Here is a 72089-nt window from a genome sequence, read left to right as displayed (position 1 = left end):
TGGAGTGAAGGAGACCGGCTCTTGTCTCATGGACTGACTGTTGCAGACCGCTTGAATTCGGAGGGTCGAGAATCCGAAGCTTGATTGTTCAGAACAAGATTTTCATGTTGAAATTGGGGTTCCAGATTTTAACCAACACTGACTCTCTGTGGGTGAAATTAGTTGGGAGCAAGTATAAACTTCATGGGGTGTTGCTGATTGCCATTTCTAGAAGCAATTGCTCTTACATATGGAGATCTTTGACAAAAGTGTGGTCGGATGTGATCAAAAATGTGTTTTGGTCATTAGGTGATGGCCATTTGACAAATTTCTGGAATGATGTTTGGGTTTGTTAAGTTAGACAGTGAAGGGGCTTATTTCAAGGAGTTGGGCAACTTGATGATACTCTACGTGTGTGTGATGTGGTGACGGTAGTGGCAACTGGGATTGGTCTCGTTTATGCAGCTTTCTTCCTGATAATATTGGTACTTGTATTATCGCACTGGTGCATCTATCTGCTGATGTGGGTCAGGATAGATTAGCTTGGAAATGGATGAATAAACATATGTTTTTAAACTTCGACTTGTTGAAAAAATAGCCGATGACCCACATTTCTCAAAAAATTTTGATTCGGCATTATTCAAGGTTATAACATGTTGTTCTGGAAATTTAATATCAACTTTCAGATTGAATTGGATCTAACTGAATCTAGATTTTTAAATAGATGTCATTTCATATTTGTTTGAAAATCTTATAAACAAAGCTTAAACAATATTCAACTTTGTTCCCTTTTATTTTTATCTTATAAATAATAATTTATTTATTATACATTTAATTTTGTTCTTTAGTCCAACTAGAAATCTGTTGTGGAGCTGCCAACATAACTTTCCATTGACAGGATCTCTAAAACTTCATTCTTATATGTATATCCTCAATTGTGCTTACCCCGCAAGTAGTAGTTTTTGAATCAACTTGAACATGGCATCATTAATATTAAAAAAAAAGTTGAATATGTTTAAGTCTTTTTTTTTTCTGGATTTTTCTCTTAAATTGTTTTATTTATAAAATTATTAGTCAAATAAAAAATCATGTTAAAAAATAGAAAAAATGTATTCATTTATTTATAACTTGTATTTGTTTTTATAAAGTTTTATGTATTTTAATCAAAAAAAAATTTAAATATATATATTTAAAGTTTTTTTTTTCGAAATGTTATGAATCAAGATTAAATTGAAAGAATGTATAAAGTTAAGGGTTAAATTTGTTGAATTTTTAAAATAAAGATAAATTTGATAGAATATATAATTATTGGAGAGTTAGATTTATTATTATGCCAATAAAGAAAATAATTTTCATTCGTGAGGTGACAGATGAAGATTAAATTTTAATAATGATAGTAATTGAGTGAATATTTTTATAAAATATAGAAATGGTTTAAACACCAATTAATCCTTTAATATCCGTCAATGCAAGATTCAGGGCTTGGTCAACTCGTCGTACCTATGGAAGTTGACATAAGTGGGTTTTTCTTTCTGAGAAAATATAAGTGGTTTAGTTTTCGGTCACATTATCAGTTTCTCTTTCTTCTCATGCTCAACTTTTGTCAATGTTTTGGAACCACTTGTGTTTGTATAAGGTTAAATTTTAGTATTAGTTCCTCTACTTTGTGAAAGTTATTGATTTAGTTTTTATATTTTAATTTGATTAATTTTAGTCCTGTACTTTTTAAAATTTAAAATTTTAGTCTCAACCCAGATAATATTAGTTAAAATTCATTTGATTAAACTCAATTACTAGTTCTGTACTATGCATACTATTGCAGATTTTGTCTATATTATTCAATTGGATCATTTCAAGTTTCTATATTTTTTGAAGTTTAAAATTTTAATTTTGATGCAAATAATAATCGTTAATCCGTTAATTGGATTTGTAGTGAGTGTTATGTAAAAATATCAAGCTAACATGGCATTACACATATGATAATATGTTTGGCGCATTATATCTTGAAAATAGTAAAATTTAACTTAATGAATTAACAATAATCGTTTGTTGAGGATTGAAGTTTTATAATTTGAAAGGTATAGGGACTAAAATTGATCAAATAAAAGTATAGAGACTAAATACATAACTTTCTCAAAGTACAGGGACCAACATCAGAATTTAATCTTTGTTTAACGCCCCCGTGGAAACACAGTGCATATGGGAAACATTCTTCTGAAAAGTCCTTGCAAGTTGCAAACAAGGGAACTTAAAACGTGGGAACACATCCATCTTGTACTCCTTTGTTTTGCCTCTAATGGTAAAAAAACCTTATTGTTTAACAAGTTCGAAAGTTCATATAATCCGGCAATGAGTCGTTTTAATGTAACAATCAATAGCAGTAAGGACCAATTCCTTGGGGGTTAGGTAATATTACAAGCTTGATTTATGGAGATGATATTGCACAGGAAATCATCAATTTCAGCAAATACAAAATCAAGATGAAAATGTAAAGCAAATATAATATCTAAAATACATGACACAACTAAATAGAACTGAAAAATGAAGTCGGGCAGGGAGGTATGGGGATCTCAACTGTCCCTTCCAACATCAACAGTACCTTCTTCATGGAAGGGCGCAGTGTTGGTTCATCCAGGATGCACCACAGTCCTACAATCACCATCCTTTCAAGTTGTTTTATATCCACCTCCTCATCTTCCCCTACTATCTTCCCTACCTCACCGGCTTGGTAACAATCGTAGACCCATTCTTCAAGGACAGCTTCTTCGTCCTTGAGGCTCCAATTTACACTCCGTCGACAACATATGATCTCCAATAATACGATCCCGAAGCTGTAAACATCTGCTTTCACTGTCACCGGTAGTTTCCTGTGCCACTCTGGTGCAACGTAACCCCTTGTTCCTCTGATCCCAGTGAAGGTCTTGGTTTGGTCTGACTTTAGCAACTTGGCCAATCCGAAATCGGATATTTTTGCTTGCCCGTTTTCGTCCATTAGTATGTTCTGAGACTTGATGTCACAATGGATTATTTGCGTATCGCATTCTTCATGAAGATAGAGGAGACCTCGAGCTACGTCGCGAGCGATTTCCACCCTATCGATCCAACAAGGTCGTCTTTCGGGTGTAAAGAGTACATCGGAAAGTGATCCATTGATCATGTACTCGTATATCAACAGCCTATTAGCTCCATCATGGCAGTATCCTAGTAGTCGAACTAAGTTTCGATGATGAGTTCTCCCAATGATTCGCATCTCGTTTTGGAACTCTCGTTCGCCTTGGTTTGATATGTTGTCCAATCTCTTCACTGCCACAACTTTTGTTAAACCATTCAACATTACCGTCCCTTTGAAAACGGTCCCAAATGCTCCTTTCCCGATTTCTTCCTGGAAATTATCAGTCATCGCCTCGATTTCTGCAAAACTAAACGAAATAGGAGCAACGTTCTCGCACAATCTTATATTGCTGTCTGTAGAAAACCTTTTGTATCTGAAAACACGACTCCTAAGAATCAAAGCCCCAGAAATTACCAACACCATGATTGCAAAACCAATCAGCGAAAGCCCTATAATTAAAATATCCGTATGAACTTTCCCATTCCCATCTTTAGGTTCATCAGCATGTTTTCTTGGTTCATTAATGGATGAATATATACCTACCTTGATCAAAGCGATGTTTGAAACGCTAAGATCCCTTCTCCCATATCTCAAAGGAAGCCTTTGCTTCGTGCATTTTCCATCATTAAACATGGCAGCCTCACAGTTGCAATCCTCATAACATGCTGCCTCACATTCTTCTCTGGTTGTTGAAGTCACCTCAGAATATCCAGTATCTTCCCATACAGTGTTTTCAGCTGCCTGAATGGTATACTGGATTGTCCCATCATTGTTTTTACAGTTGTCGCTGGAGAAATTCCTCTCGCAGCCAGCAGTGAAGTTTCCTTCTATAACTGGAGCAAATCCTGGAAGACATCTACAATCAGCTTCTCTATCTACATTAACGCAATAGCCATTAAGCCCACATAAACCCAGGGGTTCACACTTGTCTGACGTAGATGACCATATAACTGATCGATTCCCGTTCCGATCGAGTCTGTAAGAATAGAGTCGAAAGATGCCATCGGAATCAATTTTCATCAGATAAATTGTTCTGTTTGTATCATCATACCCTCCTGTGGTTAGATCCTTTATGTTGAAGCCTGTTGAATTGAGCATGTACAAATGGCCATCATTGTCGAGATTCACGCTCACATTATCTCCACTACCAGATGTACGAGATGACCAATAAGCATAAGGTCCTGTGTCTGGAGTGTCCACCGGGTACTGCACCAGGTTACCATCATGCTGCATCTTAAGACGAAATATTCCAGTTGACTGGTCAGTTTCCGAGACATCAGAGAACAGCTCCATCCCAGCTGAGAGACGCTGTCCTTGTAGAATGCTAGTGGTTGGATATTGAAAGCTCTGCCATATGATGTCCCCGTCAGAATTGAATACAACGAAATTGCCAGTGTCAAGCATCGAAGCTGCAGCAATTTTCTGAGAAGCATCGGTGACGATGTATACGTCTCGTCTTGGTGGTGACTGAAGAATGAGCCTTCCATCGGTTGTAAGAACCAAGCTAGCAGTGCTTGGAGCAGGAGGATCATCTCGGTTGGCAGTCCAAACTACTGTCCTTTGAGGAACTCCGGCAAGGAAAACCCCAATACCATAGCCCTTACCTTGGAGATAAAACCCAAAGCCATAGAGACCAGAAGGGGATAGCCATGCGGATTTGCCGGTGGTCGTGGGTGTCAAAGATGAGCCCAAACGTATAGTGGAGTTCCTTGGTTGAGCTACTGCATGCAAATGAAAGGAAAAGGAACACACAAGGAAAAGAAATGAAATGGCGACCATGGCTGAGGCCTAAAAGGTACAATATCCCTATAGATTACAGAGCATCTCGTTATATATATATGGTTTAATGAGTTTTGAGAGTCAATACTTTGAATGAATTTTCCATCTTACTTTTCTGATAGGATAGTAATCAGTATGAAATTTCGTCGTAGACAAGTGGGTCATACGCGTTGATTCCAAAGGCGACCAATCATCGATTGGCTACTTAAGTCCACTCATAAATTTATATTTAACTAGCTAAGGTCTAGGCACAATTACTTCAGTTCAATTATAATTTAAAAAAAAAACTTAAACGATTATATGAAAAATTAAATAAATCCGTGTAAAGGTATCACTATGAGACAGTAAAATCCCTTGTACTAGAGATAGGGGTTTCTCAAACAACATCAAAATCGAGGACATCTATTTACGCACTTGATCATTCGATCGACAACTACATTTTGAACTTTCAGTATATGACGAATTCTAATATTCTAATCTTATTTGAACAAGTTAATAATTAATCGTAGTTTAACCAGACTATTATTGGCAACGCCACCCTCTAGTAAAGACTCTACTAAAAGCACATTATCTTATTTTGGTTCTAGTTGCTTATAACTTTTTTCCCATGCTTTTGCACAAACCTTCAAGTACGGCTCTTGCTTCAATTAGAAAAATCGTTTCCTTGCCCGCTATCATTGAAAATCCATACAACCATTTCATATTGACATTTCTAAATACCCCTCCAATCAAAGCATTATTATTAAAGCTCCATCCATGTTAAGTTTAATTTACCCTTACTCCAGTGATAATTTAATTACAAATTTTCATTTTCAACTCTCATAATATTTTTAATTCTTCACCCGTTACTTAATTTGTCATTTATTTCTTAATTAATGTCTACAATTGTAACTTTATTTAAATTTTTATTATATTTTAAATTTTACTCAAACAACTTCTTATCATTTTATTTGTATAAAAATAACCCTTAATAATGCATTATTTGATATATTCAAACTGATTTTTTAAGTGGAATGATAATTGTACCATAAATGTATAGAAAATGACTCAAGTAAAATTTTGAGTTTTTTAAGCAGGCAAGTTGTTTAGCTTTACCATTAAAAAATGGCTAAATCTCTTGGTCTTTCTTCTTCTTTTCACAACTTCTTTCACGCCTCCTGTCTTGACTATCGACCAAAGCTGTGCGATTTTAGCATTAACAGACGACTTTAAAAATGATGATCTATTACTCGGTCTTCAAAATTAAAATTTACGGTAAATCATTTAAATATGATGGAATTTATTTTTTAATCATTTAATTATAAAAATTTTTGAAATATCTTCCAACAAATTCGTTTGTTTTTTTTTTCTTTTTCATCAACTGTTATTAAGGTTTTTACACTCGATTGATATGAGTATTGTTGCCAATACATAAAGAAGCGGGTTCGAGTGCACTAAAGTACATTATCATTCTATTTATAAGTTAAGAATGAGCTATGGGTAATTCTAAATATTATATTAAAAAAAGATATAATCAGAACCTATAATGAGATTAATAAGAGAGTGGTGAATAAATTTAACCCTCAACTGATATTGTCTCAATTGAGTCATAATTTTAAAAAATTAGTCTTCAATATTTACATATTATCTCAATTTAATCTTAATTCTAAAAATTTAAAATTATATTAATACATAAATAATTTTTTAAAAATCTAAAACTATTAAAAATAAAAAAAATATAAATTTTTAAAAAAAAAAATTCAATGTAGTTAAAACTCAAAAATATTGAACCAGAAAAAATCATTATTGATTCTCATATCCACCAACTTCTCGTTCTCGAAGAAACTTGGCATATGAATCACCATCATTAGCTTTTTTCTTACCCAATTTTTTTTTTCTTTCTTTATCAGACTTTTCGTTTTAAACTCTATTTATTTGACTGAAAATGACTTTCGAATTTCTTTTTATATTTTATTGTATTTGTTTCATTGAAAATAATTTGGTCAACGAAAAATAATTTACAGGTATTATAACAAACTTATAATAGACACTGATAATAGCAATAAAACGACTACAAAGCAATAAGAAAAGAAAAAATAAAACACACAGATTTTAAGTAGAAACTGTTTCGGGAAAAACCGCAGGCAGAGCAAAAGAGGAGAAATTTACTAATGTTGAAAATTGAATGATACAAGAGGAATTTCGACTACATCTATTTAAAAGTTGAAAAACCCTATTCTAATTAATGTCAAATAGAATAAGTGTAGTTCTATACGAATTTTACTTGTGCGACATGATCCCCTTATTTTGCTAGTGTATTTATTTCTTCAACAAGTGACGAGATTCAGGTCACACAAACTCTAACAAGTTTTCTTATAAGATGACTTACCCTTTTAAAAAAGGTAAGTCATTTTCGAGAAAAAAACTCTTTTATAGGTGATTTTATTTTTATAATTGTATTATTATATTAATAGTAAATTTTTATTTTAAAAATATTTAAAATTGATAAAACATTATAATTTTCAATATTATTAAACATACATATTTAATTATCTATATCTAATCATGTAATAAATTATATTAAAATTTATAATTTTAATAAATTATTTAATATTTCAAATTTATTTAATAATAAATTTTTAAAATATTAATTTTAAATAATATTATATTATTAAAAATATTCAATATTAATATTTTAATAATATATATTTATTACAATTATAAATATATTAATAATAAAGAGAAAGGATTGTATGAAACAGTGATTCCACGTCATCCTTATCCCTTTCTAATAAAAGAATGATAAATCAGACTTTTCTTCCTAATTGGAAAGGGATACGGATGATGTGTCATACAGTCCATTCTCTTCAGAGAAAAAAGACTGAATCAAAGTTAGTTCGATAGGATAACCCAACCCAATAACCCAAAATCGATTAACTGAAAAAATCGATAGAATCACAGTTGGTTTGATTTGGTCAATTTTCCCAATTAAAGTCAGTCAGGTCAGTTTGTTAAGCATGGAATTTAATGTCTCTCAACAAAAAAAAATCACAAATTCAAAATTTGTAAATAAAAGAAATGTTACTTTTATTTAGGGGGTTTAATCCAACTTGACCACGAATTTAATCATGATTCAATATATGAGTACTTGATATCGAAAATCTTTTGTGAAATATCAGTTTTTTTAGAAAGGAAAATTCATTAATTAATTCAATGAATGAGACCATACAATTTGGGAGGGGGGATAACAAACACTCTTTGTATGCGTTGGAGGACTAGCTCCACCAACACAACAAAAGCTTCATCTTCAACATCAATAGAACATTACGGTACGTTGACAATTGACTCTGTCACAACTCAAGCACAACATATCAGGAGTGATTGCAAGCACTTAATACAATAAGGAAATCAACTCTGGATGGTCCAAAGCGGCGGGCAAGAATCGACAAAAGAACCGAACATCTATCAAACTAGAGAAGACGACGACAAAATCAACCCTAAAATCACTCGCAAAAGCAAGACTAAAAAGCGTACTACAAAAGTAGGCCAAAGTTTCTAAAAGTGAAGACTTATTAAATAATAGAAAAATAAATAAAAAAACATATAAAACTTAAAACAACACGAGTTCAAACTGACTCATGAAATCATTTATTATTCTAAAATACTCTCAAAACATAAACAGATTAAGAAGTTAACAAAGAGCTACCCACTTTCTAAAAGAAACTGTTGGTGGTGTTTCAACGATGATAGACACCTTCGTCTATCTATCACAACTTTTGAAGACAACAAAGATACCCACAAAATAAACCTGCAAACTATTTCAAAGAAAAATGCATGGAGTTATGAGAAAAAGAAGAATAAGAAAAAAGAGAGAGAGTTTATGGGTAAGAAAAAAAGGTGACGATAGCTAATCTAGAGCCTAATACCGCTGCTAGACAAAAACAAAAAAATAAGAGGCAAAACGACTTGGAAAAAAAATTTAGGTTTTTATCGCGAGAAAATCTCGGCAAAATTTAGTATTTGTCTTATTGGATAAATAGAAAATGTTAAACAATACAACAGTAAAAGATACATACATCTTTAAACTTTTAGAACTAATCTATATCTCGGGCTTTAGCTTAACAGGTTCAGAATCTGTTTGAATAAAATATGCCGACTTAATCCATCCACCAACCCTTATCCTGTTCAGCTTACGAGTCCTGAAATTATAAAAAGACACCGACCCGACATCCACCATAAACAGAGTGTCAGCACCGTAGAAGGAATGAATTCGAGAATGAGGCAGAGGAACCTTTTCGTGTAAGCTTTTCAAATTTATGGTGTGTTTTTTAATCCAAATCTTTTCATAGTTTAAAATCCAAACATCTAGCATCATAGTTTCTTGTCTAAGATGGATCAACCCGAGTTTCCCTTCGCGTGACACAGGGGCGATCTGATCACAATGATCGTTTCCACGAAGTGAGTCCGGCAGTGAAGTCATTGCCCATTCCTCTTTGTCTCCGTCGAAAGATAACATGGTGTACTTGGTGTACTTGTCTTGTTTGTCGTTGAACATAAGCCAATGGAGGCCGCCGCACGCAGAAACATCTTGATTGCACTCGAAATAGTCGTTGTGTGTTAATTTTAAATCGTCTGATTGTCTCCATTCCCAACTCTTGGAATCAAATATCTCGCAGTGCCATGATTTTTCATTGGAAAATACATTGAAATTATCTTCTTCGTTGGAATATTCCGAATCGAGGTCCAATTCGAGGTCTATAGTGTCGTCGCGGCTGTCGGAGAGTCGGACAATCTTGAACCATAAAGGGTTCGATCCGAGCACCAACATGCTTATCTTTGCCGTCCAAAATCGAGGATTTGGAGACGGAACAACTTCCCACTGTTGAGTCGTTGGTTTACAAATATAAAACGGATCATCTCTATGTTTTGCCGGAGTACATAAAACCAAACCTCCATTGACCGTTGCTACAATCCAAACAGGTTGGGGTAAAAAATTAAGTAAATCCTGAGTTGGTTTTGGATCGAGTCCTGACACCAAGTCCGAAGTCAATTGACCAAATAGTCTCGAAGATTGAACTAAATATCCCACCATTGTTGACGTCCTTTGAGAATGTAGCCGCATAAAATTAGATTCGTAAGTGAGATCCTTGCATTCTTTCGAAAGAACCCTACACTTTTTCATTGTTTTCAAATCATAAGACGCCATCAATCTATTGAGAAAAAGAAGAATATGCAGTTAATTACAGTGAAGATTATTAATTAGGGTGTTTATATATATATATATTAATTGGATGAATTTAATTCTGGTTGGAAAGTAACTTCTAGTTCGAATAACAGTAGGATTAGGTTTCTTATAAAGTTTTTCTTTAAAAAATTAAATTAGTTTTTTTAATTACAATAACAAGATAAAATTTAAATAATAAACCCGATTTGAGCCCAGATCACATTTGAAGCGGTGAACACTTTTGACCATCAGGCTATTACATAAAAATAAATTATATGATAAGAGCTAAAATAAATTATATGCATTTATTAACCAACTTTAATGAAGCTAAATCTTTCTAAATCAAGATTAATAATAGTTGATATGATTTCTTTTTTTATAAGTACATAAAAATAAAAACTTCTCTTTATTTACTGTAAATTATCTTTATGTGCATGATTCTTTTCTTTTGGATATTGCAAAATTAATTATTTAAATAGTAGACACGACACAATGTGAGAGCAAGCAATCAAAAGTCGGTTATCCCAAAGCAGAATTTGGAGTTACATACACTTTACTTCTGCAATTGGCCTTGCTATTCAAACAGTGTTGTTGGATTAGGAGAAGAATCCATGTTTGTTAATGTCAAGAAGCTGCTAGTCGACAAGGCTTCCATTTCCAGGAAGGTAATAACTCCTCTCTTTCTTTCTTCACGCACCCAGGTGGAAAGAGACAAAATCAGCTTTTTTACCCCAATCTTATAAAAAATATATATCTTAAATGGCATCCCAATCCGATTACTTACAGAAATGGTATGGATGCTATAGTGACCAGGGTTAGTGCATGACAAGGTGGCGGCACTACCCTAATTTTTTGCCATCATCATCAGCCAAACATTAGGCTGTTATGAACTTAAAAAATATATTTTTTTATTGGCAAATAGTAGGCATATGATGACACTGGTTTTTTTTAACAATATACGGGTAAAAATCGGATTAAAATACGGGTTGGGGTGGAGATGTGTCAGGCAGGACCCAATAGAGGATATGTGCCAAGCGGCACCTAGAGTGGAGCGCTGTTAAGTGACATCAAACCCTATTTAAATGATGTTTTCTTAAACGGTTTAGCATATAAGAAGAAAAGAGGAAAAACTTTTTGTAGAAGAAGAGAAAAACAAACAAGAATTTGTAAGGTTAGTAGATTACTAATTGTATTTTTTTTTACATGAGATTTTTTTTTCAAAAAATTTATTGAGAAATTTAATTATTTTTTATACAAATTTTGTATTAAAAATAGATAATCAATTTTTCATATGCGTTTATTTTAATGGAGTAATTTTAGCAACAGTTAGATATATATATTGAAATATCGCCAACAAACAACAATGAGATTTAATAGAAATGTGTCAGTTGATGATATGAAAGAAAGAATCAGTGCAAAAGTTGTTAGACATTGTAAGAGGAGGATCTCGAAATTATTTTTCAAATTCTCAGTTTCAACAAATTTCATTAAATTCACCGAGATGAAACTTGTAGACAATAAAAACGTGGAGACAATAGTCACACTTTAATGTCAGAATCATAGCGGCTTTATTAGACCGATTCAGTTGTTTGCTAAGTTAGTTGATGTGGAGCTAGTTAAAGATTTCACTTCATTAAGTGAAGAACATGGAGTTCAAGATCCGTGTACGGAGGTTCCGAGAGCATCTGTTGATAGGAAATCGAATGTACACAAGTTCGACATCGATTTTAATGCTCCATTTGCGTTTGAGAACCTTAAACTGAGTCTCCGTTTACAAATACATTCGATGGTGATTAAGACCGATTTAGATAGTGATGATGAATATGATAATAATGGTCCTTCTGATTCGAGGTTGAAGATTATAGTGATCCTAATCTAGACAAGGTCCCGGATTGTATTGACAACAAAAGACGTGAATGACGATCGAAATGTTAACGCATCTTCAGACGGGAACTTGAGTTGAGGCATTGTCATATGCAATAATCATGAGGCTTACATGTTGATCGTAGATCCCGATCCGGTGCATGCACACGAGTTTTCGGAGTACCCCGATATACTACATGCTCACTGATTGGTCGTAGATCCTGAATGTGAGGAGTTGTTCGTGGGCCAAAAATTTACAACCAAAGAAGATTGCCTATTTTGCATTAAGTAGTATAACATGTTGACTACAAAATCTTCGTGTCTAAATTGACATTTTACATTGGGGAGTATTGGAGGTCGATAGAAGGGTGCAATTGGCAGGTATGGACCGCATTTATCCTAAAGTCGCAAATGTGGGAGATTCAAAAATTTGTTGGGCCTCACACTTGCACTTCAAATCGTATGACACAAGATTACTAAAAACTTGATACCAAAATTATCTGTAATGCATCATGTCAATGGTAAAAGACATGTTGATCATTCATGTTTCGGTACTAATTGTCCAAATGCAAGAAAGATTAGTGTCATACTAAAAAGCATAGTTAACTAAATAAATGACCATGGAACAATTGTATGGAGATTGAGATGCGTCGTACAGTAAACTATAGGGATGGATAGTCGCTATGTATGAGTATGTGCTAGAAACTGTTAATGAGTTGCAAATACGATCTTATCACGATCCGGACAACCAACTACAATCGAGAAGAAGAAATTTTCACTGGATGTTCTAAGCGTTTGACCCATGCGTGCGAGCCTTTTCCTATTGCAAACCGCTTATGCAGGTTGATGGAACTTGGCTATATGGAAAATATACATAGGTTCTATTTATTGCGATTGCTCAAGACAAAACCAGAACTTATTCTCGATAGCGTTTGTAATTGTGGAGTCGGAGAACATGAAATCATAACAATTCTTCCTGATAAACTTAACGTTTGTTGTTAAAGACAATAATATTTGCATTATATTCAATAGATCAAAAGATTAATTGTCGCAATTAAGCGTTCTGATATTCTGTGGAGATCCATTTACTGCATCCGACGCATCTTCTTTAACTTCTATCAAGACTACAAGAATATAGACTGGCAGAAACAAGTAGTGAATACAAGTAAATTTTGATTTCAACATATTTTTTAAATATTCTTAATACTTCTACAAATTAATTCGAAAAAGTAATGTATTTTCGAAAAACATATATGGCGTATGAGCTAGAAAAACACAATTTTAAGAAAATATTCATCAGGCTTGAGTGGAATATGAATTAGAGACATACATGGCATCCGTAGGTGACCAGGAAAATATTCTGCACACACCATTTCAGAATAGCTAGTAATAATCGATATGAATGCCTGTATTAATCCTAACATATTTGACAATCGTCTCAATTGAGTGGAATATGAATTAAAAACAAAATTAAGTTAAAATTTGTGTTTTGAAATGTAATTTATGTTGAATGAATAATATTTAATTAAAACAAACTTGAAAATTTAAATTACAATTACAAACTACATACAATAAAGATAGTGTTACATGTGGTAAAATTGATGGTTCGATGGTGTCGTCCATGGGGTAAACTGTTGTGGTGCCTAGTGTTGGAATTGAAAGTGCTTGTGTCAGTTATTGTCATCCTTATGTAACATCGTTTGCAGCCTCCATCGGTGAAATTTAGGGTGTGCTAAACATACTCGAAAAATCATGTCTCAAAGGTTTGGTTAAGAAGGGTGGTAATGGACTGAAGGTATCAAACATCAACGGTGATCTTAGATTCAAATGATCAGAACTAGAATTGAGAATTTTCGACTGATATGCGTAACTTGATAAGCCCGGGAAATAATTATCTATCCCAAAATTTGGATGATAATAACTACCCCCAAATTATGTATAAGATCGTTCAGGTGTAGAAGGCGGATGTGTCAGTTGATGGGAGAGGTGCCTTCGTCGTTGTATTTTTAGAGGGACTAGTATCGATTGCCCACAAAATAGATATGGTTTCCCATTCTCGATGTACCAACGGTGGTAGTCCTTCGAGGGCCGCAAATTAAAAGCAAAATCCATCCGAGGTTTTCACCTTATCTGATTGTTCAATAATATATTATATTCTTAATGCTCTAGTGCTCAATTTTTTGCTTGTTTCCCCATTTTATTAATTTCGTAGACATCCTCCAAATTGTGGAATATCTGCAATATCTTGTATGCACCCGAACTGTTGCAGTAGTTGATTTTCATTGTACCACTCAACTGTTGAGAAATTTAATAGGGGTGTGTTAAGGCCTCACAAGTGTGAGTGGATGTGAGCAGATGGGAAAATAACAATCACGATATCTAGGACAAAATATAACATTCAGACAAATTGCACAATTAATAACATGATTATAGTAACACAAGTTAAATAATATAAATAAAGTATTTACATGTCATGAATATTAGAAAAAACTACCTTTCCCCAATATGTGTGGCAATCATTTGTCGATAAATCGGAAATGTATAGAACCTCTCGATACTCAGAGAAGTACTCCATCTACGATAAATTAAACTGGTTAAAATAAATTTTCATAAAAAAAAATTCTTAATGAAATCTTAAATTTTATCATCTATTCATAAGTGGGAAGACATGTGTTTGGTGACTAATTGATGTCAAAAATGGCATCCTGTAAAGCGCCTAGGACTGCAATAATATCAGGCACGTACTTATGTCTATGGTACGATGTTTTGTTATCTGACAAAGCTTACGATACAATGTTTCTAATACTGTTGAGCCTCAATCGTACGAATGATCAGTTGTCAAATCAGAAAACAGGGGCAAGCACATCAAGTGGACATTGTTATTTGCATCTGGCATGATTACACCTTTTATAAGATGCATTATATATGCTTGAATGGTGTACATCACCTTCTGCTTAGTGGCAGTACTCAATAAAGTTTCAAAATTTCCCTTCAACCATGATTATAAACTCATAAATTTATCTCCACGATCATCGAGCGAGCGTCGTAGTAAGTGATAGCAAAGCGTCACCAGTTCGGATATTGTATTTACACCTGTGACCGCCCTATCGTCGATTGGGAGCTCAAGTTACAATGTAACATCTTACAGAGTAATGGTGCACTCCCACACGATAAATGAAATGTGCGGTCTCCGGGCGCCATCACTTGACCAAAGTAGATATTAAGTCGCACCTCAAATCAAACATGTGGATCAGTGTCGTTGATCTGAATCCGGATGCCTTCAAGTATGGCATAAGACGTTCATTCGATAGATAACCAGCCCGGACCATTGACATTGTCTCTCAATACTAGGTCCAGACCTTGACCATATTAAATTACCGCAATAGTTAATATTGTCGAAACCATTTTGAAAGGGGGTATTTTGAAAACGAGAGTCGCCACCAACCTTTTTTAAGTGTGATTGGATCACCTTATAAAAATTTTTTGGTCTACGAAATTGTGAGAAAACGGGTTCGGGAGTCGGTTACGTACGAGGAAAAGTTAGCACCCTCGCAACGCCCAAAATTGGTACCAAATTGAATAGTTTTGTCTTAACGTCTAAAGTTTGAAGGAATTTAGAAATAAGATCTCTTTTTTAAAACCGTAATAATTTGAGTTGAAAATCAAGATTCCTTTGCTTCGAAAGAGTACGAACATCACATCCAGCATGATTGGACAAGATATTCCTAAGCTTTCATAATCGAAATCATCTTGTGATTTACAAAATTTATTTAAAAGGATGCTTTTTAGACATTTAGATAAACGAGAAATCGCAACCCAGCATGTTAGGACACTACTTCCCGAATTCCTAAATACCAAAAAAACATTGCCTTAATTTTTTTTAAAATTCTTTTGGATGAAATATAAATTTTAAATGATGTATATAAAATATTACAAGGTATCGATACTAAATAATATAAAATATATGATACATACTTTAACAATTCATGCAAGTATAACATAGAAAATGATAAATAATGACATTCATTTCATAATATGCATCATCATTTCATGCAGATATAACCTTAGAAAACAATGATCATAACGATATAGATTACATAATACATACATAATAATATTTCATGCAAAATATAACATAGAAAACAATGAATATAACAATATAAATTACATAATATATAACAATATTTTATGCAAATATAACTTAAAATAACACAAATAATCAATTTTTGTGCAAATATGATAAACAATAAATAACATAAAAATAACAAATAGTTGGTGAAATAACATTAGCATACTAAAACAATATTAAATAAATACAAAAAGATACAAAAATAATAAACAAAATATGAACATATAAATCAAAAAATAAAGACAAGAAAACAAATACAATTTTAAAAAAAATAGATGCATTATTAGAAAATATTTAAAACAGTGTATAAATGATAAAGGCGAGTTTTTTAGAGATGATTAATATATAAAAAAAACACTACATGATATAATAACTTAATATATAAAAATAATAATGTGTTAAATAGGAACAAAATTTTATAGTAAATTTTAAAAATATTAGATATTAAATATTTAATAACGATATATGTATTATTTAATAATAATTTACAAAATTTTAAATTTTATGCAATTTAATGAATAATAAAATAATATATAGTTTATAATAAAATAAAAATGTAAGGAATAATATATATATATAGGAAAATATATAACATATAATAAAATTTATAAATAAAATGTATAATAATATAAATAATATGATAAATAATATATAAAAAATAATATATATACAATTTGTACATGTAACTAATGTTTATAAAAATAAATAATACATATAGTATTTAAAATAAATTAAATATATATAAAAGGATTAAAATTTAATTTAATTTAAAAATCTAAGGTTAATCACAAATAATAAAGAATTCGAGCCTAATTGAAATGCACACCAAAATCTTAAGGACTCACTGGGCAATTAGTCCTATTCCCAAAACGGCGTCGTTTTCAGAATAGGCTTTATAATGTCCATTGGGACTAAATTGAAATAAATGTAAAAGGTTAAGGCCAATTTAAAATAAAAATAAAAAGAAATTTTAAATTTTAAATTTTAAAATTGTGGAAGGATTAATTGGGCAATTTGCCCATTTACCAAAAACACGCAGATCCTTCTCGGGTCACGGGTCAATGCGCGGATCTTCTATTTGAACGGTGCCATTTTAGTGCTTATTGTACTAAGCAAAAACAACACCGTTTTTATAATACTATATAGGTCATATTTCGGTCAAAAAAATCATTTCTTAAAGCTAAATTAAAAAAAAAACCTAAAATCCTCTGCAGGGGGAAAGAAGGGAAAAACCCTCTGAGCTCCAGCCTCTGGCCTTCATCGCCCATGCGCCGTACGCGCCACCACACATGGCGGTTGGAAGGAGAAAAGCCTCGATTTTCCAGGTGAACCACAGGTAACCTCTTTTCTCTTCTAAATACTGATATTTTTTCAAAGAAACAATTCCTACGCGTAGAACAACAAGAAATAAATCAAAAATGTAATTGAATCACCTTTTCCACAATGAAACTGTTCGTATTTCTCTTGTTTATATGTGTATATCTGTTTTATATCTGTAAAAAGAATATCCCCCTCCCCCCATTACAATGAAATACATTTGGCTTTTTATAGCCCCTATACAAATTTGGTGCATTCTTCTATTCGATTCCTTGCCATATTTGTTGTGTATTTCTTTCTTTTTTTGCAGGTGACGACGAGAAGTCCAACGATTAATCTGGCGCTGATGATGGCGCACTGGCACACCAATTGCGGCGTGAGACAAGGGGTCGCTGACTACGGCGTGACAATTGGGATCTTGCGGCGCGAGTGCTTCTGAAAACCCTAGGGTTTCCTGATTCAGTTTAGGATTTGGGCCTTCCTGGGCTTCGCTGCTTTGGGTCTAGTTTGGGCATATGGGCTAAGGGTCTTAGGTGTAACCGGGTATAGGTTAATGGGTATTTGGGCTATGTAAACGGGCTAACAATTTTAGGTTTTGTAAATGGACTGTAAAACTTTTATTAATTTATTTAATTTTTGTTTCTACTTTCATTTATTTATTTTATGGCCCGGGCAAATTTGGGCTATTACAAATATAATAGAAAATGACACGAAACTTTATAGAGGGACTCGTAAATAACAAATAACAATTTTATTACTAACACATTAATCGTATTTGTTGTGTGATCATTTTTTGTAATCAAATAACTCATTTGGATATTTGCAGTTAAAAAAATTAAAGTTTAAACATTTCCAATCATTAACAAAACACATATATATAATATAAAAGCATGCAAATCAAAAAAATAATAAAAATATCATAATCATATATAGAAAAGCATGCAAAACAGAATAATATCACTTAAACTTTTTTTATTCCTACACATATTAAAAAAATACTAAATTGTTTTATTGAAAAAAAAACATTATCATTACAAAAATAAAATTATTATTTTATTATACATACAAAAAATTCAACTTGCAAGCTCTAAATCATTCAAATAACACTAAATAATAAATTTTCAACACAAAATATATTAAAAATGTAAAAATTTAAATGTTAAAAATCTCAAACAAATTATAATTACATAAAAAGCCTTGAAAATTAGAAAAGAAATTTTAATATTAATTGTGTAAATACAAACAAATATATAATAATTACAAATAAAAATTAGAAAACATCACATATTTTTGGACATACCATTTCAGTATATAATAATTTTCTTTATACTAATTAAGTAAATAAAAAAATAATATTAAAAAAAACAGACAACATATTTGTTGCTTCCTTTCTTCCCAACACAAAATCTACAAAACCAAACTACCAAACTTTTTTTTCAACACAAGAGGGCTTATATATATATGCCTTTAGGGAAAAGAATTAGGGAAATGGGCAGCTGTTTCGGGGGTGAGAAGCACCCCGTGACTGTGCGGTCACGTCCACCACAGGCGATTAGATTTCCAACAGTGGTGCCGCCACTCCTCAGCCCTCCTTCCTTAGGTGTTGCCTGACAACAACCCTCCTGCCCTAAAATTATTTTTTTGAGCCTGTAAATGGCTTGTATTATGCTTGGATTTTTTTTTTCAACTCATATACTGGTGTTGCCATATGCCTACCCTCCTTTTAAATATGTTTTTTTTAATCCATGGCCTAATGTTGGTGAGGAAAAAAATGGTGGTATCGCCACTCCTTCAAGAACAACCCCTCGACACTGTTCATTTCACCTATTTTGGTAAATAATGCCATGGGGATATCATTTTGGTATTTAACTTTTTTTTTTGTATTATCAAGGTAAAAAAGTCGAAGAAATTCTCCTGATTTTGTTTGGCTAGGATTTCTTCAGCTTTTTTACCCTAATAATGCAAAAAAATTAGTTAAATACCAAAATGGTATCCCTATGACATTATTTACCAAAATAAGGTGAAATGAATAGTGCCGAAAGGTGGTGCCTGAAAGAGTGGTAACACCATCATTTTTTTCCCACCAACAATTGCCCATTATTAGGCCATAATTAGATTTAAAAAACATATTTAAATGGTAGAGGGTAGGTATATGGTGGCACCAGTATATGGGTTAAAAATATTGTTAAAAAATATTATCATTAAAAAAATAACATTAAAAATACTAAACTGTTCTATTAAAAAAAACATTATCATTAAAAAAATAGTTTAGTATTTTTATGGTATGTGTAGGAGTAAAAAAAAGTTTTAAGTGATATTATTGTGTTTTGTATGCATTTGTATATATTATTGTGATATTATTTTTTTATTATTGTGATTTGCATGCTTTTGTATTATATTTATGTATTTTGTTAATGAGTGAAAATGTTTAAACTTTATTTTTTGTAAACTACAAATATCCAAATGAGTTCTTTGATTACAAAAAATGATCACACAGCAAATACGATTAATGTGCTAGTAATAAAATTACTATTTGTTATTCACAGGTTCTCTTATAAAGTTCCACGTCATTTTTTATTTAATTGGGATATATTAACTAATGTGGTAATTTAATATGGTCTGAGTCCGTACCACGTATTGAAGGACCATGTCAACAATTCGGGCTATCTACCAAATGAATGTCTTATCCCATACTTGGAGGCATCTGGACTAGGATCAGTGGCATTGATCCATATGTTCGATTTGAGGTACGACTTAATATCTGCTTTGGTCGAGCAGTGGCACATTTCTTTTGTCGTGTAAGGAGTGCACCATCACTCTGGAAGATGTTACATTGTAACTTGGGCTCTCATTCAACGGTAGTGCAGTCACAAGTGTGAGTACAGTGTCTGAACTGGTGGCACTTTGCTATCACTTACCAGGACGCTTGCCCGATGATCATGGAGAAAAATTTATGAGTTTATAATTTTCATTATTGAAGGGAAACTTCAAAACTTTACAAAGTACTGCCACTAAGCGGGAGGTGATGTGCACCTCTCGAGCATATATAATGCATCTGATAAGGGGGTGTACTCATGCCAGATGCAAATAACAAGAAGGCCCACTTGATGTACTTCTCCCTTTTTTTCTGATTTGACAGCTACATGTTCGTATAGTTGGGACTTAGCAGTACTAGCAACATTGTATCATGAGCTTTGTTGGGTGATAAAGTACTGTACCGTGAACATAGGCGGGTGTCTAATATTGCTATAGTCCTGGGTACTTTACAGGATGCTATTTTTGGCATTAGTTAGTCACCAAACACATGTTTTCCCATTTGTGAATAGGTGATAAAATTTAAGCATTACATTAAGAATTTTGTCTTTTTATTTTTATTAAAATTTGTTTTAACAAGTTCAAGTTTTTTGTAGATAGAGTACTTCTTTGAGTATTCGGAGGTCATATACGCTTCCAATTTACTGATAGATGATTGAGACACGTCAGAGATCAGTAAATTTTTTTTAATGTTCATGATATGTAATTATTTAATTTATGTTATTTGACTCGTTTTACTATAACCATGTTGTTGATTGTGCAATTTGTCTAGATGTCATATTTTGTCTCGAATATTGCGATTGTTCTTCCTCCATCTGCTTACATTTACTTATACTTGTGGTGCATTAATGCACCCCTATTGAATTTCTCAACAGTTGAGTGGTACAATGAGGATCAAGTACTGCGATAGTTCTGGTGCATACAAGATATTTCGGATGTTTCACAGAGTTTGAGGGTGTCCAAAAAATTAACAAAATGGGAAACAAGTAAGAGTTGGGCAATAGAGCATCAAGAATATATTGTATTATGGAACAACCAGATAAGGCAGAGACTTAATATGGATTTTGCTTTTGATTTTTATTTGTGGCCCTTGGAGGAGTACCAATGTTGGTACATCGAGAATGAGAAATCATATTTATTTGGTAGGCAATCGATGTTAGTTCATCCAAAAATAGAATGACGTGGGCACTTCTTCCATCGTTTGACACATCCACCCCTTGCACCCGAGCGATCTTATACACAATTTAGAGGGTAGTTCTTATCATCTGAATTTAAGGGTAGATAATTATTTTCGGGCTCATCAAGCTACGCATACCAGTCGAAGATTCCCGTTGAAATCTCTTTCCTTTTAATGCTCCGATTCTCCATCACCCCATGATTATCTCCTAAATTAGCTTTCTCATATAACTCTGAGTGATCCAATGCCCTAAATAGAAATCCTACATTATCTTTCGCTAGGTTTCTAGCGTTGATCTGCAAGGACTCCCTTGACTTCTGTTGTGATCTCCTCTCGACAAGCATCCACAGCCCATACGTTTCTCGCTTTCCCTCTATTTCATCAACAACCATTCTCGTGTCTTTCGACAGTGTATTAGACAACAGTGTTCTAGACGGTGATGTTTCAATCAGTGATGTTTTCTTTTCAATGCTAGAAATAGAGGTTCTATGCTCACAAGCTTCATTCACATGTCCATATCTACCCCAATGTAAGCAAACTGTCAATAAAAATTCATATTCAACTCTTTGGAGCATGCCATTGATTAGGACTTGAGACACCGAAGGTCTTTCTAAGTTATATACACAACCATTCTTGCAAATCGACTTCTTATCCTATTATCAGTATTCATGTCCAATTTTGTGACCTTCCCAATTGTTCCTCCTATTTCCACCAGAACCTGCAATCATGGGAGTCTAACCCACAACATCACCATACTTGAAAAAATTTGTGTTGGATTAAATGCCACTGTCCATGGTTGTACTGTCAGATATTGGTAAAAAATAATCCAAGGTCCTTCAGAGAGTACCTTCTCACAATCAATCTTATTACCAAATCTAATTAGAAAATATCCATTCTCAATATTCATAAGTTGAAACGGTGCTGATAGGTTCTATAAGGCATAGATTTTATTATATAAAATCGAATACCTAATATTCCTTCCAAAAAGTTTAAGGATTAGAGTATTTTCATATCTTTGATAAGTAATTGATGGATTCTATCCGAGAATTCAATGGAGGGAATGCCATTCACAAAAAATTCTAGATATTCCCTTCTCGCAAAACAAAGTCTTCTTCCTCTAATCCATCCCCTACAACAGTGGGTGATTGCCCTACTAGTTTGTCCTTCCATGAGACTATTGGTTTATCCGTCAAATCAACCAGTATGTCTCTACTCAAGCCATCGCCTTCATCCCTAAAACGAACCTTTTTAGGAAACAAACCTTCAACAGAGCAGTCTCCAGAGCCATCATCCTCACAGAGAGAACCTATTAGAATTTAAATTAATAGTATGCTCTTTTTGAACAAAAATTAAAATTTGAAGTTATAAATCTTTGACTTATTATACACTATAAATTATAAATTGATACCATTTAACATATTTATGATAATTTATAAAGATTTAGACCAATAATGCATGATTATAGTCATCAGTGTTCAATTTAAGGATGCATAACTGTTGTGTGTAAATAACTAATGCAATTTTACAAGTGTACACGTCATTCAAGTAATAAAGTGATAAGTAACTATCATCTCCACAGGGACTGAAAATTAGTAAGAGATTGATTAAGTTATTATAATCCTATTAACTATACTAAATAGCAGGAAATACTCTTAAATTTAATAAGATGGTATAATGAATTAATGTAATTTAATGCTAAAAACCGAGACTTGATATGGTAAATAAAATGCAGTAGCAAATTATAGAGAAAAGCAAGAGTAATTCTATTATTGAATGAATAGACTGGAATTATTCAGGTGAAATGTTCATATCAAAATAATGTCATGGCAAAATATTGTCTGATCAATTACTCAGAGAGTTACTACTATAACCTGCCTATATCGATAGCTAGATTTTAAGCTAAAAATCTAAGTTATTGTATGTCTACAGAACTCTGGATTAATAACTACAACGAACGTTCTTCTTTACACAACTTGCAACATCTATGTCTAGAGTGCTACGAATATCCTGTCGAATATTCGCTTGCATCAAACGATTCTAGATCCAATATATTTAACCTTTTCAAAATTAAAAAAAAAATCTATGAACACAACATACAATTAGCTATGTCTAGAGCTTGCATGCATGTATTTAAAATAGACATATATAGAATGAAACAAAGATATAGGCAATCTCAAATCATGACCATTAATGATGATAAACAGCCACCCAAATAACTCCAACCTAGAAAAGATTTAATTCATGGGTAGAAAAGTAAACACCAAATTTAAATCATTCATAAACATTTAAAAAAGTTTGAATCACAGAAATCAATAAAACTAAAGGTAGAACTGTAGGATTTTTCGCTACACTCCAGCTTCTCTTTTATCTTCCGATCATACATGAATCCAAGATAGATGTCTCTTCTCCTTCTTCACGTTTATATTCTGCTCTCTGTAGCTACTACCATTTCTTTCTTTGAAATTCTCCAATGTAATTTTTCTCTGCGTAGAGAGAGGATTGTTGTCACCAGTCTCTTTCTCACACAAATTATCTTCCCTCTTTTCTTCTTCTCTCTCCTTCTTTTATTGGGTATATTCGCCCCACCTTAGCACACTTTTTTCAGTCTTTTTTCAAGTTGAATTTTCTGGTACACGTATAGCTGGTTAAGAATGACGTGGATAAAATGCTGAGTCATCTTTTCGAAATTACAATGGCAAATTTGTTGGCAACCAATTTCACCATTTTTCACGAAAATATTTCACTTCCTTTATTTTCCCTATCCATCTTCTTGCTCTTCCTACCCCTGTATTCACACAAAACCACACTTTTCCTCCCCAAGTGATAAAAGTAACAAATAATGACCATTATATCACAATCCAAGCTTATTTATGCAATGTTCTAAAAATATCCTAAAAATGCAAATGTATTCACTTAATTACAACCAATTAATTCTATTTAAAGGCTTTAAATATAACTCTTTTCAAGAGTTATCAGTAACTTATTTATTTGATCACATTACATTAAATAAAATAATTTGAACCTGATTTTTAACATATAAAATAATTTTTAGCATAATATGTTGATGTTGCTTGGTTGCTTATGGTGTTTCTCAAGTCACATATAAAATAGCATGTGTTATTATCTTTTTAGGGAATGCACTATTGACTTGATATAATACCCATAAGAGTCCAATGTGATTTTTTTTTCCTTTTAGACTTGCAATGTTTCACTTTTACCATTCAGAACATTATAGAAGTACATGCCCTTTTCACAAGTAGATACCGATACGCAACCTTGTTGGTGTCTTCCTGTGCTCATCAATTCTAGTTTATGTCTTGAGATTAAACCTTTGTGAAATTGTACAGGAAGGTTACCTTATCTATGAATGAAACTATAAGTTTAGCTGCAATATAGCACGCTTGAATAAGGTTTTGTAAAAAAGTGTATATGTAAAACTGAAAGTCTTCAAAATCGAGAATAAGGTAATTATTTCAATTTCTTGTTGTATTTTAGAGTTATGTCCTCTGACATTGCTTCATGTTGATCTTCAGGGCTAGGGGATCAAGGCTAGTGAACCAATTCTGAATGGAACATTTGTGTGTGAATATGTTAGGGAGATCTTAGGCGAGCACGAAGCAAACAATAGGCTTACCAAGTTTCAATTTCATTTACAGAGAGCTCTCAAGTTTTACCCAAGAAGTCATCCACCTCCTTGCATGATTCATGCATGAAATCAAGCATGAATCAAGCAACCATCAACTCTTTTCTCCACAATTTATGGTCAGCCAAGCAAAGGAAAAACCTAAGGGATATTCAAGATATTTTTAGTAAACCCTTAGCCATCCCTCAACTATAAATATTACCTCTTACTTTTCATTCATTCATCCCTCACCCCTCTCTCAATCCTCTCATACTTTCCTTTCCCCTCTTCCACACATAAGCTTTCCATTTCTCTACCTCCTTCAGCTAGCATTTTCCTTTAAGGAAAACTACTCTTGGCTGACCGCATTGAGGAGTAGTTTGTGGAGAAGCAGCCGTGAGAATTGGAGGAAGGCTCCACGATTAGTCACCAAACTTATCAAATATTTTCTTATTCCTTTTGCTTCTTCTTAATTATTCAAATATGTTTGCAAATTGTTTTGATGTTTTTCTATCAACACTAATAGTTTAATTTTATTTAGCTAGAATGATTTCATTAATTTGATGAAGTTCATTTGATTCATGATTATGATGTTCTGTACCTCAATCATTCATGCTTTTAATTAAACTCATGCATGTATTTCATTCATTAATATGTGATTGAATGTATTAGAATTAGTTGATCAATCCTAGCAAGATGATGATTAATGGATGTAATAATTGAAAGGTGCATGCTTAATTTAGATCTTAGCCCGATTAAATTAAAGGTTCATAATAACTTGAGAGAGCTCTTGTAACACCCCTTACCCGTATCCAACACCGGAATAGGGTACGAGGCATTACCAAAACACATACACTTGTAAACGTATTTAACCGAGTTATAAAATTTCATCAAAATTAAAACTTTCAAAATAATTAACATGTTTCTATAACTTTTCACAATATATCCTCAAAATATTATAATCATAATAATTAGGGCCTGCGAGACCCGATACATACTCATGCAATTTAATGCTTCATTTCCATTTCATTCAATTCGCAATTTCTCATGCTCATAATTTAAATCATATCACTAGAAATTTCCATTTAATTCACGTACAATTCAATGACATCAAATTCAAAACTAATACGTATTTACCATTTAACTCAATGTTTATTGATTATACCATTCAATAACACATTTATGAAATTCTCAATTTAGCAATGAAAATATCACTTTAGTTTGAATAACAACATCGTCCTGATATAAATACACTACCACTTATCCATTTACTTTAATTCTTTTGGGTCCATTTGTCACTTACCATCCTTAATCAAATTAGGGAACGGTCACGGAAAATTGAGTACTTCACTTTCACTTTGCCATAGTATAACTATGGTCTTACGTATGATCACTTATCACTTGTCCCTGATCAGATAAGTGTAGCCACCTATCACTTTGTTTCTTGATCAGATAAGTGTAGCCACTTATCACTTTGTCTCTTGATCAGATAAGTGTAGCTAAAGCTATCACTTATCACTTTTCACTTGTCACTTGATCAGATAAGTGTAGCCGAAGCTATCACTTATCACTTTGTCACTTGATCAGATAAGTATAGCCGAAGCTATTACTTATCACTTTCCACTTGTCACTTGATCAGATAAGTGTAGCTAAAGCTACCACTTATCACTTTGTCACTTGATCAGAAGTACTCAAATCCGGCGTTCCGCTCAATTTGATCATTTATTCATATATCAGGCTTACCAACATGTGTTAATTCATAAACCATTCATGGTATTATTTCATGCCAAATCATTTACTGAATATACCATACACACATACTATGAAACTTTATTTTCACACATGAGCTTAAACCATGACCAATAATGCACAAAAATAAGCATCATTCATATTTCATCGTTTATGAGTTATAATCAAACATATGACCATTTATACACGAATCATTCATATATTTCCCAATTTTCCTCCTCCTCCTCTCCATTCCACATCCTTAATGTGTATAACACACTTAAACAACATTAACCATAATTTCAATATTCACTAACATGTATATTCAAAGCTGTTTATCTGAGTCAGAGTCACTAAATTATTTTTATCTGGAGCTACAGAGCTCCAAATTAAGATCCGTTAATTTTTCCTGAAACTAGACTCACATATCTTCATACCATAAAATTTTCATAATTTTTGGTTCAGCCAAATAGTACAGTTTATTCTTTAAAGTTTCCCCTGTTTCGCTGTCTGACAGTTCCGACCACTCTTCACTAAAAATTAATTATCTCATTGTACAGAATTCAGATGATGTTTTAGCTTGTTTCTTATAAAAATAGACTCATTAAGGATTCTAACCATATAAACTATAACTCATAGTCATTTTTGTACAATTTTTAATGATTTTCCAAAGTCAGAACAGGGGAACCTGAATTCATTCTGACCTTGTCTCACAAAATCTATTATATCTCATGATTTACAATTCCATTGCTCACATCATTTCTTTTATAAGAAACTAGACTCAATAAGCTTTAGTTTCATATTTTATTCATCCTCTAATTCAATCTCTACAATTTTTGGTGATTTTTCAAAGTTACACTACTGCTGCTGTCCAAAACTGCTTTAGTGCAAAATGTTGATTTCCATTTTGCCCCAAATTTCACAGTTTATACAATTCGGTCATTTCTCAATTAACCCCTCAATTAATCTAATTTTCTCAATTAGTACTTTACTAGACATTATAAGTTGTTACACAACTATTGAAATTCAGAATTTCCACATATAACTCTATCTTCAAACTCTTTTACTATTAGGTCCCAAACATTCACTTTCTATTCAATTCTTTCAATAAAATCAGCATATGAACAATTTAAAGCTCTAATTTCATGCTAAATCATCATATACTTCCAGCACATATTCATATCAACTTTCAACTTCTTTCATGAAATCAAAAACTAATGGATTTAACAAGTGGGCCTAGTTGTAAAAGTCATAAAAATACAAAAATTTCAAGAAATAGTCAAGAATTGAACTTACTTGTAATAAAAATATGAAGAACCAGCTTGAAGAAGCCCTTCCATGGTGTTTTAGCTGATGAGAATTCAGAAAAATGAAGAGAAATCTGGATAATTCCACTTGGGTCCTAACTTTATTAAGCAAAATTTGCAATTTTCCAATTTTGCCCTTAATTCTCCTTACTTTCTTGCTGATTTCATGCCTCTGCCGTCCAGCCCAAATAGACCTTGGGTCTATTTGCCTTTTAAGCCCTCTTCCTTTTATCATTTAAGCTATTTAATCATTTCCCAAAATTTTGCATTTGTTACAATTTAGTCCTTTTTGTTCAATTAATTATCGGAACTTTAAAATTTCTTAACGAAACTTTAATACTAACTTTTTAACACTCCATAAATATTTATAAAAATATTTATGGCTCAGTTTAAAATCCCCGAGGTCTTGATACCTCATTTCGATTCTAATTATTTTAATATTTATTTCTAGTGCACTATTCACTATTTCAAAAATTTTCCTAACTTCATATTTAACTTATACTTACTAAATTAATAATATTTTCTACCCATTTGTCGAATTTAGTGATCTCGAATCACCGTTCCGACACCTCTGAAAATTCAAGCCATTACATTTTTTTTTCGTCGGATTTGTGGTCCCGAAACCACTGTTTCGACTAAGCCTAAAATCGGGCTATTACAGCTCTATTACCTTGCATAACTTTTATATTTGTGTGATTAAATTGTTTCAAACCTAATATGTCCCTGTTACTTCACATAAACTCTAAGAAACCCTTAGTTAAATGTAATCATGGTACTATGCATGTTTTTTTAAGTATAAGATTTCAGAAGAACTTATAACTGGTTTCAAGTTAATGAAAGATCAAGTTGCCATAGAATATTTTCCAGAACATTGTCAAACACGATGAAAAATAAATTGAGTCAAATATTGTAATTGTTTTAGCTCATTCATATTATTATTGTTGAAGCTTGTGAATTTACTGCTAAACCATCACCTTGCATTACATTTCATCTCATTTACATTTAGGTTAATTTAATTTAATTTTAACATCTATCACTCAAATTATTGTGTTTCCTTTACCAACTTGTAAATTCTTAATTTTACAATATTTGATTAATAGATACAGTCCTTATGGAGATGATAACTCTTTTAATTACTTATTACTTGATAACGACTGCGTACACTTGCACAGACCGACGCGTTACAAGTATCTGACAAATTTTTTTCCCTTTTTATGGTCTATCGCAGTTCTTAGGTATCTAGCTTAGACTAGGAATGTTAGAAAGTGTTTTTTTTTCTTTTTAATGCATGAATTGCCTCTTTTTGGTAGTTTACCTTTTTTGTGACATTTTCTAATCTCTGTAGTTTGCTCTCTGTTGTATAAAGTTTGAACAATTTTTCCTACTATGCCTTATCTTCGTTAAGTTACTTAAATACTCAATCATGATATCCATACATTTAGTAAAATAAACAAAACTGTCATATGTAGTTCCTTCAAGTGAGTCATAAGCAAATTTTCTCGAGAACTAAACAAAAACATAGATATAATTAAACCCCCAAAACAAATAAAATCCACCAAATCTGATGTTTAGAAGCTCAATTCCCCTTTCTAAATCACAAAGAACACAAAAGGAAGCCCATAACTGAATGCGACTAAGCTTGCCATTCCTGTGTAAGAATTAAACTCGGAAGCTGAAAGTTCATGACATGAAAGCAAATGGAAAAAGTTTAAATTACTTTTTGGATCTGAACTTGGTTGTTTTTTCAGATTAGGATCTGAATTTTTTTTTATTTAAGTTAGACCTTGAACTAGGCAATTGTTCCCACATTGGGCATTAAATTATTTTCCAAGTTAATCCTTGAAATTTTCTTGAAACGCTAAAGTTAGTCCCCAGTATGAAAACAATTGTCAAGTTTAAACCTAATATGAGAACAAATTCCAAGTTCGAGGACTAACTTAGAAAAAAAATTTCAAGCCCCAATGTAGGAATAATTGTCTAGTTCATGCCCTAATGTGGGAACAATTGTCAAGTTCAAGGACTAACTTGGACAAAAAAAATGTTTAAGCCACAATGTGAGAACAATTGTTTAGTTCGGGCCCTAATATGGGAACAATTGCCAAGCTCAAGGACTAACTTGGATAAAAAAAATTCTAAGCCCCAATGTAGAAACAATTGCCTAGTTCAGGCTTTAATGTAACATCTTGATTTTGGGCTTCGTCGGAATAGTGGTTTTTGGACCACAAATCTGATGAGGAAAATTTCATTTTTATTATATTTTTATGGTCTACGGTTTCACAAAATGATTTTTTGAAAATTTCGTTTGAAAATTTCGACGTTTGGGCACTCAATTTAGTAAAAAGGACTAAATTGTAAAATGTGTAAAAGTTGAGTTCTACATGTTAAAGGCATCAAATTGTTATGAAATTTTAAATGGGAGGTCCTTAAATGATAATTAAACCATTGTATAACTTGTTGGACAAAAATGGCCTTGATTGGGTAAAATTTGAAAGAATAGTAAAAAGGGCATTTTGGTCATTTAGGGGTAAAATGAATTAAAAGACAAATTTTAAACTCCAAATGTGTCCCTTTCTTCTTGCTACAGCAGAATGTACCAAGAGCAGCCATGGTTAGGGTTTGGCCAAGCTTCCAAGCTTAATAGTAAGTGATTCCGAGCTCCGTTTTTAATGTTCTATGTATTTTTGAAATCCTGGTAATATGATCTGCTCATTTCTACCATTATTTTGAGCTAGGATTTATGTTTAAAAATTTACCCATGAATGATATACTTGTATTTTGATGTTTAATGGTAGAATATGAACCTTGAAATCGTGTTAAACAACTTTGCTAAGCAATTTTACGTGAAAACGAGTAAAACGGTATAACCGGTAAAAATACCTAATGTTCATAAGTACATGTTAGAGTGAGAATTTGATGTTGCCATAGAAGGGAAAAATGATCAGCGTGTCATAAAACATAAGAAAATAGGAATAAGTTTAATTTTAGAACCTTGAGGCAAAAGTGCAAATATGCAAAAGTTTAAGGGTCAAAATGAAAATTTGTAAAAATATGATTTTTAGACCCATATGAATAGTGTGACTAGTTAGTAGGCTAAATGTGATATTATAGATCAAGGAAATCGAGATTTGAGCTTAAATCAGGAAAATACAAGGTTATGGACTAGAATGGTAAATTGCCATTTCTGGATCAGAGGTAAGTTTGTACGTAAATAATTTATCAATTCTTTTTATTTTATTATATTTTGTTATCATATGAAATGTGGCTGCCTATAGAATGATTATTTTTTTTGTAAATTGCAAATTGAAAAAGGACTATGAATAAATTGTAACATGTTGGAAAGTGAGGAATTTCCCGGTTGAGCCTTCGGAATAGAAACGATACGAATGATCTATTGTGAGGTCACGTGTGTAGTACTAAGTGCAGGCTACTACGTGTACCGGATAATTGGTCGCATGTGTAGTACTAAGTGCAGGCTACTATGCGTACCTGACAACTTCGATCACGTGTGTAGTACTAAGTGCAGGATACTACGTGTACCGAATAATTGGTCGCATGTGTAGTACTAAGTGCAGGCTACTATGTGTACCAGATAGCTTTGGCTACAAGTGCGAAAATATGTGCAGGCAACTGAGTATCAGTTATTATTCCGAAGAGTTCAACAGGAAAATCGCTTAAGTAAAAATACATGTGAACATGATTATATGATGAATAAGTGCAAGTATATGTTTAAGAAAATTTTGAGCAATATGCTCGATATTTGAGTGAACTTCGATAAGACAAAATGGGTTACGTGAAATTATGTAAGAGTGAATTTTAGTAGTAAAATAGTATTGGACAGCAGCAGTTGTGTGACTTTGAAAATTCACCAAAAATTGTGTACGTTGAATTAAATTTCAAATAAATTATATAATTAAAGCTTAATGAGTCTATTTTCATGTAAAAGAAACAAAGGGAGCAAAAGAGTTGTATATTATGTGATATTCTAATTTTCGTGAGACAGTGTCAGAATGAATTTGAGATCCCCTGTTCTGACTTGGAAAAATTGTTAAAAATTGTAGAAAAATAATTATGGGTTATAATTTATATTCTTAGAATCTTTGATGAGTCTAATTTTAATAGAAACAAACGGAAACATTATCCGTGTAACGTCCCCTAACCTCATACCGTCGCCGGAACAGGGTTACGAGACATTACCAGCCAGTACAGTACAATACAGACATTAATTAAATATAAACGTTTAGACTCATCATAATTTTAAGATGTCGTCCCTTTAATAGGCCCTCACGGTCTAATATGAACAGTAAAATCAATTCGAAACTAATTTTGAATTACAACGAATTTTTCTTTCAAATTTCAAATTCATACTATATACAATTGCCAACCATAATTTACTTATTTTATCAATACTTTCACAACCTAAATGACTCTCATAAGACATCCTAGGTACATGCCATTACCAATACTCAACATACTTTACCTCATTTAATTTGGGATCGGCCTGGGATGCTGATTCAGCGGTCTAACCTTAACCTGCACACGGAAACAAACCGTACGCTGAGTATACACTCAGTGGTATTTCTATAATCCGAACACTTAAACAATTATAAAACATATTAATTTTTATATATTGAACTATTCAAACTCAATGAGTATTCAAACATTCACTTTCCAACCAATGTCTTGGTCTACTTTAAATTCAAAATCATTTATTATTTTTCAATAGCAATTAATCAATCAGTAATATTCATTAACAACCAGTCAATCAGAACGATTATTTATTCAATAACAGTCAGTTATTCGGTAACAATCAATTATTCAGGAATAATCAGTTATTCAGTAACAATTAAATTATTCAGTAACAGTCGATCTTTCCAGTTCCTTTATTTACCCCTATTAACATGACTCGGACTCAGACGGATACACGGATCCAACCAACACACCAGTACGGCACATAGTGCCTCATCAGCCGAAGCCGAAACAGTAACAGTAATAGTAGCAATACGGTACACAGAGTACCTCATCGGAACAAATCCGGAACAGTAACAGTACAGTACACAGAGTAACTCATCGGAACAAATCCGAAACAGTAACAGTAACAATATCCAACACACAAAGTGCCGAATCGGTAACAGTAACGGTAACAGTAACAGTAGTCAGCACATAAGTGCCTGATCAGTAAGTCGGCAAAAACCCGTACTCTTTCATATCCTATGGCATGCCAACTATATCCGACTAGCCCGACTAGTTAATAGGGTATTTAATTCACTTTTCAGTTTTCAATTAATTCATATTTTAATTAATTAATTATATATTTTTTCAATTCAATATAATTCCATTCACTTTTCACTAATAAATATTCAATTTCAAAATAAACACATGTTCATAATTATTTCACCACATTTTCAAATCAAATCATTTAAAAAAAAACACAATACCAATAATTCATACTTTAATTATTTACCATAGCATTCAATTAAAATACAACAATTATTAATTAAATTCACCCTTCAATTTCAATCAATATTCATTTTATTTCAAATAATTTAATCAATGCACCTACCATACATAATAAATAATAAATTCAATAATTAAATATTAAGTTCGGGTTATAGAAATACAAACCGTAATTTTCGAGCTAACTCCCGTTGACTTTGTCTTGTCCTTTCTTAGCCGAGATTTCCGGTACCACATTGACTACGAAATTAATACAATTCATAATCATTAATACATTACTAATTTATATCTTGAGTTAAAGAATTCTAAATTAAGATCCGCTAATATTTCCTGAAACTAGACTCACAAATCTTCTTACCATAAAATTTTCAGAATTTTTGGTTTAGCCATTAAGTACAGTTTATTCTTTAAATTCACCCCTATTCTGCTGTCTGACAGTTTCGACCCTTCTTCACTAAAAATTAATTATCTCACAGTACAGAACTCGGATAATATTCCCGTTGATTTCTCCTAAAAATAGACTCATTAGAGATTCTAAACACATAACTTTAAGCCTCTAATTATTTTTCTCCAATTTTTGGTGATTTTACAAAGTCAGAACAGAGGAAACCAAATTCATTCTGACCTTGTCTCACAAAATTCATTATATCTCATAATTTACAATTCAATTTCTTATACCGTTTCTTCTATAAGAAACTAGACTCAATAATATTTAATTCTATATTTTATTCATCCTCTAATTCAATTTCTACAATTTTTGGTGATTTTTTAAACTTAGACTACTGCTGCTGTCCAAAATAGTCTTAGTGCAAAATGTTGATTTTCTACTTCTAATTTCAATTTAATCCTAACTAAATTCACTTACTTTTCTATCTTAATTCATACTTTATTTCTAATCAATTTTTAACCAAACTTAGACATAATTATCTATTTTTCATCATAAAACCATAATTTCAAAAATTCTTTCAATTTAGTCCTTAAAGCATAAAACTTATGAATCACTTTACAATTCAATCCTTATTTCATTTCTAACTTGAATTTCTACCAATTTAGCCCTTAATTCATCATTTTACTCAACATGAACATTATCTAGAAATCTAATAACTTTCAAAATATCAACTTAATTTCATCAAAATCTTGTTCCAAAGCTTCAAAAACATCAAAATTAAGTAAAAAGGGCTAAATTGACTTACCAATTAAACTTTCAAACCTTGAAATGTAAAATTTCCCATTTCTCCCTTTCTTTTTTTTCTTTCCTTCCTTGCTCTCTGTTTCGTTTCATTCTGTTTCCTTTCTATATTTTTTTTCCTTTCTTTTTCTTTTGTTTTACTTTATATATATATATATAATATGTTAACTTAATAAATATCTAATTAATATCAAATATTTATTTTACATTTGTATCCATTTATTATTCACACACTTGTCATAATTTAATATATTTATTACATAAAAATATTATAATATAAATTTTAATTAATAAATATCTTTTATAAATAATAAATATCTACTAATAATTAAATATACATATTACAAATGTATGTATTCAATTTATTACACATGTATTTTATAATTACCTCACATTTGTCACTATTTTAATTTATTTCATAATATAATATAATATTAATATTAATTAATAATTATACCAATAATTTAGTATTTAAATAAATATCTATTTATTATCAAATACTTGTATTACAAATGTGTATATTTTTATTTATACACTTATATCAAATCATTTTCATACACTTGTCTTTCTTTTATTTATTTATCATATAATATCAATTTAATAATAATAAATACATTAATACTTACTTAAATAATAAGTAAATAATACATGTATTACAAATGTATGTACATTATTTATCACACATGTATTTTATTTTTATCACACACTTGGCACTCACTTTGGCTTATTTCTTTATTTAATCCCCTCAATTTTCTTTATTCTATAATTAAACTTTCTCACTTCATTCAATTTAATCATTTTATCCATTTATCCTTAATTAAGCTAAATTTACTTCATTAAACTCTAATTAACCACTCGACTAACTTCATAAATATTTTTAATAATTATTTACTAATCCATTTTTTCAGAAACGGAGACCCGAAAATACATTTTTCTGATAACCTTAAAATTCGGGTCGTTACAATCCGAGTCTCGTACTATGAGATAAATAAATTTTAGTGAAGAAAGGTCGAAGCTGTCAAACAGCGAAACAAGGGAGACTTTGAATAATAAACTGTACTTATTGGCTGGACCAAAAATTCTAAAAATTTTATGGTGAAAAGATATATGAATCTAGTTTCTGGGAAAATTTACAGATCTTAATTTGGAGTTCCGTAACTCCAGATATAAATGATTTATTGACTGTGACTCAAGAAAGCAGCTTAACCAGAACATGTGTAAATGTACAATTGGGTTAGTTTTACTATGGAAAGCATGTTAGTAAATTACTTATTATTATTTCATGCGAGCTTACTAAGCGTAAAGCTTACCCCCTTCTTTCCATTTCTTTTAGTGTTGTCAGGTTAGCTCAGGGTTGGAGATCGTCGAAGGCAGCATCACACTATCAAGCCAACACCTTGACAGTATAAACACATATGCTAGAATTATCAAGTGAGTGGCATGTATAGGGGCCTAGTTTTATAACATGTGTTATTATAATTTGGCCAAATATATTGGTCTTAGTGAGCTAATGATTCTGACTTATAAATCTAACTATTTATGTTATGTTTGATATTGGTGATGTGCATATGCTTGTTTGCCATGCATGGTTGGTAATATGTTATGTGTTGTTGTGAATGTTTAAGTCCGTTAACGCCTCAAACTCTGTCCCGATATTGAATACAGGTGAGGGGTGTTACACTTAATGTAGGAAAAATTGCCAAGTTCAAGAACTAATTTGGACATAAAAAAATATTATCAATTTTATAGCCTAACTTGCACAAAAAGAAATTCAGCTACCAACATGAGAATGGTTAGTGGAAGCTCAAAAAATGATTTAAGCAAGTAGAAAACAAAACTAGTTCTAGTGTCACTCACCATATGCAACAACACCTCTTCCAACAGTTTCCCTCTTCTTTCTTTGCTTAAGATCCACTGATTCTGATAAACATACCAAATGCAAAACCATGGAGATTATAACCAACAAACTCCCTGTTTTCTCCCTAACAACTCTCTCAGCCAAATCTAATAACCACAATCCAGCTATCTTTCTTACATAACCTTCAACCACAACCTTAATAAACAACAATACTCCAAGACACAGTGCCACTTTTGCAACATGTTTGATATACCCTTTTGCTGAGATTCTCCAATTTAATAGATTGACGATACAAGCACAAGCATAGAGGGGAAACCAGAAGTACCAATCTATGGAAGAAATTATCAGATATTAATACAAAAACCCAATATTATCAAAACATTAAAAAAAAAACAAACAATAAAACTTGAAGTATACCAGGGTCATTTAATTGAACTGATGAAGAAAAACCAAACATGATTGCCATTAGCAGAGAGCAGCAGGTGAAAAGATTTCTGGGTTTTGCCATTTTATTAGGTTGAACATGAAAAACTAATTTAATTATTATGATATATGTGTATATTAATAAAGTTAAGATATAGGTCAACCCTTTCTGGCAGCTGATTTTCCCTAATATATATATATTTTCCTCCCATCATCAATGCACCAACTTTAATAAAATTGCAAATCTTCTTGTTTTAGAGGATATGTTTATTGGGGGTATTTCAAGCATCAATATACCAAAACCTAAACATGTTTGATAATCTTAATTTTTAAGCTTCTAACAATTAAAATTGTTTGTTGTTGATGGGCGGGAGCTTTCGAGGAGAAAATCAGGTTTATTGGGCAGTCATGAGATGCTAGCTTTCAGTAAAATACGATATACAAAACCTCTTATTAGGGGACAACATATTTAGAAGATTAAGTAGTTGTTTGACTGGACACTATTCTAGTTTTTAATAGAAGAGATGACAAAATTTTAATAAAAATGACGAATTTATTCTTTAATCTGACCTATAATAATTGATTTACCTATTTTTTAGTAGAAAAGATAAAATACAAAGTATGAAAGATAAAATCTCTACGAAAAGATAATATTTTCCGTTATTGAAAAACCAATTAATTATCCAATATACGAAATTTTAAAAACTTCTTTCAAAAAATTTCAACTCTCACTAATTTCAAATTTCATCTCTAAAATGTAGCCTAAAATAAAGAAACAAGGAAAGGGATCATTGACCACATAGTCAAGGGGTTGGGTTTGGGGTGACAAAAGTTACGAAAAACAAAACTAAGACATGTAGCAGCTAAGTATAAGAGTTAGTTGTTGAGTGTTTTCATAATCAATTTACACACAGAAAGGTTCGTGGTATGAGACGTTTCCTCGATCTCTATAATTGACTTATCAATTGAAAGAGAAAATTTGTTATCCAAGATCAATTCGAAGCTGAAATCAAAACCAAATCTGAAACTAGAGCGTCGTCCATACAGTTTATTCAATTTTAATTAATTTCGTTTTCATTTTTATTTATTTTTTATTATTTAATTATTTTTCAGATTTAATCTCTTTTTATTTCGTATAGGTTGACATGCTTCGTGAGCAAAGAAGCGATACATTTTGGTTGTAAGAAAATACAAAATTAGATAAATTAATTTATGTGGGATTGACCTATTTTATATAATGCAAATTTAATTTCGATTTTAGAATAATTTGCTTGAAAGTTTTTGTTTAATTTATTTTATTTGTGATCTTTTATCTGGGGAAAATTCAAACTGTATTTTTATTTTTTTATTTATATGACTATTAAGTAAATATTTTTTTTATTTTAAAATATTATTTTTGAATTTAATAAATTTTTTTAGTAATTTTAATAATTAAACATAAAATTTTAAAAACCAAAAAAAAAGGAAAAAAAAAACTTTTTGGAAATTAAGGCAATATGTTATAAATTAAAAAGTACAATATAATGCTGTGATAGATACCACATCAGATTTTTATTATTATGAACAAATGAAAAAACAACAGTTTGAGGATTTAATTTCTTCAAATTAAAGAATAGGGTCTTGTTTGACTATTTCATTATATTTTGAGGGCTTATTTTAGTATTATTCCTTTATAATAATTTAATTTTTTTTATTTATGCTTATGTTACGATTAATTCGACAGTACTTTGTAAAAGTTATAGATTTAGTTTTTATATTTTTATTTGATCAATGTTAATTTCTGTATTTTTCATATTAATCACTTTTAGTCATTGTACTTTATAAAATTTAAAATTTAGTCTTGACTCAAACGATAATTATTAAATCTGTTTACTTAAATTCAATTTTAGTTTATACTAAGTGTGCAATTATAGATTTAATCAATTTTCTCCAATTGAATCATTCTAAATTTTTATATATATTTTTATTTTTAACGCAAATGATAGTGGTTAATCTATTAATTAGATTTTTGGTAAATAATATTTGAAAATAATAAGCTAACATGAGATTACTCGTATGATAATATGTTTGGAATATTAGATTTTAGAAATAGCAGAACTTTTACATAATAAATTTAATAGTTACTGTCTGTTGAGGACTGAAATTTGAAATTTTAAAAAATACAGGGATTAAAAATTCAAATACACAAATTTTACAAACTACAGAGGCTAATAGCAGAATTTAACTGAAAATAAAATAATGACAATAATCTCTTCCCTTTTACTGAGTATATATACAGAAAAGATCTACTTGAACCATTTTTCTTTCATTTCTGTTTGCCTTCCCAATTCCTTTTCATTCTCCCGCCAGGAAACCTTATATTATATGAATATTTGATTATTTTTCTTAATCTTTTCCGTATATTTTTGTTTGTCTTTCTTATGGGATTGATTTTTATCATTATTTCAATTTCCATCGTCTGGGTAGCTTCTCTTTGGAAGATTTTCTTCTCCCATTCAAAACCCACATTTTTAAATGAAGGTAACTCCATTTTTTTTTTCAGATTTCTTTTACCTGTTGGTTTTGTTTCAATTAATATTTATTTACCCATTGAAACTAGGTACACCTTTGCACAAAAAAAATGTCTTGCTGGTTGTTGCGCACCCTGATGATGAGTCCATGTAAGTTTCTGAAGAAAGCTCTTTAATTTTCGATTTTTAGAACGAATTGACCTCTCGTTTGTTGTTGCACTACTGATTTTTTATGCTTTTGTTTTCTGTAATGTGTAAGCTATTAAAACTAAAATCATAATGATCGCAAAATGATTGAATGACTAAATCGTCACAGAATAAGTGACTAGTAAAGAACACTTGAAGAAGAAGGGGTAATTGCGAGAAGAGAGAAGAAGATGGAGATCAGAAACAAAGGAGAATTTAGAGAGAAAAGATAAATTTTGATAATTTTCATTCATGAGGAAATGTGAATCATCTGGTACATATATGTACACACACACACATATATATATATATATGCGAATAGACAGGTGTCTTCTACTGATTCTACAATTTAATATAGTAGGACGGCATTTTAGTTCTAGCATTTTGTCGAACAATTTCTGGGCAGAATTGATCATGCCAACTTTGCTGTAAAATACCATCAGGCAATTTAGTGAGCCTTTCAAGGAATTATCATTGTGCCATTTTCGGTGTTGAAAGATGTCATCAATCAATGAGATATAATTTGCCAATCAGAGGCGGTGAACGATTTTGGTGTAGACTAGTGTGTAGTAATTGGAAAATTTTGTTGGATTCAGTTGGCTTCTTGAATTTGTTGGCAAGCTTTTGAAGCTTACTCACTTTAGCTATGAATTTGGAGGAAGTTATTGTGGGGATGGTGGAATTGGTAGTAAAATCATAGGTGGATTCACTAGTATTGAATGGTTTAACATCAGCTATGGGAGGTAGGTCATCATTCTCTAACTTAATTTTGGACAACAAACCAATTTGTTTATGGTTTGAGTACTTACCATGGTCATCAATAACAATATGGTTCTGGTCATCCTTTTTAGCCCGGTCTTGAGGCATAAACGTTAGATGCACACTACAAATTTCTGCCTGTGTTTGAGTCATAAAACCAGCTGACCAAGCTTCTAGGTAAATCATTACTCAGCTTTGATACCATGTTGCAGTATTCATGATGAAGTAGAGGTTGTTTAGTGATGACAATCTCGAATTTGGCAGCAACTTCATCTCCGGCTTGCACATTTACCTCGTTTATCTCAGTTTTTGGTGTACTAGTTGTGCTGATCACCTCCACAGTTTCAGATTGACCTTGAACTTTCTTTCTTTGAGTTAAAAGTTCAAACAGTTTCATGATATATCTTTTGTTCTCGGCTAGTTTGGCATCAATGCTTCGCTTTTGCTCTTCCCACAGCTTAGGAGGTGTAGCTTTTGAAGCTTGTAAAGCTTCCATCTGAAGCTGAAGATTATGAACCTGTTCCTCCAAAGAATCTAGGCTAATATCTCCAGTCATTTCTTGGTTTTTTCTTGTGTGCACTTGTTTGAGTGGAATCAATGTGGCTCTGATTACCAGTTGTCACAGAATAAGTGACTAGTAAAGAACACTTGAAGAAGAAGAGGTAACTGAGAGGAGGGAAGAAGATAGAGACCAGAAAAAGAGGAGAGTTTAGAGATGAAACATAAATTTTGATAATTTTCATTCATGAGAAAATGTGAATCATCTGGTATATATATATTTGCAAATAGACAGGTGTCTTCTACAGAATCTAGAAGCTAGACAACTACACAATTATTTAGACTAAGCTGATAAGCAATTAACAGCTCAGCCATAACATTTCTGATATTTCAATTTGTCTGCTCCTGGCTCAAGCTCTATACTCAGCTCCTACTTATCCATCTTTTTAGCTCGTGGCTTAGGCGCTAGCTCTCTTATAGCTTTATTCTTAAGTTGTTTCCATGCACTGCCCTGCCTTGTTGCCTTTCTACCAATTGATTTCATGACATAAATGTACTATATTAATTAGTATAAGATTTATTTATTCGACGTTTTCAATTTTCTATAAATATCAGTAGTTGCATTTGTCTCCGAGTACACTTTAGGTTTTTTCAATTATAAATTGTTTATTCTATGGATGAGAATGGATTTTTTATTGAATTTATTGATAAAATCAGTAGTTAGTACAATTTCTTTTGTAAATGATTGATTTGGTGTAATTTATTTACCCTTGACCTTTTTGTGATTCAAGTGACAGCTTTGCTCCTGCAGTTCTGTCTTTGGTTCTAAGGTTTCAGTTGTGAATGTTATTTGAATCAATTTAATATAGTAGTATGGTATTTTTGTGTTCTGTTGCAGGTTCTTTTCACCTACAATAAACTACTTGACTTCAAAAGGGCACAATCTTTACCTATTATGCTTGTCTATTGGTATTGCATTTTCATCCTCAAGTGTTCTGATTATTTTACTTTTTTAATATTTCTTGCATCTAGAAATCTTTTCTTCTGAATCTTTTTCACTTCAAATGATGTGAGCCTTCATCTCTGAGTAGGTAAATGTCTAATGTAGTCAAGAACCGAGATTTTGAGTTTTTCCTTTCTATGTCAGCAAATGTTTGATGTAATCAAGAACTGAGGTTTTTGAGTTTTCCTTAGTATGTATCTGCATTAAGATTCTCCTTTTTGGTTGAAGGTCTTACATGAAGGGGGAAACTATAGGATCCTTGGCACTTAACTGCAAAAGAATTATGGAGTGTATTGACAATAAAAATGTCTTTTATTTTCTAATGGCTGCTCTAAAACCATAAGCTAACTAAAGTAGGGTTAAGTTGTTATCAATCTCTTTCACCAAATGCTTTGTTCATTGTGGATTCGGAGTTTTAATTAGACAATAATAATGTAATGTAGACAGCTCATTATCTTAGGATATGTATCAACAATAATGTAATCTACTTCAGGGGGAGATTGTATTTTCATCTCCTTTCTTTGGTTTGAATCCATTTTCCTATGCCAAGTGGGTAATTTTGTGTATTACCAATAATCTGTCTAGCTACCATCCATGTCTCTAAAAAGCCAAGGCATACGGTACGGGTCAAAAACAAAACCTTGTCATGTGTTCTAAAAATAGTGTCCTTCTTTCCCCTTCCATGTAATTATGTGAATAAATTTGCTGTTATTGTTACTTCATTTTCTTTGTGCAGGTAACGCAGATGGCATGGGAAGCAGTAGAAAAGATGAGCTTTATCGTGCTTGTGTAGTTCACAAGGTGCTCTTATTATCCTATAAAGCATAGATGGGGTCTAACTGCTTAAGTAATCCATTTATTCTAATGCCTACAACAACCTGATCTTGGGTTTCTCTAGCTACAAGATATCCTTGCATCTCTTGACATATATTCTATTTTGAACTTTATCTACCTACTATACTGTGCTTTTAGCTGTTTTAAATTTATAAATGCAGATTCAACTTCAACAAGTGAACGTTTTGGACCACCCAGAATTGCAGGTTATACTATTAAGTCTCTTTATTTTAGGTTTTATGGATTCTGAATCACTCTGTTCATTATTTGGCATGTTTGATGCTGGGAAACTGATGTGTTTTCATCTGTAGTGAAAACTGCAAAACTTGTTTGGCTGGATATAGCTCCAGGATTACCTAATCTTCGATCTGCTGTTAATTGATAAAATGAGTTAAGAGGAGTTTATAATTTGATTTTTTCCATACCAGGATGGTTTTGGTCAAGTCTGGAACCATGGTTTAGTGGCACAGATCATAGAAGAGGAGGTTTACAGTCATGTGATTGATGTGGTATATTCTTAGCTCTGTTGTTTATTTGGCCTACATGCTTGGTTGCTTTAATTCATTTAAGATGATTTCCCTCTATATCACTGTATAAAATTTCCAAGTTAGGCTAAGAGATTCTTGTATTTGGGAATGGTGAGCAATACACATTTTGAAGAGATAATTTTCTGCAACTTTTTTTTGGCTCAGCAATAGTTTTCTGTTACTGCACTTGTTTATTAAGATCTTTCATTTCCTATTTCTCTTATTCCTGCTTCTATTTGTTCTTTAGATTATTACATTTGATAGCTATGGTGTTTCGGGTCATTGCAACCATGGTGATGTGCATTATGGGGTACGGTAAGTTATATTATATTTTTCAACTCAATTGCACAGAAGTAATGTTTTAAATGTTGCCTCATAGCATGTGGCATTACCATAAATTAAAATGTACTGGTGTTTTCATGCAACCATTCAATGCTGTAAGCTCTTAATTACATGGGCCTAAGATTTATTCTTCCTCTTGTGATCTCTAGAATAGTACTTCTACCATTTCTAGATGGAGTCTATGTGCCATATCTTGCTTTAGAAACTCACCATTTTGTCGTTTTTCTTTTTTTTTAAAAAAAAATTGAAAAGAAAAAAGGATATTGTGATATGACCTACGCTGTCTAGATATGATGAAGTTGCATTTATAATCCAAGTAGGAGAATTTTGAAGATAGTTTAGTAAAACTTCGTGAGACCGGTGTAATTGCATACGAGCACTTTGGAGTTTGGACCCTCTTGATCAGTGTCTTGCATGAAATCGATGAGATGGAAAATAGTCTGCCTTGCAAGAAATAAATTAGTGCTGAATAAAAGATTGTGCCATCTAGAATGCTGTAAAAATGATTTTGAACATATGAAAGATATTAGAATCCTAAGAGTTCATCAAGCTGCCCTTTTAAATGAAGAATAGTGGGCTATTTGTAATACCTGGGGTTCGCCTCTCTATGAAGAGGGAAATTTCATGTTTTGGAATGACCAAAAAGAAACCATACAAAAATTAAGGTGTTCGAGATGTATGGAAGCATGGGAAATGTTAATTTGTTGTTTTAGGTAGTAATATAAAAAGTCGGCAGGTAATGGGAGCCTGAAGGTCCTTGGCTTTCTCCTCCACCCTCCTCCCCCTCGACACCCCCCCCCCCAAAAAAAAAAAAAGAAAAGAAAAATGAAACATTAGCATGTGTATTTGTTTACATGTAAATTTATGTTGAATTGATTTAAATTGGTCCCAAGCTAAATTTATTTTAACTTTATTAAAAAAAAAAGAACATGATCTTTTAGTGTTATAGTATAACTTAATCATTGATTTAGATCACATTGCTATTTGCGTATATAAACTCCTAAAATCACAATATTGTCACAAGTAACAATTCAGTTGTACTATCTGCATAATTGCATGTACTTGATAAAATTCTGTGCTTTCTTAACTATTTCTTAAATATAATTTTAATACTGTTCATCACCATAAATGTATTTTGAATTCTCTTTTACTTTCTTTTTCTTGTATTAACAGCAAGTTCCTGCGTGATTCTTCACCGGGGAATATTGAAGCCTGGGAACTTGTAAGTTGCCTTTCTGCCACCCCTTTTAATTCTTTTTGAGTTGCTAATTTGGTTCCAAGCTGACTGATGGAAAATTTTCCTCATTTTCAATTCTCAGTTCATTTCTTCATTGAATTGTTTAACTGTATAAAATTTATGTGTTTTGATATGCCCTAAACTTTTCTGCATGCCCCTGAATTTAATTTTCCCTAATCTATTGCCGATCATAAGAGTTAAATAGGAATAGGAAAAGAAGAGGTAAACACTAGTAGTTTCTGGTTTATGTCTTGTAGCCTTTGTCCATATTGACCTTCTTGCGTACAAGCTTTGCTTTCCTGAAAAACAACACTGCTTTCAATTCTAGTACAAAGTTACCTAAGTGTCCATGATCAAAGATTTACTAGCATTAATTTTGCCACTTCTAAATTCTCTTTCTTGTCGTCTATCCCCTTCCATTATGATCAAAATTTAAGTTGAATACATTCGTTCTTTCTTTGTTCTATGGACTCCAATCAAATGATTTTCTTGTTTAGTTACTCTAGAATGTTGACCAAGTTATTGCATTGAGCTAGTGAAGGAGAAAGACCCTTGAACAAATCAGTGGCCTTAATAAACTTTTCTCTGTATAAGATTTGACATATCATGTTATTTCTGGGTTTTCTCCATAATTTTTGAATTATGATATTTTTTTCTTTCTACCCTGATTGTTTTAGGTGAGTATAAATATAATGCGCAAGTATAGTGGACTGTTTGACATTTGGATGTCAAATTTAGACGTCATGCAACATCCAAGTGGTGTAATGCATTGCTTGCTTAATGAGCATCCATTGAAGAGCTTCCAGGCAATGGCTGAACACTCAAGCCAATGGGTTTGGTATGTATGCTTCCCATTAAATTATAAAAGAGTAAAATTGAGCGTGGCCAATGGTGGTTGTGAAAACTTAACAAAATTTCTTCTTGTTTTCTTTCTGAAATTATCTTCTTCTTCTTCTTTTTTTATATATGAATTGAACTCCTTGATTAATCATAACAGATTCCATATCATGGGTCTATTTGGATCATCTCCTTGATTTAGCATTTTTCTTAGATTGTTTATGTTGGTTTTGCAGGTTTCGGAAGCTTTTTGTTTCATTTTCTAGTTATACTTATGTTAACACTCTTAGGAAGATCAATTGATTATAGACGGACTTGAAGGACAAAGCTGCTTGGATTCGTGCATGTTCATATTTGAGCTATTTCTCTGCAGTAACACGGGTTTCTACTTGTTACATGCACTTGCATTAAATCTATGTCAGGCAGCTTAGTTTAAGTTATGCACTTGCATAACTGTTCCGCTGTTTCTACATTTGAGACCCTTGCACAGAATCATTGTTCGCATTCTTTTGGCTACATTGTGTACATCATGATCCAAGGGCATTTGGTCAACTGGTATCATTTTTATATTTCTCTCATTAATTTTGTTTGAAGGCGTTAAATAGAGTAAGCTCGGATGATGGCAGTGACTGGAGTGGTGAATTCTTCCTACTTTGGAACTCCAACAATAATCTTCAGGTTGCCATTTCTCTTTCATCTTCCAGTTGAACTTTAACTTTATTATTATGCTAGTACCGATGAAAGATTTACATTCAGCACTCAGTAGTGATGTTTGATGGATATTGGGTGCAGCCAGTCCTGTAGTTCTAGTTATACATTTTTGTGTTGAGCATAGCTTGCTCTATAATTTTAGTTTTATCATTGAAATGTGAATTATGTTGTTCTTTAAATGTAATTTGACATTTCTCCTTGTTAGATTTATAATATATTTGCGGATTTTTTAGTGCTAGATTAGCACTCTGAACACAAATTTCTTTCTCCTTGTGATGTTAAAACCATATTGCATCATTCATTTGTGACGAGTAAGAGTGGTGTCTGAACGATATTGCGACATGTAGGAATGTGAAAATATTTTCTTTGGGAAAGTGATCAGGTTAATACTGTTTGTTGCAGCTTTAGCTTTGAATGGCTTGGCTTTTTGAAAAATGGCCCTTGTATTGTTAGACATAATCATGTGATGAAAGATGGCTAACAGTGCTGTAAATCCCAGATGATATTAGCTGCCATTTTGCTAGGTTGATCAAAAGATTCAGACGTGAGAACTAACGTAATTTTGATTGGTTTGCCTATCAGTGGGAATGATGCCCAAGCCAAGGGGCTGTAGATTTGCTGAAACTTGTATTAGTGTCTTCTTTCTTAATAACAATATTTGAGAGCCAAGTTTCATTAATGTACTCATACCATGCTACACGGCCAATTCATAAATCTAGAGAAGATTTACACATGATGAAGTTTAAGTTGGAATAAATCTAAGACTTGAATTAAAGTCATTTGGTGGGCTTAAACTCTTAAAAAGGCAAATGAAAATCGAATGTTTGAAATTGATCCATTGAGGGTGGGACTAATTTTTTTTTCCAGTTATTGATCAAATTAGGATTTCCTACTTATTTTTTGTTACACGTATTTTAAGAAAATAAAAAAGCGATTACGTGAATGTTGAAAATTTATGTGTAAGCACATTTAAAAAAAAAATTATGATATATTTGTTTTGTGGAAAATAACATGATCGAATAACCAAAAATATTCTCCAAATCCTCTCAAACTTTGTTACGACATTTTAAAGAATCTAAGAAAGGAATGCTCAAAATATTATAGGTAAAAACACTTCTTCAATTCTTTTCAATTTTAATTGGTTTTTCTAGAAAAGAATTAGAGCAACTTAATTCTTGTCAAAGCAACTAAGGATGATTAGTCGCGATGTTATTATTTTCTGTCAATTGTACAAAATTTAATTGGTATAATAATAAATTTAACTTTCGATATTTATACATGTTGTGTAATAATTGATAGAATGTATAATGTTACGAGTTAAATTTGTTAAATCAATATTAAATTGATAAAATTTATAAACTTGAAGAGTTAAATAAATATATAGATAAAATATGTACAAACACTTGATTATTAAAAATTATGAAATCTAATTCACCTGCCAGTTTAATCGGTCATTTAAACCGGTTCAATCGATTTGTATTGGTTTACAGGTCAATCGGTTTTTTGTTACTCCCTGAATCAACACTTCAATGATTCTTGATTCAACCAAACTATTCAGTCCAATTCAAATAATACTAGTTTAGACTCGTTTAAACCACTTATATTTTTTTTATCTTTTAAAAAATTATTTTTAATTTAATCTTAAGCATTTTAATATTTATTGAAATTTAAAATATATAACTATTTTTTTAAATATTTACGCTATAATATTATATTTCTTCATAAGATCTAAATTAAATAATAATGGTCCTGCTCGGTAGGCTTAGCCTTGTATGTAGCTGGCCCTGGACAATGTATTTATGATTAAGATCTGTTTAAGCTTGAATTAAAATTAAATTAAAAATTATGCTTATTCAGGAGGTGGGCAAAACTAAACAGCATATTTCATATTTTTAAATTAAACAAAAAACTTATTAAATTATTAATAAAAAAATTTATAGATAATTTATAAGGAAAAGATAATTTAATAGCAAATAATGGATATATATATATTTATAAATATTTTATTATTTAGTGGATGTTTATCAAGATAAATTTGATGTATTTTAGGACTCTAATATTAATTAAAAGTAGAGCTTTATCAAATTAAGCGTTTATGTCTGAAACACTATCTCTGGTTGACTTTGTAGTAGGGGTGAATTCTACGGCTTTGAATTGTGGTGTTGGAAGGGCTAAGAAGAAAGTAAGACAACGGCCGGAGTTATCTATGGAGGTATTTGACTCGACAATGGATGGGAACGGGTAGATGGTGCAAGAGGAGAACGTGGCCAAGGATTCGTATAAGGCTAAGTTGATGGGTGATTCATCAATTCTAGATGGGAATGTTTGTATGGAAGAGGATTTCGAGTTACAGGATGAGGATGTGACGACGTGTTGAACATGAACTGTAAAGCAACAAAGGAGCAACTTGGTGCATTTTGTTTATTTTGTTTATTTTTAATATTTGTAATGATAGCTATAATTGAAACAAGTTGATATGCAACTTGGTTTCATAATAATAGCTAATATGCTTTCATAATGATAGCTATAATGCTTTCATCTTTTTAATTATTAATTGGCAAGTTGCCAAATTTAGTGGAAATTGTTAGGTAAACATTCCTCTTTTGTAACTCTATATTTGAAATGAAATGAAAATGGTATCATCATTCGGTTTCAATCAAACATATTTTTTTCCTTTTGCTTGTTAACCGAGAGCTTATGCTCTTGATGCTTTGTGTTTTTCTGCTTGCTGTTTGAAGAGCTTATGCTCTTAGTGTTTCATTGTTTGGTTGTTGCTGCCATTTTATCTAACAAATAGTAATCAGAGCATCCTATCTTTGAGGACCTTTGTGGTTTTGTTTTAGTTTTCAAAACAAAGTCAGTTTTGCTTCTGCAAAATCAGTTTCAGCAACATGAGCTTTGCACCTCCTCCACCACCAATTTTTGCTGGAGAAAACTACCACATTTGGATAGTTAAAATGAAAACTTACCTCCAAGCACTTGATCTGTGGAGTGCAGTTGAAAATGATGTCGAGCCACTACCATTGAGAGCAAATCCAACCATTGCTCAGATCAAGCAACATGGTGAGGAGCGAGCCAAGAAGCATAAAGCCATGGCCTGCCTACAAAATGGAGTGTCTGATGTAATTTTTACTCGCATCATGGCTTGTGACTCACCCAAACAAGCTTGGGATAAGCTGAAAGAGGAGTTCATGGGATCAGACAAGACAAGGCAGCAACAAGTAATTAATCTTAGAAGGGAGTTTGAAAATTTGAAGATGAAGGAGTCAGAAACTATCAAGCAATATTCTGATAGGATTATGGCTACTGTCAATAATATTAGACTCCTTGGAGAAGATTTCAGTGACAGCAGGGTTGTTGAGAAGGTTATTACCACCTTACTTGAAAGGTTTGAGTCAAAAATCTCCTCATTGGAGGACTCGAGAGATCTCACAACCATTTCTTTGTCTGAGTTGGTTAACTCACTTTATGCACTTGAGCAGAGAAGAGCAAGTAGGCAGGAGGAAAGTCCTGAAGGTGCTTTTCAAGCAAAGATCAGAGAAGGCTCCAGCTCAAGTTAGAAAGCTAAGAAGCCTTGGTTTGAAAAGAGGGAAAGATCAAAGAAAGATGTCGGTAGAAGGAGGTTTCCACCATGCGTTCACTGCAAGAAGACTAACCATTTGGAGAAGTATTGCTGGAACAAACCAGACATCCAATGCAAGAGCTGCAAGCAGTATGGTCATCATGAAAAGATTTGTAGAAATTAAGAAAAGTCACAAACTCTGCCAGTACAAGCCAAGACTGCTGAAGATCTTCAAGCTCAGGAGGAGCATGTCTTCACTGCCTCATGTTCTACAACCACAAGCAAATCCAAATACAGTTGGCTTGTGGATAGTGGCTGCTCACATCACATGGCATCAAATGAGAGCCTGTTCAAGGATCTTGACAGGAGTTTTGCTTCAAAGGTCAGAATAGGCAATGGGAATCTGATTGAAGCTAAAGGCAGAGGTGATGTTGTGATCAACACTAGTTCAGGTAACAAGGTTATTTCAGATGTGCTTTATGTACCTGAAATAGATCAAAATCTACTTAGTGTAGGTCAGCTGGTTAAGAAAGGCTACTCTCTAGTTTTCAAGAATGATTCTTGTGTTATTAATGATATTCTTGGTAGAGAAGTTGTTTCAGCACCCATGGCAGATAGGTGTTTTATGTTGGATGTGAGCCAACTTGAGAGAAGAGCCTATACAAGTTCAGTTGACAATGCTGATCTGTGGCATAGAAGATTTGGCCATGTCAATTTCAGGTCACTCAATTTGCTGCACAAGATGAGTTTGACAGAGGACATGATTAAGGTTGATGCAAATGAGTCTGTTTGTGAAGTATGTCAGCTTGGTAAACAGGCCAGGTTGCCTTTTCCAGTAAACCAAGCATGGAGGGCTCGAGAAAGACTTGAATTGGTGCACTCAGATGTCTGTGGACCAATGAAGACTCCTTCACTGAATGGCAGTAAGTATTTTATACTGTTTATTGATGATCTGACCAGATTTTGCTGGGTTTATTTCATGAAACAAAAGTCAGAAGTGTTTGAAGTTTTTGGAAAGTTCAAGGCATTGGCAGAAAATCAAAAAGGCTGCAGGATTAAGGCCTTGAGGACAGACAATGGTTCTGAATACTTGTCTGAAAGATTTCAGAAGCTATGTGAGCAGGCTGGGATTCATCATCAATTGACCACAGTGTATACTCCTCAGCAAAATGGAGTATGTGAAAGGAAGAACAGAACAGTGATGAACATGACCAGGTGTTTGTTGTTTCAAAGCAAGCTTCCAAACATTTTTTGGGCTGAAGGTGTCAACACCTTAGTGTACCTGCTCAATAGGCTGCCAACACATGCTTTAAATGATAAAACTCCTTTTGAAGCATGGTATGATCTTAAACCAACAGTTTCCCATTTAAAAGTGTTTGGTTGCATGTGTTTTGTACTTGTCCCTGCAGAAAGAAGAACCAAGCTTGAGAAGAGATCAGTTCCTGGTATATTTGTTGGCTACAGTAGCTGCAAGAAGGGCTACAGAGTATTTGATCCTTCAACCAAGAAGATTTTGGTAAGCAGGGATGTCAAATTCGATGAAGGAAGGTTTTGGAGTCTAGATGGCTCTAACACAAGTCAGTTTGAAGAAGAGCAGATTGACAACAATCTGGAATTAGCAGAAAATGAAGTCAGTAATGCCAATGTAGATGATACTCCTGTGAGAGGGACCAGGTCTATTGCTGATATCTACCAAAGATGCAATGTGGCCATTATTGAGCCTTCAAGCTATGAAGAAGCTGCAAGAAGCAAGAGCTGGAAGAAGGCTATGGAGGCTGAAATCGACATGATCCATAAGAATGACACTTGGGATCTGGTAGATAGACCTGATCAGAAGAAGGTCATAGGTGTCAAATGGGTTTTCAGGACCAAATTCAATGCTGATGGCTCTTTGAACAAGCACAAGGCAAGGCTTGTGGTGAAAGGGTACAATCAACAGTTTGGCATTGATTTTGAGGAGACATTTGCTCCAGTAGCAAGGCTGGAGACCATAAAGCTCCTGTTTGCTTTGGCTGCACAGAAACAGTGGAAGGTCCATCAGCTTGATGTCAAGTCAGCTTTCCTGAATGGATTCCTTAAAGAGGAGATTTATGTTGAACAGCCTGATGGATTTAAAGTCCAAGGAAAGGAGGACAAGGTTTACAAGCTGAAAAAGGCACTCTATGGACTAAAACAGGCTCCTCGAGCCTGGTATGACAGGATAGATGCTTACCTGTCTAAGCTCAATTTCGAGAAAAGTTTGAGTGAGACAACTTTGTTTATAAAGAAGTCCAAAGATGAGACTTTGCTGATTGTCTCAATATATGTAGATGATCTATTAGTGACTGGAAGCAGGGTCGATTTGATTCAGGAGTTCAAGAAGAATATGCAAGACATGTTTGACATGACAGACTTGGGAATCATGACTTACTTCCTTGGTATGGAAGTAGACCAGTCTGATCAAGGTATTTTTATCAGCCAGCATGCATTTGCTTTGAAAATTCTCACTAAGTTTCATATGGAAAACAGCAAACCAGTGAGCACACCATTAGCTGTGGGAGAGAAACTAAGCAGCTTTGGAAATGAAGAAAAGGTAGATGAAAAGGAGTATAGAAGCCTGATTGGATGTTTACTTTACTTGACAGCAACCAGACCTGACCTTATGCATTCAGTTAGTCTACTGTCTAGATTCATGCACAGCTGTAATACAACTCATTTGAAAGCAGCAAAGAGAATACTCAGGTATGTCAAAGGTACTTTGAAGTTTGGTGTAATGTTCAAGAAAGGAAGTGAGCTGAAATTAACTGGCTACTTAGATAGTGACTGGGGTGGATCAGTTGATGATATGAGAAGTACTTCAAGCTACTTCTTTACACTTGGTTCGGGAGTTTTCAGTTGGAGTTCAAAGAAGCAACAAACTGTTGCTCAGTCTACTGCTGAAGCCGAATACATAGCAGCAGCTGCAGCAGTGAATCAAGCCATTTGGCTTAGGAAGTTGCTATGTGATTTGAATGAAGAACAGCTCGAGCCTACTGAAATTTTGGTGGATAACCAGTCAGCAGTTGCCATCTCTAAAAATCCTGTTTTTCATGGCAAAACCAAATATTTTAAGCTCAAGTTTTACTTTGTTCGAGAAGTTGTCCAATCCAAAGAAGTGAGTCTAATACATTGCAGCTCACAAGATCAATTGGCTGACATTTTGACAAAGCCTCTTGGCACAATCAGGTTTGAATTTCTAAGGAAATCAATTGGTGTTTGTTGCCTACAGTCCAAGGAGGAGTGTTGAACATGAACTGTAAAGCAACAAAGGAACAACTTGGTGCATTTTGTTTATTTTGTTTATTTTTAATATTTGTAATGATAGCTATAATTGAAACAAGTTGATATGCAACTTGGTTTCATAATAATAGCTAATATGCTTTCATAATGATAGCTATAATGCTTTCATCTTTTTAATTATTAATTGGCAAGTTGCCAAATTTAGTGAAAATTGTTAGGTAAACATTCCACTTTTGTAACTCTATATTTTGAAATGAAATGAAAATGGTATCATCATTCGGTTTCAATCAAACATATTTTTTTTTTCCTTTTGCTTGTTAACCGAGAGCTTATGCTCTTGATGCTTTGTGTTTTTCTGCTTGCTGTTTGAATAGCTTATGCTCTTAGTGTTTCATTGTTTGGTTGTTGCTGCCATTTTATCTAACATGACGGAGGGAGACAGTGAATGAAATTCCTTCAATCATGTTCGCTGATCGTGTTCATAGGTTTATTGAAAAGAAAATGGCTTTATCAGTTATGATCAAATTACTGGGTAGGAAAATAGCTTTCAACACCTTACTCAACAAGGTCTCTATTCTGTGGAATATCAGGGGCCAATTTCAGTTGATGGATCTAGAAAGTGACTTCTACCTTGTCCGGTTCCAGGACAAGGATGATTTGGACAATGTGTTGTTAGGTGGTCCTTATGTGGTTTTTGGACATTACCTGTCAGTGAGAACCTAGTCAGTCGATTTCTCGAAGACCAATAGTATGGTTGACACTCATGTAGTTTGGATCTGTTTACCAGGGTTGTCCAAAGGATATTATTCTGATTTTCTGCTTAGGGCTATCGAAAGTATGATTGGACCGGCTTTTTGTATCGATGCACAAACTGATGCGGCTGTCAGAGGGCAGTTCACTAGATAGGCTATTAGTGTGGATTTGAAAAAAACCAGTGGTTTCGAAAATTAGAATCAATGGTAGGATACAAAGTTAAGTATGAATGGTTACCTAACATTTGTTTCTCGTGCGGGCTTGATGGTCATAGATCGTTGTTATGCACTAGAAACAAATCAACTATGGAGGAGGATGTGATTGTTTCTGGTGGCTTGGGGCTGAGAAATCGGGTCTTCAAACTAGGGTGAACGAAGAGGCGTTTGGTCCTTGGATGATGGTTGAGCGACGGTAGAGGGGGAAATCGCGTGATTCATCAGAAGTAAGAAGCGTCAGTGGTAAGGGGGTTCAAGGTTTGTTGTGTTGGAGGCCGAGGGGGAGGAGATAACAGTCGACAATCACGTGGTGAGTGAGTTGAATAGGGCTGGTGTTTTAGAGGAAAACTCGGTGATGTTATTGACCAGGAATGAAACGATGGTGGAAGGAAAGAAAGGTGTGATTTCTTCGATAAGGAAAATAATTGATACGACTAGTGGGGAAGTTGGGGTTAGGAGAAGAGATGTTAGGGTTAAGGGTAAATGGTAAAGGGGTTTGTGAAAATTTTAGGCTTAAGTCTATTGGAAGAGCAACGGTTTCTGATCGTGATATTGGGGCAAGCTGCTTGTGCTCGTATTTTGTGATTGATGCTTGAATTCATCTTTTTAATATTTATGGATTTAAATTTAATTTTTTGGAATTCTCAGGGAGCGAGACATCCCCATTTACACAAGTTTATATCTGAATATAGACATGAGTTTAGTCCTGACATTTTTTTTATTTGAGACCCGGATAAGTGGCTTTCGTGATGATGGAGTTATTAACAAATTGGGGTATTCGAACTCTTGTATCGAACTCTTGTAGAATTGAGGCGAATGTTTTCTTTGGTGGAATTTGGGTGTTCTAGAATGATAATATTAATGTTAAAATTTTGGTATTACATTATCAGGCTGTACACATGTGGATTGGTAATGAACAAAATTCAACATGGGTTTTTTGTTCGACTATATATGCTAGTCCCCAGAGGAATCGTAGGCATATGTTGTGGGATTATTTGAATTCTATGGCTGAATCGTGTGATGAGCCTTGGCTCATTGCTGGTGATTTTGATTCGATCTTGGATATGTCTAAAAGGAGAGGTGATGCGGCTACGTTTAGGAACGGATGTGCTCATTTTCAGGAATTTCTATTCAATAATGGACTTCGGGACTTGGTTGTTGTGAATCTCGTTTTACATGGAGTAGAGGAGGGTTATCTCAACGTTTGGACAGGGTCTGGGGAATTCTATTTTTGATATGTTTGCATCTGATTGTTTTGATTCAAAATTTATATCGGTTAAAATATGATCATCGCCCGATTTTAGTGTCCCTTAAACCTCACCAGGTGAGGGGGGGGACAAGACCTTTCCGGTGTCTTGGCAGTTGGATGCTTCATTCTAAGTTGAGGATGTTGGTTAGTAATAATTGGAATTCTGAAGAATCCATGGTGAATATACTGAAATAGTTTCAAGTTAAGGTCCAATATTGGAACAAGCGTGTCTACGATAACATCGTTAGCTGAAAAAGAAAATTGATTTAATAGTTGAAGGAAGAACAAAAATTGTTGGAGTTAAGGTCGAATAAGAGGTTTTGTATTCAAGAGATAGAATTGAGACAAGTATTGGAGGAGGTTTTGAAGCATAATGAGCTCTTATGGTTTCAGAAATCCTGGTCAATTTGGCTCATGAATGGAGATAGAAATACCAAATACTTCCATGGACGGACTCTTGCTAGACGTAAAAGGAACAAAATTAAGGGCCTTAAGGTAGATGAGGTTGATTGGTAGTTTGATCCTGTTATTCTAAAACAACATGTTGTGGATTTTTATAAGAGTCTATTTTCCTTAGACTATTCAGTTGATGGGTTTTTGCCTTGCAGATGTCATTTCCAGGATTTATCTCTAGTGGAAAAGGGTGGTTTCGAGATGGTGGTGACAGATTTAGAGATCTGTAATGCAATTTTTGGTATGGCTCCGCTTAAGGCTTCTGGAGCTGATGGTTTCCATGCGAAGTTTTATCAAACTCAATGTGATACTGTTGGTCCTTCAGTTTGTTCGATGGTGCGACAGGTGTTTAAGGGTTGTCCAATGAACCACAGGATTAATAAAAATTTGGTTGTTCTAATCCCGAAGATTGATAGTCCAGAAAGTATCACTCAATTTCATCTGATTAGCCTGTGTATAATTTAATACAAGATAATCACCAAGTCAATTGTTAATAGATTACGACCGTTAATGTCGAGGCTTACTAAATAAAATCAAGCTAGCTTTGTGATGGGTAGAAGCATTTCGGACAATATTGTTCTTGCTCAATAGGTGGTACATTCTTTGAGGAATTTTAAAGGCAAAAAATCGAGGATGATTCTAAAAATTAATCTCGAGAAGGCATACGATAAAATTTATTGGGACTTCTTAAGGGATACACTTTTAGAAGTAGGGTTGTCACCTATGTTGATCACAGTAATTATGAATTGTGTGTCTTCAGCTACGTTCTAGGTCGCTCTGGAATGGTACGGTCACGAATGAATTTAGGCCTTCTAAGGGGTTATGACAAGGAGATCCATTATCTCCTTACTTATTTGTGTTATGTATGGAGAGATTGGGGCACTTAATTGATGAAGTAGTGAATAACGAGAGGTGGAAGCCTCTGGTTCTGCTTAAGGGAGGTCCAGCTTTATCACATTTATTTTTTGCTGATGATCTAATGCTATTTGGTGAAGTGGATCTAAAGCAAGGTGAAGTGGTAAATGATATTTTAAATACCTTCTGTCATTTATCGGGACAAAAAGTGAATAGGAACAAATCTCAAGTTTTTTTTTCTCGCTTAATGTTTTGGAAACTGTTGCTTTAGATATATGCAAGAATGTGGGATATAGATGAGTGGATGATTTGGGGTTGTACCTTGGTCTTCTGATTATTCATAAGAGAGTTGGAGTTGGCACTTTTGAGTTTTTGGTGAATAAGGTCCGTAGTAGACTCAATGGGTGGGAGGCTAAGAAACTATCACTGGCAAATAGAATTATGTTAGTTAAGTTAGTGTTGATACCTATTCCTAATTATTTTATGTCTATAGTTCGTATTTGTGTAACTGTGTGTGGTGAGATTGAAAAGGTGGTCCACAATTTTTTGGGGGATCATATTCTGATTAGGAAACCGACCCTCTTAAAATGGGATGATTGTTGTCGTCCAGTTGAGGTTGGGATTTTTTTTGGTCCTCTAAGGAATTTCTTTGTGGGATTCGAGCAACCAGATGACACTTTGCGAGATTGTGATTTAGTTAATGAGTTTAGGAATTGGGATTGGATCTGTCTTAAAAGCTTTTTACCAAATCCAATTGTGATGCAAATAGCTTTGCTATTGCCTTCTTCATTGGATGCGGGAAATGATCGATTATTGTGGAGATGGGCGGCTAGAAATGCCTTGTCCATGGCGAAAACCTATAGAGGTATGTACCAGTTTGGTTCGGATAATAACTCTAATGTCTGGAAGTTGTTTTAGAAAGCCAAGGTTCCTCAGCGGGTTAGAGTGTTCATTTGGCTAATATGGAAGAACAGGCTGTTAACTAATGAGGAGAGATTTACGAGACATATGGCTTGTGAGGGCTACTGTTCGAGATGTAGTTTTACCCTTGCGTCCAAGTTACATTCAGTTAGAGATTGTCCATTTCCATAGGCAGTCTAGACTTCAATTGTACCAAATCATAAGCAAATATTATTCTTCTCCTTACCTCTTGACCAATGGGTTGTTTGGAACTTGCAGAATATAGGAATTGTGGTAGTCATGAAGTTGACTGGAAAACGTTATTTCCTATAGTTTGTTGGTTATTATAGAAAAATAGGAATATGTTAGTGTTTTTCAGTAGTCATAGCTCTGTCCAGGATGTGGTAGATACAAGTATTAGTTGGACAAGAAATTACTCTCCACCCTTGACAGCTATGTTTCATTTGGGATCTATGGCTACTGATACGAAATGGTCAGCTCCGGAGAGTTGATGTGTTAAGCTTAATATAGATGGTGCAATTTCACTTAGCTTTTACTCGGCTACAATTGGAGGAGTCATTAGAGATGCTGATGGTAATTTGTTATGTGGTTATTTGATGACATTAGGGAAAGATAAAGTGTTTAGGATCGAAGCGAGGTCAATGTTAGAAGGGTTTCAACTAGTTTGGGGCAAAGGGTATCGACAGGTTGAGCTTGAATCTGATAATGCTCTGTTGGTGGAGTTAATTTTGGCTAGTAAATCTATTGATAGTGAATTTAAGAAATTATGAGCCATTCATAAGCTGATACAGGTGAATTGGAAAGTATGTATCCATCACATTCCTAGAGTTGACAATGCAATTGCAGATTTTTTGGCAAAGCATGCTGCTATAGGATTCACAAGTATTCAGGTGTTCTTCTAACCTCCTCAAGTTGTGCGGGAGTTAATTCAAAAAGATATTATGGGCTTTTGTTTTTATGTTTGTTATTGTAATCGCCTAATGCTGTTTTATTTACCAAAAAAAAGTAGAATTTTATCTTGTTATACGTCTTATGTTTATAAATATAGATTTTAGAGGAACATTGTATCATCCTAATTAATCAATAAAATATTGTAGTTTTGCTCTCCCAAATTTTTTTGTTCTTTTACACTCTTTATTTTCTATTGGTTAAACTACCTAGTTGGTCATCCAACTTTCCAAAATGAAATCGTTACAATTTTGTCACTCAACTTTTAAGGCGTTTTCATTTTAGCCGCCCAACCGTTAAACCTTTAACGGCAGTTAACTTGTACATGCCATATCATGTTCACACTTTCATTTTGGTCACCCAAAAAATATTTTTTTATAATATTACTGGGTAAAAAACATTAAGGATTAAAGTGAAAAAATGATAAAAACTAAAACAATACTTTAAAAATTGTCAAATTGTACTTGTTTACCCCACTGTTGAAAGTTCTAACTTTTTTTTTAATATTAAAATTTTAAATTTCAAAAACATCAAAATCAATTAAATAAGTTATTGAAAGTTTTTTATCCATTGATAGTCTCAACCTTTTTCGATTCATAAAGATTTGTTAATATAATATTGATATTAATTAAATTAATTCACCTAGACTCCTTTTAAATCTTAAAATTTTATTTTATATTTCCAAATTAAAATTAACTCAAATAAATTATTTTTAATAATTATACATGAAACTCAAATTTCTTTTGATTATATGATCCCGAGTCTTTCATATTAAGCTAAAAGCAAAGAAAAATCCTTATAATTAATTTAATTAATTAATTTTATATTCCGTGCCAAACAAAACCAAGAATTTTTCCATCACTTCTTTACCCAAACGAAGAATAACAATTACTTAAATTAATTACAATGATTTTTAGTTGCTTAGCATGGATTATTCGAGATTATATAATCAAAAAAAAATTAAGTTTCGTAGGGATTTATTAAATATGAATTATCAAGTTGATTTCATGTATTAAGAATAATATAGAAAAATAAAATAAAATTTTAAAACCTTGAAGGAGATTAATTTAATTAATTTCAGTAGTATAGTAACGAATCGGTTAACATTATTAAGAGATTAAAATTTTCAACAGTTTATTTAATTGATTTGTATGCTTTGAAATTTAAAATTTTAGTGTTGAAAAAAAAAATTTAGAATTTTCGGCAATGTGATAAACAAGTACAATTTGATAATTTTTTAATATATTATTTTAGTTTCTACCGTTTTTTACTTTAATCCTTAAATTTTTTTTAACCTCAACCAATACTTTAAAAAAGAAAATTTTTTTGGGTGACCAAAATAAAATCGATCTAGAAGTTGGGTGCATAAATGAAAGTGAGAACATGATTCAGCGTGTACAGTTAACCGCCGGTAGAATGGTTGAGTGACTAAAATAAAAGCGTTTTAAAAGTTGAGTAATAAAATTATAAGAATTTTATTTTGGTCAAAATGAAAGCATCTTAAAAGTTGAATAACCAACAAAATAATTTACTTTATTTATAGATAATTCTCTATTCTTACTCAATTTCTTTTATCCCTTCTTTTCTTTATTTTTAATGGGTAATAGGCAAAAGAATAATAAAAAAATCTACCAAATTAACCTTCACCACGGATTGAACACAAGATTCTTGAAAGTAAACCCCAACCACTGACAAAAGAGCTATAAAATTGTTTGACAAGAAAAAAAAACCAACTTTGCTAGTAGGATTAGAACGTGCATCCCCTTGATTCCCACAACTTTAACCACCTATCTACTCTATTAAAGTTTTTATTTTTTATACGCCAAGAAATTTATAAAAGCTTGTTTATTCATATTTATTCATTCAAGGATCGAATGTCAGATTTATTCTTCAAAATCTTAGATATAATATGTGAGATTTATAAAAAGTTTTTGTTGGAAAAAATTATATTTTATGAAAGCTTTGAGGCATATTCTCAATAGGTAAAGGTGGAGAATTGAATTATAAAATTATGGTTTCATATTCTACTCCATGAGATCTTTACAACGGTATATCATATGTTCAAAATGGTTGAGTGATGAATGAGAAATTGATGCTCAAAGTAAGCTACTTGGAAATATTGTTGAGGAAAAATAAAGACTTAGATCCCACATTGGTTAAATACTCAGTGTGAGATGTGTTTATATATGTGAATCCTCTTAAAAAATAGTTGAATGATTAACTTTGAAACCCTACCTCGCACGTAAAGGGGTTGTAGGTCCAAACTCAACAGGATTAGGGTGCATTTTCACGATGCGGGTGACGTAAATGTTTAAACCAATTGGGCATATGGATAAGTTTTTAGCCCACATGAAATTATTTTTCCTCAGACTAGAATCTAGTTATATAAGACACTTGTCTTATTGATTTGATTCCAATCAATATGATTAAATTTTTAATCAAATTAATTGATTGGCTCCTTAATGGCAGATTTTGTGGAAATTTTCCAAAAATCCAACATTCTCTATGCCTATAAAAGGCTATAATTTCTCAAGGGTTTGACACACTGATGTTTTTCTTATACCGAAATTCTGTTGCTCTCAAAATTCTTCCTTTTCCTCTTCGTATTTTTCAAACATTCTGGTAATAGAAAAATGTATTGTTTGTTCGTTGATCGCTGTAGAGGTGCTGCTACTTTGATCTTTGTGTTGTTGTATCTTGGGAGACATTCGACCAACCATTCTCCAAGTAACATAAGAGCGGCCGAATCTGTCTTAAGGAAACTGTGTTTCATAGGCCTTAATGTTTCGCAAAATTCTTATTCTTCTTTCTGATTTAAACTTTTATTCGATTTTACTTTTGATTATTTTTCGTATTTGATAAATTAAATATAAATTATTCTATTTTTTATATAAGTGTTTGTTTATATTTGAGTATTTTGTTCGCTAACATGTTTGTCCAACAGTTTCTTTTTAATATTTTATGTCTAGATTAATTTCAATTTTTAATTCATGATTAATTATAATTGATTTGATTACCTTGTTTTATTTTTATCTTTCCAAATATGGTGAAAAATTGATCTCAGCATTAATTTGATTACCTTGTTTTATTTTTATCTTTCCAAATATGGTGAAAAATTGATCTCAGCATTAATTTTGGTTCTTGATCTTAGATTTTCTCGATCAAATTTAAATTGTTAAGGAGCTTCAGCATATTTTTATTGAGGCATAATTGTGATTATTTTTTAAATTTGATTGAATTATTAAGATAAATTATTAAATATTGAGAGGTTTATAAAGTTTATTAATGAACATTTGTAATATGTTTATTTTCAAATGCTTTTCTAATGTTCTAATAATATTTAAAAAAAAGTCAAATATTATTTTATTATTTAATATGAATGCGTTTTGGTTTAATATATTAATACCACGTTGCTTTATATTTGAGTAAATGTTTTTTTATTAAATGTTCGTTGTTTAAATATGTTAATTCAATTCGAGGTTTATTTCAAAACAATCATTAATAGATATTCGATCAATAATCATATCATTTATATAGAAACGAGGTTTAAATCGAGCCTACAAAGCTTCAAAATCAATTTAGAAACAAGAAGGGACTAATTTGAAATAAAATAGAAAAGCACGGTAAAAACAAAAAAATAGGGGTCACACAACCGTATGGCCAAGCCGTGTGACAAGTTGAGACCGTTTGGTGCTATGGGTATTCAAAGAAAGCTAAGAATATACATTAGTTATTAATCTCCTTGTATTATTAAATGTGTTAAATAAATTGAAAATTCAATTATAACATGATTTGTGATTACTATTTGATTTGATAATTTTCCCAACATTAGGGGGAGAGAAATAATAGCCAGATAAAAATAAATTACTTAGAATGAATTATCATTATTTAGATCCTCACAGAAAGTAATTTGAACCAAAAGTTCAAGAAGTTAATCCACTTTATTACAACTTAACTACCAAATGCATTTACTGACTTGATGAAAATAACCAAGTGTTATATACTAGCTAATGTTTTGATTTGAATTGAAGTTCGAGTAGGACAACTTGCTAGCCTAATTGAAGGTAATGCATGCCTAAAGTATGGTAGTTCGATTGATTCCAAAGATGAAAATTCTTTTAAAAGAAAAGAATAAATCTAGATTGTCATACAATGGAGGCAATACTCTTGAAGAGGCCAAAAACATAATTATTTATTAAAACTCCAGAAGAGATTTAGATACTTAAAATTGAAGATGGAAATAGTAAAAATAAAGAGATCTCGATAAGTTGTGTTAATATGAGAAAACATGAAATTGTAAAAATAGAAATTTGTTAACAACAGTTTTACATGCAATTTTATTATTGAGTTAATGAAAGAAAATGAGGATCTTGAAGAAATTTTTTGAGAATTATATACATGAAATAGATTGGTCAAAATGGAAAGATACAATTTAAGTAGAATTAAGTTCGTTTAGTGTGGGCTGGGCCTCACATTCTTCTACCAGTTAAACTCTGCTATTTTTTCCAGTTAAATTTTGATTATTCCAGAGATATTTTAGTATGATTAGAACTCTAATCTTAGCCTATTTAAAGGGACATTGTATCCTTATTTTGAGATCCCAATAAAAAAAATGGACTTTTCTTTGGGGGCAACAAGATATAGCAGTATATGAGTTTTAATGAGAGTTTCGTGGTAATTATAAAGAGTAATTTATACCCCTTTTGTGAGTGTCCTATGAGATTTAAGTTTTATCTGCTGGTTTGATCTTTTGGGATTTTGAGCTTTGTATTCGGAGTTTTGGGTAATGTACGTGTAGTACATTTAGGTTAATTTTTTTCATATTGTACTCTCGTTTAGTTACTCATTTAGTGAAAAGTTGAAGCTTTTTTTACATGTGGTTTTTCCCTTTTTGAGAGTTTTCCACGTAAAATATTTGTGTTTGTTCTTCTCAATTTTTATTATCTCGTTATTTATATAGGTCAATCCCAACATAAAATTTCTAGACTAGTAGTCTAAACATCTAAAGGTATAAACTTGGTGGAGTACAAATGAGTAGTTTTGCAAAAACAGAATAAGAAACATGAAGTTTTTTTTAAGTCTTGACATTGATTATAAAAAATATAATATTCTTTTGTGTTGGATGCAATAACTTTGAGATATCTTATTAGTCTGACAGTTCATGAAAGATTTGACAAACGTCTTAATTGTTGTTACAACATTTTGTATGAATCACTATACAGTGAAGTTTATATTAAAATTATTGAAGAATTTAGAATGCTAGAAGCATATAAAAATTCCAAGAAAATTGTTCAATATATTCATCTAAGCATTTATATGAATTTAAATAATTTGAACATATGTGGTAAATTTGACGTAGTGAATAATAGTTGAAGGAAGATTATAAAATAATCCAAAATTCCTATATGTATTTTTATAGAAGGATCATTATTAAAATTTTGTTATGATTATTGTTGGAACTCTTAAAAAGATCAAAATATATTTCCCAAAAATTTCCTCACTCAAGACATTCAGAAGATTGATGATATAAATGTTTATCAAATTCATTCAAATGATCATTTGAAAAGCTTGTATTCAAGATTAGAATACATAGAATATGCGATATTATGTGATGTTGTAATAAGAGTAAATACACGCTATACTCTTTTTCCCTTAACCAATGTTTTAGTTTCACTGGGTTTTCTTGGTAAGGTTTTTAATAAGACAACATATTGTGCATATTATAGATATGTATACTCTTTTCCTTCCCTAGACATATTATCTACCAATAGACATCTAAGAGAGAGTGTTATAATTTTTTTATTATTAAGTGAATGTCCGGCAAAATCAAGATAAGTTTGATATGCTTGAGGACTCTAATATTAATCAGAAGTAGAGTTTTATCTTATTTATTCATCTAATATCTATAAATATAAACTTTGGAGAAACATTGTGTAACACCCCTAACCCGTATCCGTCACCGAAATAGAGTTACGAGGCATTACCGAACTTATACATTAGCATTTGTACAAAACCGAGTCATAAATTTGCATTTCAAATCAAAACTTTTCAAATTTCATCAAAAAGTCCCTAATATGGGCATACGGGACCCAATACATGCTTTAGAAATGGTTCGGAACTATACTTGCAACTTTGGAAATTTATCTTTAAAGATAGGGGCAAACGCCCGTGTGGCTTGGGACATGGCCGTGTGGCCAGCCCGTGGGGATCCCATGGCCGTATGGCCAGCTCGTGTGGAATTCTGACTTGCAATTTCTTAAGCATCAAAGGGGCACACAGCCTGGGCACACGCCCATGTGGCTAGGTCGTGTGGTACACTGATTTTTCACCATTTTTAAGCCATTTTCACATGATTTTGACACACGACCATGCTTGAAACCCGTGTTCTTCACATGGCCAAGACACACGGCCGTGTCTTTTGCCCGTGTACTATCCTAACTTCATATTTAAGGATACAGGGGACACACGGTCATTTCACACGCCCGTGGGCTGTCCATGTGTCACACACGGCCTAGACACACGCCCGTGTGTCTTACCCGTGTGGACAAAATAAGGCCATTTCCTAGCCCTATTTCTCACCCAAACTTAACCATTTTCCTACATGAAAACTTACAAGTATATACCAACCAATTTAACCAATTTCCATCATTCAATCAAACATTTCCAACTTTTAAACATACCTTAAAGCTTACCTTTACATTAGTTTGTAAATCATGTTTTATGAAAGGTGATTTGTATTTTATTGAACATGAACATACCATATTACCTCAAAATACATATTACTAGCCATTCCAATGGCTAGGTTGTAAACAAACATATTACTTCATCATTTGGCCTCAAAAGCTTATACATGCCATTATAACAAAATAGATTTATCATTTTTACCAAAATGAAGGGATTGATAGTGTGATGATAGCTCCGACCCAGTTCCAACCTTCACGAGCTTTGAGCACTATAAAACAGGAAAAATATAAACCTAGTAAGCATTAATGCTTAGTAAGTTCATATAACCAAACTACACGTACCATCATATATAACAAGTAAATCACACATAAGGCAAGTTATCCATCAATTTAGCAAACTAGCAAATATCGCCTATACACAATCATTCAACCAAATTGGTTAGTACAAAAACATTATTTTGCATAGATAAGCTCATTATGTCATTTCTTCTTATTTAATTTGTTAATACATTTCTGTTGAATCTTTGAATTTTCGATGGACCTTTCCTTTTCTAGTTGTACACCTGAGGTGTACACTCCCATTTTAAGTGGTACACACGAAGTGTACATACCCTTTTCAATTTATACACACAAAGTGCACATAACCTTTTCAAGTGTACACATATAGTGTACCTTTCCTTTTCAAGTGGTATACACAAAGTATACCTAACCTTTTCAACTTGTACCATTTGGGTACACAAATCCTTTTCAAGTATTACCCTTTCGGGTTACATTCTTTTTTATAATGAGATCAAAAGATTATCCCTTTTGGAACAACCTATACTGCAACATATGTAGGATCTCATATACACGCGTAATCACCTGTCCAATCAGAAATCAATATTCAAACGGATTCATGTAATATTTCATCATTTACACCTCACAAATCAGGATTGATTTATTACATGTACATACCAATTTCAAATCATAATACACAATATTCAACAATCAATTCAATACATTTACATGCTTAATTTAGTTATACGAACTTATCTTGACAATTGATCATATTTACTAATCCGAGACTTTTTCTTTCCCTCAATCTTTTTTTCCTTTGTTCGACACTTTCGGATCTATATAAATAAATTTAATCACCAATTCTATGATTTTTACATTCAATCAAGCCCATTTCACATTTTAGGCAAAAGTACTATTTTGCCCCAAACTTTTAATTAATTCCAATTTCGCCCCTAGGCTCGGAAATTGAAATTCATACAATTTACTCCTTATTCCAAGCTTATTAAAAATTTCAATATAACTTTTACAGCACATGTATTTCATAAATTTCAGAATTTTTCCAAGAATTTCACTATTTTGCAATTTAGTCCCTACACATGCTTTCACTAAAAATCACTTTGTAAAAGTGATTTCTCTATTAATAACCTTTCATTTCCTATCATAAACTTTCAATTTACATCATATTCATCCATGGGTAATTTTATAAACTTTGATTTTCTTTCAATTTAATCACCCAAATAAAGAAATTAAGCTTTCCCGATCTCAAAAATATAAAAATCACTAAAAACGGGATATAAAACATACCAAATCAAGCTTGAGAATTTTCCTTTCTCTCTTCTAGGATTTCCATGTATTTTATGAAGAAGAAGATGATATAAAATGAGTTTAATTCTATTTAATCATTTATCATACTTTATTTAATTCAATTTCCAATTTAGTCCTTAACCTTTTTCAATTTTTCCATGGATGACTCATAAAAATATCTACATATTTTTCATTAATGGTCTAATTTCCATATAAGGACTTCTCACTTTTAATTCTATAACTATTTAATCCTTATAACTTCTAGGATTCAACTTTGACATTTTATTCAATTTAGTCCTTTTTGCAATTAGACACATAATTGATAAAATTTTTCGATAAAAATTTTCATGCAATATTCCTATCCTAATACCTATCATTTTATGAAATTTAAATAATTTCATTTTTTTGGACTCAGATTTTTTGTCTCGAAACTACTATTCCAATTTCACTGAAATTGGGCTATTACACATTGTATACATCTCGATTGATCAATAGCATATCATAGTTCTTTTACTCTCCTAATTTCTTTGTTCTTTTATTCTTTTTATTATTTATTTCATAACTTATTTTTATAACACTTGTATTGATTTTTTATCTTTAAAAAACATTACTTCAACACTTGAAAAAGAAAAGAGTTAATATACTATTTAGTATTTGAGTTTGATTTTAATGTTCAATTTGATACTTGATTTTTTATTATCCCAATTTTATATCTAAGTTTGACTTTAATGTTAACTTTAGTACCAAATTGAACATTGAAACTAAACTTAAGTACCGACTAATATATTAATCCTAAAAAGAAAAGGGGGACAAATTTTGTCACAGGTGAGTGACAATAGGAAAGCTATTAAAAGAAAGGAAAAGGAAAAATATAAACGATAATAGATAAGTATAAATAGAGATAGTTTCTTTTATTTTGGAGCTGGCAAGCTCCTGATGGTTTTTAGAGAGAAAATAAAAATAAAAATTGAGAGATTGCTTTCAATTCAACTATCAAAAAGACATCTTTGTTTCCGTCTCTTAATTTCTCCCAATTTCCCTTCATTAGGGTTAGGTTTCTTTTCTCTCTCTCGTAAATTTTCTTCCTTTTTTGGTTTTGCATTGCGGAGAAAAAGCTCAAAAATTGAACTCTTCTTTTTCTTTTTCTTTTTTCCCAGGTAGTTAGAAATTTAATTTATTATTTATATGTAATTTTTGCTTAATTTTGGGCGATTGGGTTAGCCAATTTTTATGATTTATTTAATTCTGATATGGTTATTTTGGTTCCTTTATCGAAAAGTAAAATAGTGCATGAAAAACAAAATACATAATTTTACTTTAATATAAAACAATTACGTAAGAATGGGTATTAAATTATGGTTTTTGGGGGGGGGGGATTGAGGGTATGCTTTAAATTTTTTGTTAAATTTTTGAGCAGCACATGTATAGCAAAATTTACAAACTAAAAGAATCTTGAGAATTTCTTCTTAGATTTTAGTTATTTCTTTCATTCGAGGTTGTTGTTTGAAGATTCCAATCGGACATTGTGTTTAAACTGATCTGGAATCAGGGTTGAATTCAAGTTTTTAATTTTTTGTAACTTTTGGTGTACTATATTTCATGCATAGCTCTGCTTGTTAATTTTTATGTAGTTTTGCAGGATATAATGGTAGCTAAATAAATCTAGGATTTAATCTGATAGATCAATTTTGGTAATGTTGAAGTGATCCTAGTTATTGATTTGGAATTTGCGCTTTGTTCTTCTTTGGGGTGATTTTTGCTATTCAGGGTTTGCAATTTTATACTTAGATATGGTAGGAGCAGGAAGTGTAGGAGATGGTGGTGCACATGCAGAGCCCCCTGATCCTGATATTCTTGAGATCGATCCCACTTCGCGATACATAAGGGTAAGTAGTATTTGTTTGATCAGTTTATTTTAAATTTTTATCAACTTCTATCCTGATGTTGTGGGAACATTTGAAAATGAGAGATATTAATGTTTTTGTAGCTTACTTGGTTTTTTTGTTTAAAAGAGGAGGTGAATATTCATTTCAACTAGAAATCTTAGGTTATTGTAGTTCATTCATTTGGTTTTCTGCTGTTTTCGAGATTTGAATTTTTTTTATATTTGAATTATTTAATTATCCTGCATTCTTTCTTATAACTGAACTAAATATTCTGCACTTGGCCACTATTGTTTCACCTTGTTGACTGATATATTTTCTAACAGTATAATGAAGTGCTTGGGAAAGGTGCCTTCAAGACAGTGTATCCTTTTGCCTGAATCTATGGGACTCAGGCTATTATTACTTTGTTTTCACAAGCATGCCTGTTTGTATTGTTTAATGAATTTGGTGATAAAACAATGCTATAAGCAGAAACAACAGATCATTTTTCAGTTGGATTTATCTTTTATTGGTATCATTTCCTTAATTTTATGACCAACCAGTTACAAGGCATTTGATGAAGCTAATGGCATTGAAGTTGCATGGAGCCAAGTTCGGATTGATGAGGTCCTACAGAAGCCAGAAGACCTGGAGAGACTGTATTCTGAAGTGCGACTCTTGAAATCGTTGAAACATAGTAATATTGTGCGGTTTTACAATTCTTGGATTGACGATAAAAAGAAGACGGTCAATATTATAACTGAGTTGTTCACCTCAGGAAGCCTCAGGCTGTAAGTTTACTCTTGTCATATCCCCACTGAAGTTCCACCATTTGTTTTATGATGAAATTAACCTTGTGGTGAGCATGTGTCATATGTGATTTAGGTATCGTAAGAAACACAAGAAGGTTGATATGAAAGCAGTGAAGAGCTGGGCAAGACAGGTTTTAGCTGGTTTAATATACCTGCATAGTCATGAACCGCCAATTATACATAGAGATTTGAAGTGTGATAACATATTCATCAATGGCAACCAAGGTGAAGTTAAAATTGGTGACCTTGGGTTGGCTACTGTTTTGGAGCAATCTAATGCTAAAAGTGTTATAGGTATATTTTCAATTTGCCTCAGTTTCTTTACTTCTGTAAGTTCATTTTATGGTATCCACATTTTCTAGAGTTTGCACATGTAAAAGAATCCCTGACTCTTTTTATGGGATAGGAACCCCTGAGTTTATGGCGCCTGAGCTGTATGACGAGAGTTACAATGAGTTGGTTGATATTTATTCCTTTGGAATGTGCATGCTGGAGATGGTGACTTTTGAATATCCTTACAGTGAGTGTAGAAACTCAGCTCAGATCTATAAAAAGGTTTCATCTGTAAGTTCTTTGTTTACTTTACCTTGTAAATACCAGTCAACCCTGCATTTCCAAATACTTAGTGCTTCCAACTTTGTAGGGAATAAAGCCTGCTGCCCTTTCTAAGGTTAAGGATCAAGAGATGAAACTATTTATTGAGAAGTGTTTAGTTCCGGTGCCTCAAAGATTATCAGCGAAGGAGCTTTTAATGGACCCCTTTCTTCAGGCAAATGCATCAGCAAAGAATCATCCTTTGTCACTCCCTGATATTGTTATGCCCAAAATGGGAGCTTTTGGAGATCGCTGCCTCATGTCAGAAGTCCCTGCTTCTACAAAGAATAGACCATCCTCTGCGGATCTTAACAGTGATAGTGAGCTGCCTGTTATCAAATTTCTCGATAATTCCATGGGCATTGAGGTCCGAAGGTCAAACAAAGGCAACATTTTCTTGTTAAAAGGAGAGGCAAATGATGAAAACTCTGTCTCGTTAATACTTCGAATAGCTGATAAGAATGGTAAAGAATAACCTAATCATCTCCACTCTCGCAGACTATCTCTAAACTCATACTTGTACATTAAATACATTTTACTTTGTTTCTTATATGCAGGACGTGTGAGAAATATTCATTTTCTCTTCTTCCTTGATAGTGATACTGCCCTCTCAGTTTCAAGCGAAATGGTAGAGCAACTGGAATTATCTGATCAAAATGATGCGTTCATAGCAGAATTGATTGATCTGTTGTTACTGAATCTCATCCCCACTTGGAAACCTTGTGTCCCCATTGATCATCTGGTTCCTCCTCCTAGAAAACAGTCTTCAAGAGATAATCTGTGCTCTCTGCAAGACCATGATGCCATCACTTTAGGAGCATCTGACGAATCAACAAGGCCAGGTTCTTGTTATGTGAAATATAATGGAAAAATATCTCATGCCAATATGATGGCAGAAAATTCTGGTTCCGAGATGTCATTGGGTTCTGCAAACTCTAATGATTTGAACGATAAACTTAGCTCGGTTCCATCTATAATGTCTGCTGAATTAGGGCCTGTGGGCAGTGATGGATGTGTAACTGGAGCAGAATTATCGGTTGACGGTCAGACTAAGCTTATGAATCCAGTATCTTCATCTCCTTGTGATGAAGATGAAGATGAGGAGTTAAGAATGGAGCTGGAAATGATTGAGCTGCAGTATCAGGAGGCAATGAAAGATATATCCAAGAAAAGACATGAAGCTATCATGGACACAAGAAGAAGATTGTCCCAGAAGAAGATGCAATCAGACTAGTTCATCTCCATCTCCCATCACAACAGAAAATTGGTAAATGGCCCTGCAAATGTATATATTCTGATATGGGCACATAGGCTCTTTTTTTTTTTTTTTTAAACCTTGCAGAGTGGTAGGAACTAGGAAGAGAGTCGTTGTTAAATTACATCAATTTGCTTTTCGTGAAGTGAGAGCTTGAAGTTTGTTCTTCATTTTGGTTTTATACCCTGAAAAAGAAAGTAGTAGATATTTTTGTTTATTATTTTTTTTTTATAATTAGGGCATTACCAAGTTTTTTCTAGATTCAATTTTTTTTTCTATGTGATTTTAAGCCAAATCTTCTACGTCAGTTTGAATACATTCAAAGTTTCTTGACAGATAAGGCAATGATAGGTTGTGTGAAAGCCAAATATTGAAGTTTTCTGATAATCTTTCGATGGTAAGATCCATCAACAGTAGGATCATTAGGATGGACACTCAAAGCTTAAGCTGGAATAGAACTCAAAGGAGTATGTACACCTTTTCTATAGTGCATATTGACCTCGTGGAGAAATTCAGAAAATATATTTGTGTTGAGATAGGTAAAGACCTCTTGTGTATGGAATCACCTCAACACCTACAAACCAATTAAGTTCACCGATGACTTTTAAGAGAGAATCTACTACAAAAACTACAGATAATATGATGAATGCTATTTATGTTACTACCAATAACAAAATAAACAGAGAA

General features: G+C 32.6%; 5 protein-coding genes across 6 annotated transcripts in view; 2 read left to right on the top strand and 3 right to left on the bottom strand.

The window, feature by feature from the left end:
• Positions 1–747, bottom strand: part of LOC107959592 (G-type lectin S-receptor-like serine/threonine-protein kinase LECRK3) — a 4084-nt gene extending 3337 nt beyond the window's left edge. The window contains exon 1 of the mRNA XM_016895676.2: positions 1–747. This exon is cut by the window's left edge and continues 3337 nt beyond it. The gene's annotated coding sequence lies outside the window, so the exon portion shown is untranslated.
• A 1560-nt stretch (positions 748–2307) lies between these two features.
• On the bottom strand, positions 2308–4904 carry LOC107959594 (G-type lectin S-receptor-like serine/threonine-protein kinase LECRK3). The gene has a single exon (XM_016895677.2). It carries the CDS (start codon positions 4868–4870, stop codon positions 2504–2506), a length of 2367 nt encoding a protein of 788 aa, XP_016751166.2. The 5' UTR covers positions 4871–4904; the 3' UTR covers positions 2308–2503.
• A 4044-nt stretch (positions 4905–8948) lies between these two features.
• On the bottom strand, positions 8949–10055 carry LOC107960916 (uncharacterized). The gene has a single exon (XM_016897170.2). The coding sequence runs from the start codon at positions 10053–10055 to the stop codon at positions 8949–8951; it is 1107 nt and encodes a 368-aa protein (XP_016752659.2).
• A 29168-nt stretch (positions 10056–39223) lies between these two features.
• On the top strand, positions 39224–46636 carry LOC107959595 (N-acetylglucosaminyl-phosphatidylinositol de-N-acetylase). The gene is made up of 10 exons (XM_016895678.2): positions 39224–39474; positions 39554–39614; positions 41806–41876; positions 42647–42711; positions 42906–42950; positions 43173–43253; positions 43519–43586; positions 44787–44835; positions 45528–45688; positions 45924–46636. The coding sequence occupies exons 1-10, from the start codon at positions 39375–39377 to the stop codon at positions 45988–45990; spliced, it is 768 nt and encodes a 255-aa protein (XP_016751167.1). The 5' UTR covers positions 39224–39374; the 3' UTR covers positions 45991–46636.
• A 21117-nt stretch (positions 46637–67753) lies between these two features.
• On the top strand, positions 67754–71622 carry LOC107959596 (probable serine/threonine-protein kinase WNK7). Of its 2 annotated transcripts, none has more exons than XM_016895679.2 (8): positions 67754–68033; positions 68644–68762; positions 69086–69123; positions 69305–69532; positions 69627–69847; positions 69960–70117; positions 70197–70611; positions 70705–71622. In XM_016895679.2, the coding sequence occupies exons 2-8, from the start codon at positions 68667–68669 to the stop codon at positions 71379–71381; spliced, it is 1833 nt and encodes a 610-aa protein (XP_016751168.2). In that variant the 5' UTR covers positions 67754–68033; positions 68644–68666; the 3' UTR covers positions 71382–71622. The 2 variants fall into 2 exon arrangements, with proteins under 2 accessions (XP_016751168.2, XP_016751169.2); XM_016895680.2 differs by having other exon boundaries at positions 67780–67925.
• Positions 71623–72089: the final 467 nt, after the last annotated feature.

Source organism: Gossypium hirsutum, chromosome A05 (assembly GCF_007990345.1).
Source record: "Gossypium hirsutum isolate 1008001.06 chromosome A05, Gossypium_hirsutum_v2.1, whole genome shotgun sequence".
Lineage (NCBI taxonomy): Eukaryota > Viridiplantae > Streptophyta > Magnoliopsida > Malvales > Malvaceae > Gossypium > Gossypium hirsutum.
Note: the sequence above shows the minus strand (reverse complement) of the source record. Positions and strands in the feature narration are given on the sequence as shown.

What these genes read in the sequence shown, in the direction of transcription:
- LOC107959596 (XM_016895679.2), top strand. Translation starts at nt 68,667, where the DNA reads ATGGTAGGAGCAGGAAGTGTAGGAGATGGTGGTGCACATGCAGAGCCC. An exon ending in AAAGGTGCCTTCAAGACAGT is followed by an intron (nt 69,124 to 69,304) that starts GTATCCTTTTGC and finishes ATGACCAACCAG; the next exon opens with TTACAAGGCATTTGATGAAG. An exon ending in ACCTCAGGAAGCCTCAGGCT is followed by an intron (nt 69,533 to 69,626) that starts GTAAGTTTACTC and finishes TATGTGATTTAG; the next exon opens with GTATCGTAAGAAACACAAGA.
- LOC107959595 (XM_016895678.2), top strand. Translation starts at nt 39,375, where the DNA reads ATGGGATTGATTTTTATCATTATTTCAATTTCCATCGTCTGGGTAGCT. An exon ending in CACCCTGATGATGAGTCCAT is followed by an intron (nt 39,615 to 41,805) that starts GTAAGTTTCTGA and finishes GTTCTGTTGCAG; the next exon opens with GTTCTTTTCACCTACAATAA. An exon ending in GATGTGCATTATGGGGTACG is followed by an intron (nt 43,587 to 44,786) that starts GTAAGTTATATT and finishes TTGTATTAACAG; the next exon opens with CAAGTTCCTGCGTGATTCTT.
- LOC107960916 (XM_016897170.2), bottom strand. Translation starts at nt 10,055, where the DNA reads ATGGCGTCTTATGATTTGAAAACAATGAAAAAGTGTAGGGTTCTTTCG.
- LOC107959594 (XM_016895677.2), bottom strand. Translation starts at nt 4,870, where the DNA reads ATGGTCGCCATTTCATTTCTTTTCCTTGTGTGTTCCTTTTCCTTTCAT.